Source organism: Camellia sinensis, chromosome 8 (genome assembly GCF_055761805.1).
Source record: "Camellia sinensis isolate YWXY chromosome 8, ASM5576180v1, whole genome shotgun sequence".
Taxonomy (NCBI): domain Eukaryota; kingdom Viridiplantae; phylum Streptophyta; class Magnoliopsida; order Ericales; family Theaceae; genus Camellia; species Camellia sinensis.
In genome coordinates, this window is record NC_138968.1 from 159,262,064 (window position 1) to 159,334,152 (window position 72,089).

At 38.0% G+C, this 72,089-nt stretch overlaps 1 protein-coding gene and 1 pseudogene across 2 annotated transcripts in view; one reads left to right on the forward strand and one right to left on the reverse strand.

Moving 5' to 3' along the window:
• LOC114267357 ((-)-germacrene D synthase-like) overlaps positions 1-2,869 on the reverse strand; it is a 5,054-nt pseudogene extending 2,185 nt beyond the window's left edge. The window contains exons 1-6 of the transcript XR_014338563.1: positions 2,665-2,869; positions 1,781-2,060; positions 1,277-1,649; positions 829-1,047; positions 596-734; positions 236-484 (exon numbers count right to left, since the gene is read on the reverse strand). The product of XR_014338563.1 is annotated as a (-)-germacrene D synthase-like (transcript). The remainder of the gene's footprint in view (positions 1-235; positions 485-595; positions 735-828; positions 1,048-1,276; positions 1,650-1,780; positions 2,061-2,664) is intronic.
• Positions 2,870-36,623: 33,754 nt separating this feature from the next.
• Positions 36,624-58,280, forward strand: LOC114267358 (putative inactive receptor kinase At5g10020). The gene is made up of 4 exons (XM_082885720.1): positions 36,624-36,721; positions 39,628-39,635; positions 40,605-41,369; positions 57,814-58,280. The coding sequence occupies exons 1-4, from the start codon at positions 36,624-36,626 to the stop codon at positions 58,278-58,280; spliced, it is 1,338 nt and encodes a 445-aa protein (XP_082741846.1).
• Positions 58,281-72,089: the final 13,809 nt, after the last annotated feature.

The following is a 72,089-nucleotide window of genomic DNA, read 5'->3' on the forward strand; positions in this document are numbered from 1 at the left end:
CTAATTATTTTAATATTATTTTGAGTTTTTGTAAAATAAATTAATATTTTGATTTCCAAAAGCTATATAATCTTACTTCAAATCTTCTAAAATAAATTAATTTTGCTTTAAATGTCTTTTTTTTTTTTTTAATTCAGTAAAGATGAACAAAGCTCACCACATTAACAATACCGCGTGATCATCGGGATTACATCATAATAAACCATTTTGCAAGACTTCTGATTTATCTTATTACCTTGTGGCTAACCATGTCATCCATGAGTCTGTTAACTACTGATGAAGCTTGAACAATTAAAGGATCACTTGACACCCAATCAAAGGCCTCTTTGGACACCACCTCCCCCATCCCAACAAAGGAAGTGGTTGCTAGCATTGTGTAACCACAGGTTACTAGTGCAACTTGCATATACTCTTCGATACTTGGAACATAGCCTTGGTGAAACCATTTGGCTTCTTCAAAGTATGCTCTAACTAAATTTTTCATCTGAGATTTGAACAAAATTGACCAGTATTATTGCTTTTTGATCAAATTTCAAATGTAATCTTATTGCTAATCACAAATTGTTTGTTTGTAACCAGTTAGTACGAGGCTTACTGCAGATTTTGCATAGTGGACGTGATATGATCTTCCTTTCCTGGCCATCTCTTCATCAATCATGTTGTAAACATCTAGAAGTGCTTGATAACATGGTTTCATGTACTCTGGAAGTTGATCTATGGCACTGATTTCCCACCTGAAATAGAGATAGATAATGAACAATTGAAGAGATTTTGATACTTCTATGAGATCAAATGCAAAGTTCATTAAGGGAATGAATCGGTTTGAACCTCTCAATTGCATCAGTGAAGAGCACAAGTTCTTCTAAAGTACCATAGACATCATAGATGTCATCAATAATGGAAGTCAAGGCAATCACTTTGGTTAGCATCCTTCTAGCAAGTTGGTATTGGGGCTCAAAATAAACTCCCAATACCCAAAAATAGCACTCCACTATTCTGTCTCTCGCAAATGGCAATTTCTTTGCAAAGTCCAATTCTTTCCACCACCTAAAATATGTAATAGGATCCATGTTAGTCAATTTTTAAACCAATTCAATATGACTGGAAAAGCCTGACTTGATTAACAACCTTACATATCCATAAAAAATATTTAAAGAAGCGCTCAGAATTTGAAATGTATGGATCAAAAAAGTGTACAATTTAAATTTATACTATACATTTACATTCTGGGAATTTTCCTATTATTTTTTTATGGGCATAAATTTATAAAAGTCACCTTGTGATTTCGCTTAGCTCCCATTGGTGCATTTTTTGCAATAGGTTGAAATCTAGTTTTGCAAAATTCAGTAGAACTTTATTGTGAGAATCATCTTGCTCATAGAAGAAGAAGTAACAGGTCGCCTCTAGCCTTGTCAAGCCCTTGTGTATGGGCTGATTCAGAGCATGAATTACTTGTTCTTGAACAAGATTGCTCAAGTTGGGTACCGCAGACTCAAGGTGAGTGATGGTAAAAGACAGTGCTTCATCTAGTATATCTTCTCCTCGCAACCTAAGATGTGCAGCCTCATACAAGCTTAACAATCCTCGCACATCGCCAATTAAGGATTCACAAATTTTGCCATTGTCATCCTTGAATTTGTTGAACACATCTGCGCAACCCATCCGACACATGATATATTAGTGTGACACAAAATAACATATGGACTTGTATGGTTGTGCTTGACTTCTTTTAGCCTTGTTCAGATACCAAAACATCAAATGCATGGCAAATGAGACTTACCACAAGAGATGGGATATCCTTGTTGTCTAAGTAACCGAAACAAGAGAGCAACAGTATAAAGATCATTGTTGGCTTTGTCATCATGGTGATCATAATTGGTTTCATATATGTGTTGTAAAGTTGTCTCAATCTCACTTTCAAAATGGTAAGACACGCCTAGGCGTTGGATTGCATCGATGAAGTTCAGTTTCTGTGAAGGCTGATCATTAGCTGCCACTAGCATCTTTCTCACTTCTTCTTTCTGCTGTTGAAGTAGTTGGCCCATTTTAACATCCACTTCCTACACAAACAATGAGAATATAGGATATATACAAAGAAAATTATATTCTTACTCAAAATTTATATATAAAATAAAGCAAGAATAATTTGATAATATTATTTTTGTAACTGAAATCAAACTTCACTGTTCATAATTAATGTTAGTTTTCAAATGGAATAATAACCAAATTAGTTATTGTGAATTTGAAAAATAATAACCAAATTAGTTATTATCAAGTCTTTCTATATGAAACAGAGATATTAATTATAAAAACAGAGTTGTTGCTCCATGCTAACATCTACTTCCTGCAACATGGAAACATATATATATATATATATATATGTATAATGCATGTGTCCAACAAAATTCCATGATAATAAACATGGTTGTTCAACAAAATTCCATGTAGTTTCTTTTGTGTCCATGTTGTCAGATTTTAAATATCAGTTGATATGTAATAAGATTTTAGACTTTTGGTACTAATATTTATAGATATATTGGTCCATACCATTTGATATCCATACCATATCCTTACTAATACTTGTTTTAATACTATTATTTAAAATCATGCATGAAATTAAAGACAAACATTAAATATGTGCAATGCTATCAAATCCAATTTTACCACGGCATGAGAGGCATATGCGAGGAAATGATCTCCCCAAATGGTAGGATGATAATTGGCTGAGCGTCGAGTGACCTGCGGTACCATATTTTTGGTTGAATCAAGAATAGGTAAAGCATGAATAGATAATTCCATGTTTTTGTTTTTGGTTGTGTGACAAGAAAATGGAAGTGAATAAGAACACTCTTGTGGCCTCTTTTTTTTTTCTGTTGCCACTTGCCTGTGGCTGATATCGACCAAGGAGCTCTAGTGCTTTGCTATTTATACTGCAATCCCATGTATTTGGAGGCGAAACACACTACAACAAAAAGCACAAATGGCGACTAAAAAAAAAATTTCGTCGCTGAAAGTAGCACTTTCGGCGACTAAAATGGAATTAGTAGCCAAAAGTGAAGACTTTTGGCGACTAAAATAGTTTAATAGCCAAATGTATAGTTATTGGCGACTAAAAATCAGTTTAGTCGCCGATTATATGGGTTTTAGGGACTAAAAAAATTTTAGTAGCCAAAAGTCAAGGTTTTTGGCGACTAAAAACATTTAATAGCCAAAAGTATAGGTTTTGGTGACTAAAAAATAGTTTGGTCGCCGATTATACGTGTTTTACCGACAAAAAAAAATTTCGTAGCCAAAAGTGAAGCTTTTTGGCTACTAAAAAATATTTAGTAGCTAAAAGTCAACAATTGGCGACTAATATTCAGTTTAGTCGCCCAAAGTGGAGGGTTTTGGCGACTAAAATTCAGTTTAGTCGCCAAAAGTGGAGGTTTTAGGCGGGAATTAATTCTTTTAGCGACAAAAAAGTAATTAGAGGCCAAAAAGTATAGAATTGGTGACTAAAAAATAGATTTAGTCGCCAAAAGTGGTCCACTATTTTTTTTAGTAAATAATTTATTTTTTTACATTAATTATATTAAATAAAAATAATTATTTATATATATATAGTTACGTATTAATATCAGTCAATATACTATATAAATAATATATGTTGCATTTATATTCATGTGATGTTGTAGTGGCATAGTGGGGAGTGTGTGTTGCTAAAGGTTTAGAATGTGGGAGGTTGGTGGTTCGAAACTTGGGAACAGTAGAGGGTAATTTTTTTTTTCTGAAATATGCTTTTGGCGACTAAAATGGAATTAGTCGCCAAACGCTTGACTATTGGCAATGAAAAAAATAGTCGGCAAATGTATAAATGAAAAAAAAATAATTCACTATTGGCGACTAAAAGATTAGTCGCTAAATGTATAATTTTCAAAAATGTAATTGACTATTGGTGACAAAAGCTTTGGTCGGTAAAGACCTGTTTTTTGCCGACTAAAACTTTTTTAGTCGCCAATACCTCCGGCGACCATGTATTCGCGACAAAACCGGAGACTAAAATATTTAGTCGGGGGAAAGTGAAAAGTTGACTTTTGGCGACTAAAAATTTAGTCGCCAAAGGTGCTTTTTCTTGTAGTGACATTAAGGAAGAATCCGAGTTCGTGCACGTGAAATTTATGTTCCAATTTCTACTAAACCACAAAAAAAAAATGTGGACCTCAAAAATCATAGTACAGTTCTTGTATATTTATGGTTGTAAATGCATGGCCCCCATGTGTGAAAGGGGTGGACAGCGATCAGCCTCTGACGTTGTATTTAGTTGGTGATTTGACAAGAGATTTGAAAAAAGAAAAGAAACAAGTATGTGAAATATGAATAAAATATACCTACATTTTACATAGTTTCATATATCTTTTCTCTTTTCCTTTCCAAATCTCTTCCTAAATCCGGCTCCACACAAAAATTGTTGGCCTTCTAAGGATGTGCTTTTTCTTGGATTTGAAAAAAAAAAAATCACTAAACCACAAAAAAAAATAAAATGTGGACCTCAAGAATCATAGCACAGTTCTTGTCTATTTAAGGTTGTAAATGCATGGTCCTCGTGTGTGAAAGGAGTGGACGGTGATCAACCTCTAACATTGTATTTGGTTGGTGATTTGACAAGAGATTTGAAAAAAGAAAAGAAAAAGTATGTGAAATATAAATAAGATATACCTACATTTTACATAGTTTCATATATCTTTTCTCTTTCCCTTTCCAAATCTCTTCCTAAATCCGGCTCCAAGCAAAAATTGTTGGCCTTCTACGGATGTGCTTTGTCTTGTATGTATATCTGTTTTTTGTGTGATGTATGTTATTTAATCACACCTTTTAAGTTTTATTAAAGTGTGATCTTTGGGAGTGTGATTAAAATGGGTCATTTTTAATCACACATTTTAAGTGTGATTAATAACATTTAGATCACACCTTTTAAGTGTAATTAAAAATATTTAAAGTGTGATTAATAGTATTTAGATCACACCTTTTAAGTGTAATTAAAAATATTTAGATCACACTTTTTAAGTGTGATTAATAGTATTTAGATTACACATTTTAAGTGTGATTAAAAATATTTATATCACACCTTTTAAGTATGATTAATAACATTTAGATGTGAAAAAAAACATATATTACACTCACTAGCTTCTCATTTGCTCTTGTGGAGATTCGAACCATCCACCCTCTTATGGTTTATAATAGTATCATTATTTATACATACCACTACTACAAAAACAGATAAAGATCACACTTTTTTTGTGTGATGTGTATTATTTAATCACACCTTTTAAGTTTTATTAAAGTGCGATATTTGGGAGTGTGATTAAAAGGGGTCATTTTTAGTCACACCTTTTAAGTGTGATTAATAACATTTAAATCACACCTTTTAAGTGTAATTAAAAATTAAAAGGGGTCATTTTTAATCACACATTTTAAGTGTGATTAATAACATTTAGATCACACCTTTTAAGTGTAATTAAAAATATTTAAAGTGTGATTAATAGTATTTAGATCACATATTTTAAGTGTAATTAAAAATATTTGGATCACACTTTTTAAGTGTGATTAATAGTGTTTAGATTACACATTTTAAGTGTGATTAAAAATATTTAGATCACACCTTTTAAATGTGATTAATAACATTTAGATGTGAAAAAAAACATATATTACACTCACTAGCTTCTCATTTGCTCTTGTGGAGATTCAAACCATCAACCCTCTCACACTATAAACTTTATACAACACACTCTTTCCACTACACCTTTATAACACCATATGATTATATATGCAACATATACTATTTATATAGTATATAGACCCGTATTAATATAAAAGTATATAAAAGTATATATATAAAGATAATTATTTTTTATTGAACATAATTTATGTAAAAATAAATTATTTACTAGAAGAAAAAAAAGAAACCACTTTTGGCGACTAATTATTTTTTAGTCATTAAAAAATTTAATTCCCAGTCTAAAATTACTACTTTTGGCGACTGAACTTCTTTTTAGTCGCCAAAAAGCCTCACTTTTGACTACTAAACATCTTTTTAGTCTCCCAATGCCTCAGTTTTGGCTACTAATTTTTTTTTAGTCGCCAAAAAATCTCACTTTTGGCTACTAAAACTTTTTTAGTCGGTAAAAACCTCACTTTTGACGACCAAACATCTTTTTAGTCACCCAATACCACACTTTTGGCTACTAATTTTTTTTTAGTCGCCAAAAAGCCTTACTTTTGACTACTAAAATTTTTTTAGTCAGTAAAAGCCATATATGGGCAACCAAATAGATTTTTAGTCGCCAAAACCTATACTTTTGGCTACTAAATTTTTTTAGTCACCAAAACATATATTTTCAGCAACCAAATGTGCTTTTTTAGTCACCAAATATGCTTTTTCTTGTAGTGGAGTGTGATTAAATATATATATATATATATAATTACACTTATTTAAAAAGTGTGATTAAAAAGTAGTAATGTATATATAATTACACTTTAATTAGAATGTGTGATTAAAAAATATATAAATAATCACACTTTAATTAGAATGTGTGATTAAAAAATATATATATAATCATACTTATTTAAAAAATGTGATTAAAAAGTAGTAGTGTATATATAATCACACTTTAATTAGAAGGTGTGATTAAAAAATATATAAATAATCACACTTTCATTAGAATGTGTGATTAAAAAATATATATCTAATCACACTTATTTAAAAAGTGTGATTAAAAAGTAGTAGTGTATATATAATCACACTTTAATTAGAATGTGTGATTAAAAATATATATATATATATATATATAATCACATTTAATTGAAAGTGACATAAAAAATGAATATTATCACACTCAATCAAATTAAGTGTAATTAAAATATCAATCTAATTTTTTTTATCACGCTTCCAATAAAAGTGAGATATTTTTTTTTGGTCAAAGTGTGATCTTTAACTATTTTTGTAGTAGTGTACAGAACATAATCATATAAAAAGGTCTATAATATTTATTTGTGTATATATATACATATCTATCGTCTCAGAGTACTATGTGGCCATACTCCCTCCCCAATTATCATTCATTATGCCTCTTCATATTTCTTAATCATCCAACACAAAATCAATACTCCATCTTTTCACCAATCATACTACCATGCAGTACCACGTAACTGTACTCCCAGACAATCGAATAATCACCCAAGAAAGAAAGGATGGATCGAACGGTTTGAAAAGGGAGTTTGTATATCATTTTCCATGTAATTAACATAATTGGTTGAAAATTAGAAATAATCTGATAAAGAGAATTGGCTTTGATATTCTAAGGCAATACCACATTATTAGGCTTAAAAAATTGGTTTAATTTTTTTTGTCTTAATAGCATCACCTGCAAGTCTATTTCTTAGACTAAACCCAATGATGTGTAAGTAAGATGATTAGTTAATAATTAAATAAAATATGAGAGATGGAGTTGCCTTTGATATTCTACGAGAAATTACCATTCAGAGTCAATTTTGAAAAATTATTACACAAAGGTGAAAAAGTTTATAATTTTAATTATTTATATTTATAATGTATATCACTTTTTTGTAAATATTTTTTCTAACTACCACTGATATAATTCCTCCGATATTTTAAGTCAGTGACACATCATTCGGTTTGAAACGTAAGTCTAATCTTTTGGTCTAAATAGCATCAACCTTCAGTTTATAAAGCCCTTAAATCCTTTATAAATAAACTTTTTTACATTATTAAATCAAAAAATTAAAAACTCAAACTATGTGATCGGTTTTAATACTGTATTTGAAGCATGAATTTAGGTAAATATTTGCAAGGGCGAAGAAAAAAAGAAAAGAAAAGAAAAGAGGTATATGTTAATAAAATATAAACTAATTTTTTTCTTCAATTCCCTTTCAATTCTAAATTTCTTTTCAAAAAACTTAAGATTTCGGTGCAACTTTAAATATTTTATTTATTGAACAACTTAGAAAAAGGAAAATGATATACAAATTTATATTTTAGACTCACTTTTTAAATCCAATAATGTATAAGAAAGATGATTGACTAATAATTAGAGAAGATATGAAAAATAAAATTATTTTAAATATTCTAATTAATTGGTATTTTAATTTAAAAATTGAGTATAATTTTTAAACTTAAATAATAATATATTAAAAAAAAAAAAACTAACCGTACGAATAAAGTCGAAACCAAACACATGGAAGCTAATTAGTCGGTTATGGGACCAATTAGACAGCAAGGATGGAGACCTACAATTTCCAAAAAAGAAGAAAAAAAAAAAAAAAAACCTATACTATAATATAATATTATTAATTTTTAATTATCTCTAAATTGTATAAATTTGTTTCTTTTAAGTTTTTTAAAAACTTTAAATGGGCCGTTCATTTGAATTTTTAAAAGTTTTAAATGGTTGGCTTTTTATAATATGAAACTTGAAGGTCTAAATGTAGAAATTAATGTTATAGTTTTTTTTATAAATTTTTTTATTAATATATCTGTTTGTCCCTTCTATATTGAAATCTTACGTCTGTATATGCCACCAAGTATCAAAGCTAACAAAAAATTAAAAAAATAAAATAAAAATGAATGGAAAATGCCTCCCCATGAAAAGCCTAAGACCACATACAATATTTTCTTATTAAAAAATATAAAGAGAAAGACCCTTTTTATGCGGTGACTATCAAACCATGGTGTACGAATAAAATGCGACTTCTCTTCTTTAAAAAAGAAAAAATAGAATGCGACTTGGGAAGACAACATAAGAAAAATGACTACACCATTTGGCCACACATTGTGGATTATGTCTTAGTGGGAAATTTTTGGTGCACAGTTGCTACCTGATTAAAATAAATTAAATTAAACAAATTAAAGATATTTTAAGAAATTAGAAGTCTAAACCCAAAATTTATGGTTCAAATGCAAAATGCTCCTCATGTAGCTAGGCTCAGACCAACTCAGATCTGTTGCCCAATGGACTTGAACGACGGAGTCTAGCTCAAACTTATCTAGCAAGATCAGTTTCAAATTCTGCTTTTATGGGCTTAAATCTAAAAACCTCGCCCAATCCATGCAACGATAAAAGGGTTAGGATATCTCTTACCCAGTTCATGACAATAAATAAAAGGGCAAGTTGGCTAATCACACTTTCTCATCTAGAATTTTCTGGGTGAGTGATTATGTGGTGAAAATTAATTTGTGTAATGTGAAATCTATGTAAGATAGGTAGAGATTAATTTTTGGATAATTTATGAATTGATAAGGTTGAGTTTGCAATATTACTTTAAATAAAAAAAAAGGTAAAGACTTAGGTTGGTTAGGATGAAAATGGAAGAAAGTGAAGGAAATTGGAAAATATATATATATATATATATTTCTAAGTTTGTCTAGCATGAAATTGGTGGATTTTTTTCAATAAGTTGAAATCTAATTTTGCAAAGTTCAATAGAACTTCATTATGGGAATCATCTTGTTCATAGACAAAGATGTAACGTCTTGACTCTAGCCTTGTCAAATCATGGTGGATGGGTTGATTCAGAGCATGAATTACTTGTTCTTGAAGATGATTGCTCAAGTTGGGTATTGCAGACTCAAGGTGAATGGTGGTAAAAGCCAGTGCTTCATCTAGTACATCTTCTCCGCACAGCCTGAGGTGTGTAGCCTCGTATAAGCTTAACATTCCTCGCACATCATCAATTAAGGATTCACGAATTTTGCCATTCTTGTCCTTGAATTTGTTCAACACATCTGCTTAACCCATCCCAAAAGACACATAGGCAATGTTTGATTCACAAGACTAATAGTGAGGTATTAATAATCCTATCAAAATTAGTGTGGTATTTCACTATCCAATTTGATTAATAGGATAAATTATCCATTGGATTAATAATCCCACCCCTACCCCATTACTAATAATCCTACAAATTTGTTGGATTAATTATCCATTGGATTAATAATCCTAATACAAAATGTTAAAACAAACATAGGATAATTGGGCCCACGGATTAATAATCCCAAACCCATGCTCTAATCCATCCAATCAAAAATGCCAATAATACATTATTGTGGGAGCCGAATAAATAGAAGAGTCGGAGGATGCGCGCTCCAGAAATTAGATACTATCTGGCTTCATATTGCGTGACCAGGACGCCGAATACGTGAGTAAAACCGAATAGATGGAGATTAGTAGCTCCGAATGAAAGAAAGGGGAATGATCAAAAAGTAGGCCCTGGCCCCGAGGATCAAAAAGAACAGGTATAAATACAGGAACATCGGTTATAGAAAGGTATGTAAGAATCACTTCACAAAGAGGTGGCAGCAGAGGAAGGGCGCAAAGGCAACGCGCACTCTTACCACTCAGAAGAGCGTTACAGACAAGTCACCCCACCACAAGCTAAAAATAGAAGCCTAAGGACGAGCGGCACGCAGTCAAGAACCTCTAGGACTCGTTACTCCAGGTCTGAGAGAACGAGGACTGAAAGGTCGTATACGGAGGGAAGCAGTTATCGACCCTCGCATATGCACCAAACGACATCTAGGCACACGGAGTTTTCTAGGTTGGCAGACCAGCGTACAGTGTTAGAGGAAAGAGCCAGATGAAGGAAGGACACCCAGGCTCGTGACCCTTGTAGAGTTTCAGCTCTACAGCGATTGGCTCCTAGGACACATGGGAGTGTCGAGGTAGGGATGCCAGTACCATGCCTTGCTTACGAACCAACAGATAAAGTATTAGCAAGGCTGCAGAGCTCGCTGTTCGTTTTGGCAATTGAGAGCGCACCGTTACCATTAGGCTTCCACCAGCCCAAATTCACTACTTATGAAGGGAAGTCAGACCCTTACATGCACTTAAGCCACTTTCACTAGGTTATGGCCGTGTATCGATCAAACGAGGCCCTAATGTGTATTTTGTTTCCTTCTAGCCTTAGAGACCTAGATTTAACATGGTTTAAAAGGTTGCTAGAGGGTAGCATAGCTTCATGGGCATAATTGGCAGAGGCGTTCGTGACCAGATTCAGAACAAACACCAAGACGTCAGTAGAGATTAACCAGCTGCTCTCTATAGACATGGGCAAGAAAGAAACGTTGAAGTCTTACAACAATCGATATTGGGAGACTTTAATCAGATTGGAGATTGCCCCACAAACCATGTCATCGCACAGTACAAACAGGGTTTGCTGGCAGGTAACAAGTTAAGGGATTCAATGATGATGATGTCACCCCTCACAATAGAGGCCCTAATGGAAAGAGTGCATTAGCACATTCGGGTAGAAGAAGATAGCGCCTGCACTAAAGCAAAATCCAGCACAACAGCGATGCCAGATAGAAAGACTGCAAGAAAAGTCAACACGGTCGAACAACCGAGCAGAAATGGGCGAGGCAGACAAGCCAACAGAAAGGACCTCCAAGCAAGGAAGTTGAAAGTCCGCACTGCCATCACCACGGTGTTCAATAAACCTATCTATCGGATTCTTCGCGAAACACACAATGAACCCTTCATTCGGTGGCCAACCAAGTTGGGAGAAATGCAAAGGGGCTATGATGAGAGGTACCGTTGCACCTTTCACGATGAAAAGGGACACCAAACTGAAAACTGTCTGCCATTGAGGCAACATTTGGAGGAGTTAGTGATCGTAGGCCACCTGGACCAATATATTGAAGGGGAACACAGCCAGCCCCCCAGGACCACAACAGGCCAGATGGGATGCCGGTCGATGGTCCGCCCCAAGGCATAATCAATGTAATACATGGGATCGTCGATCCTGAACGGGTATGTGAACTCAGAGGGATGATCAAAAAGGTTGAGCATATGAGGGAGGTACTAACTGCACAATCTACCGTGAAAAGAGAGAAGACGGAGGCAACGAACGTCATCACGTTTTCCGACAAAGACTTAACAAGGTTACAGAGCCCTCACAATGACGCACTGGTGGTTACTCTGCGCGTCAAGAATTTCGACATCAAGCGAATCCTGATTGGCCAAGGGAGCTTATGTGAGATAATGTACTACGAGACCTTTAAGCAACTCAAATTGGAGGACAAAGACTTGGCACGCGCAATGTCCCCTTTAGTCGGCTTCAACTCAATGCCAGAATGGCCGGTTGGCAAAATAATTCTGCCAGTCAAGGCAGGAACAATGACGAAGCAAGTGGAATTCGAGGTGCTGAAGGTCTCATCCACTTACAACATAATATTGGGAAGAGCATGGTTGCATGCGATGCGAGCAGTAGCCTCGACCTATCACTAGGTGTTACGGTTCCCTAACGAAGCCGGAGTAATTGAAGAGGTTTTAGGAGACTAGATCATGTCCAAGTGGTGTTTCGTAATGGTAAACCGCAGTCGGGCTACGAAGGGGTTTGTACAAATGGTAGAAGCACCAGAAAGCAACGAGCTATTCGCAGACGTCGGCAAAGCAGCCGAACAGAAGCCGGTGGAATACTTGGTAGAGGTAAGGATAGATAAAAAAAATCTAGAGAGATTCTTTTTGCTTGGCTCGTCTCTGTCCAGCATCGAGAGAATAGAGATCATGGAAGTTCTGACCTCTAACATCGAAGTGTTTGCTTGGACGCCATATGACATGCCTGGTATTGACCCCAATTTCATCTGCCATCAACTCAATGTCCACCCAACTGCCAGACCAATCATACAATGAACTCGCCGATCGGCACTCTACCATGCAGAGATAGTAGCGGAAGAAGTGGGAAACTTGCTGGAAGCAGGGGCAATCAGAGAAGTGCACTATCCCAAGTGGATTTCCAACACTGTAGTGGTACCAAAGAAGAATGGCAAATCGCACATTTGCATGGACTATAAAACAGTTAAAAAATCTTGCTCACAAGACAGTTTTCCCTTACCATGGATAAACCAACTGGTGGACCTAACAGCAAGGCATAACCGACTTAGCTTTCTTGATGTGTACCGAGGTTATCATCAAATCACTATGTATGGACCGGACCAGGAGGTCACGTCATTTACGACACCTAGAGGATTATATTGCTACAAGGTCATGCCCTTTGGCCTAAAAAATGTAGGGGCAACATTCCAATGAATGATCACCAGAATGTTTGAACCATTGTTAGGCAGAACAATGGAGGCTTACATAGATGATATGGTGGTCAAAAGTAAGAATGAGTGGGACCATCTCAAGGACTTAGGTAAGATGTTTCAAATTTTGAAGTCCCACAAGTTGCGACTGAACACATCCAAGTAGGCATTCGGCGTAGGGTCAGGAAAATTCTTGGGTTTTCTGGTGACCAACTGGGGTATAGAAGCAAATCCCTCTCAGATCAAAGCCATCTAAGATCTTAAGAGGCCCAACACTGTCAAGGAGGTGCAACATCTCATAAGCCTAGTAGCCGCGCTAAACAGATTCATAAGTTAATCGACAGACAGGTGTCGACCGTTCTTCTAGGCACTAAAGGCCAAGTTTGAGTGGGACGATGAGTGCGCTTGCGCCCTGAAAAACTTGAAAGACGACATGACCTCTCATCCATTGTTAGTGACCCCAATAACAGGAGAGGAGCTCTTTTTGTACTTAGTAGTTTCCCAGCATGCAGTAAGCGCAGTGTTGGTAAGAGCGGGGGGAATACAACACCTGCCTATCTTTTATGTGAGCAAGACATTGCTAGGCGCTAAAACAAGGTACCTGCCATTAGAAAAGCTGGCCTTAGGTTTGATGATGGCCTTAAGGAAATTGTCGCACTACTTCCATGCCCACACCGTGATTGTCCTAACGGCCTTTCCCTTGAAAGCTTTGTTTGAGAGGGCGGATTTTTCTGGTTGAATTTTGAAGTGGATGGTGGAGTTGGGGCAGTTCAACATTAAGTTTCAACCAAGAACCGCAATAAAGGCCCAAGCTTTGGCAGGATTCGTGGCTGAGTTCTCACCAGGAAGTCATTATGTTTACCCAATCGACTTGACTGAGGCAACCGAAAGACGGATAGAACAGGAAGAAGGAACAGACCATAGCACTTCTAGTAAGGATTCACCCGAAAGTAAAGTCTTGAGACAGTCAAACAGTGAGGATCAAAGCCCAACAACAGACAATAACTTGGAATACGTCCTCAACAATGTCCCTGATCCCAAGATATCATCAAACCCCTCCACTTGCTGGAAGCTATTCGTCGGAGAGATGTGGAAACTCTTCGTGGATGTAGCATCCAACAGGCATGGTGCAGGACTTGGCAATGTCCTCATCTCACTGGATGACCTAATAATTGAACAGGCAGTCAACCTTGACAGTTTAATGCAGTTTAATCTCTCCTTGAGAGGATATGGAGAATGTGATTTCCTTTTGTATATATAGGCAGGATTGGGGACCATTACTCCTAAAAGTTGATAGTTTTCAATCTAACAGTTGTAGGCAATTAAAAACTATCATAACTATCATAATTTCTATTTCTGTCCCTCATAGAAATAGAAATTACACAATGGTATCTACACATTAATTCCATGACAATCATACCCTTAAGCCTACTTATAACTAAATTAGATCACTTACGTTTTAGGCTTCTTAAATAATAACACACATTTAAATATATTGTCCCAATTAGAAATTAATCCAACAATCTCCCACTGGACTACATATGTCACTTGATAAATGTGTTTAAATTTAGTGAGCTCAGAAATTTGTTATCATGACCTGAGGGTATCCAAACAATCTTGTCCATTAACTATATTGATATAGGATCAAAGCGGTCTTTGTCACATTAATCGTAACTTGACCCATCAATGGTCACGTATACCAACACAACCAAATGACATAGATCAATCATGGATGCGTAGCATGGAAATTACATATAATGTGATCCACACATGCCTATTTCCAACTGGTCCTACTTAACTTTATTGAGATCAATACTCAAAATACGTAACAGAGTGTAATAAACTGAATACTTCATTTTTGCAGAAACCAATCCAAGTACATAGATAAAACTCAAGTCTAACATGAAGCAATAATACAAAAATACAAATACAAACTCCCACTGAACTTGTGATACGCACATTCATCAATGACATTTGTTTCAAAGCCATACGAAGTAATAACTTGATGAAATTTGAAGTACCACTGACGAGAAGCTTGTTTGAGTCCATAAATGGATTTGGTCAATTTGCATACCATATTCTTCGGGTCTCCTGACACAAAGTTTTCTGGTTGCACTATATAAATCGTTTCTTCAATGTCACCATTGAGAAATGCTGTTTTGACATCCATCTAAGGCAACTCAAGGTTAAAATGTGCAACAAGCGCCATAATTGTCCTAAAAGAGTCTTTCGTTGAAACCGAAGAGAAAGTTTCTTTAAAGTAAATTCCTTCCTTTTGAGTAAAGTCTTTGGCTACAAGACGTGCCTTATACCTCTCCAAATTACCATTTGAATCTCTTTTGGTTTTAAATATCCATTTACAATCTAAGGGCTTCACACCAACTGGTAATGGGACAAGTTCCCAAAATTTATTGTCTTGTATAGACTTGTACTCATCATTTATGGCTTCTATCCATTTATGAGAGTTGGAACTTTTCATGGCTTGACGAAATTTGATTGGATCATCTTTCGACATTTCATTTTCTGCCTCATGTTCCTGGAGATATACGATATAATCATTTGAAATTGCAAATCTCCGTTCTCTCCTAGATCGCCTTAATGGCACAGGTTCTTGAGGTTGTTGAGTTTGTTCCTTAGGAACCATTACCTTATCTAGAATGAGGGGTTGAACAACATTGTCTGGTGGAGGATCCAAATTTACTTCTTGCATAATGACAGGTATAGAAACCTGCACTTGGTCAAAAGTAGTAGGAATTGGGATTGCTCCATTTTCCTTCTCAAAAACAATGTCTCTAACTGGATTTCTTCCCCTAAACTCAATATCCTCAAAAAATGTTGCAATTTCCATCTCAAATATTGATCTACTTGAGGGATCATAAAACTTGTAGCCCCTTGATCGCTCGGCATAGCCAATAAAGTAGCTGCTGACGGTTTTGGAGTGCAATTTTCTTTCATGAGGTTTATAAGGCCTTGCCTTAGCAGGACACCCCCACACATACAAGTGCTTTAGACTAGGCTTTCGCCCAACCCAAAGCTTATAAGGTGTTTTTGCAGCTACTTTAGTTGGTACTCGATTTAAGATATAAGTTGTTGTCATTAGAGCCTCACCCCAGAGGGACCCTGGTAAAATAGAATAGCTAATCATACTTCTTACCATATCCTTAAGAGTCCGGTTTCGTCTCTCAGATACACCGTTCATGCTAGGTGATCCTGGCATGGCATATTGTGGAATGATTCCACATTCCTCTAGGTATTTAGCAAACGGTCCGGGATGTTGTTCACCTGATCTATAATATCTGCCATAGTATTCACCACCATGGTCAGACTTGACACTCTTTATCTGTTTGTTGAGTTGTAACTCAACTTTGACCTTAAACTTTTTGAATACTTCCAAAGACTGTGATTTCTCATGTATAAGAAATAGATACCCATATCTGGAGTAGTCGTCTATGAATGTTATAAAATATTGTTGACCATTCCAAGATGCCGTAGGAAATGGCCCACATATATCCGTATGAATTAATTCTAAGATGTCTGTAGTCCGATTGGCACCTAACTTCTTTATTTTGATATGTTTTCCCTTTATACACTCAACACAGACATCAAAGTCTGAAAAATCAAGAGAGTCCAAAATCCCATCAGACACAAGTCGTTCAACTCTAGATTTAAAGATGTGACCTAGGCATTTGTGCCATAATGAGGCTGAATTTTTCTTATTTAATTTACGCTTTGTACCTCGTGATTCCACTTGCAATGTTTCATTATAAGATGAAATAGTTTCCAGCAAATATAGATTATCAAAAACATTAAGTAAACCAGTACCAACAACAATTGAATTAATAGACAAACTAAACTGTTTATTTCCAAAAGAACAACAATATCTAAATTTGTCCAACACAGAAATAGAAACTAAATTCTGTTTAAAGGACGGTACAACAAAAGTGTCTTTTAAATCCAAATAGTAACCAACCTTAAGTAATAATCTAAAGTGCCCTATTGCCTTCACTTCCACTGACTTGCCATCACCCACAAAGATATGTCTTTCAGCATCAGTTGGCTTTCAATAGCTCAGGCAACCCTGCATAGAAACATATATGTGAGTAGTAGCACCAGAATCTAGCCACCAAGTGTTTCTTGGTGCTAAAGCTAAATTTATCTCAGAACAGACTAAAATAGAAAATGTACCTTTCTTTACACACCAGGTGACGTATTTGGCACAATCCTTCTTCTTGTGTCCAGCCTTGCCACAAAAGAAACAACCATCTTCTTTTTTCTGTTTCTTTGGCTCTGGACCCTTAAGAGTAGCAACTTCTTTTCCCTTATACTTCCTCTTGCCTGTATTCTTTGAGGTGCTAGACAGATAAGCATTTTCGATCCTATCTTGCTTCAATCTCCCTTCTTCTTGCACACAAAATGAGATGAGCTCATTGAGAGTCCATTTCTCCTTCTGACAGTTGTAACTGACCTTAAATTGGTTAAATTGTACAGGAAGAGAAATAAGAACTAAATGCATGAGCAAATCATCAGATAGGTCGAGCTTTAGTTCCTTAAGCTTTGAAGCAAGACGAGACATTTCCATGATGTACTCTCAAACATTACCCTTGCTCTCATACTTCATTGAAATAAAGTTTGCTAAAAGCGTGCTTGTTTTAGCCTTATCATTTTTAGCAAAACGCTTCTAAATTTCCAAAAGAAATAGACTGGCAATGGTAACATCATCTGTTATTGCACCCCTGAAAGCTTATGGAATCCCGCGCTTCACGATCATAAGACTTAGCTTGTTGGAACGATCCCACTTTTTAAAGTACACAATTTCCTCAGGAGTACTTTGTTCAGTGAGATCATTCGGTTTTGGCATTCTTAATGCCAAGTCTATGTCCATGCAGCCAAGAACAATTAATATGTTCTCTTTCCAGTCCTTAAAGTTTGTTCCATTTAACATTGGAACATTGTTCATGTTGGCAGAGATTGAAGTAGTCAACATTAAAGCTAAATAGAGAATAAAATAAAACGAATAGACAATCATGCTCACATCAAATAACCAATAATAGTTGCTGAATCAAATAATTTTATGACAACATCTCACGATACCTAGCACAACATTAATACCAAACGTTTGGGCAGTGATATTAACTGTAAGTGGTATTCTTGTTGTAATGATCAAACATTGACAATAAGTTATGTCAAATAACAAATCTATCTTTTGATGGACTTATTATTCACATTAGGTTACCTTGACAATTGGCACAGGTTTATCGCCACAAATGTGTGTGCAATTCTGCCAAGTATTAATCCTGTCTTTGGACCGGTTAATACCCACATGATGTACACATACATGAACATCCAAACATTCCATATAAAACAATTTAGACAAGAGAGGTCGTTTTGGTGACATCTTGTTTTAATTGACTTATATTCAGAATGTTAGACAGTTGCATGAAATTATTTATATTGAAATTGCAGACTCTTTAATTCATTAAACGTATATAATATGTATATATAACTGTAACCAAAGTATTGCATTCACAATTTCTTTAAAATCAAGGGATTTTGCTATATATCTAACATTATCTAATCCATGGAAACAACCTCCAGATTCCTATTTTACGGTTTTCGTTAAAAATATATATATGTATATATATATTTTTTTTAATTTTTTATTCTTGGTGCCATGAACATGAAATAAACACATGTACAAGAAATTCATAATAAGAAAGGATTTTGAACAGACTGTCAGAAAAGGCCCAAAGAGTCCAAAACAAAATAAAATAAAATAAAATAAAAACAAAAACAAAAACAAAAACAAAAAAAGAACAGAGCATGATATATACCCAAAATAAAAGTGGGCCATGATAACCACCACCTAATATGGAAATGCAATAGGACAAGACCCAATTTGGCCTTTCAAATATCCATCTGGATGAACTGCCTGCGAGAGACAATCATCTCCATGTGTAAACACAAGCGCAAAACAATTTGCTACCCGTTTAAGCATATCGGATACGAACATAGTGCATGATGCTGTTAATGAAATTCCAGAACTCAAAAACAAGTAGTTTGTAAAAAAGAAAAACTATTTCCAGAAAACAAAACTTTAACAAAACAGTTTCTGACATACCAGTGCTGTTAAAAGACCAACGTCTTTGCATCAAGGAACATCATTCCAATTAACCAAAATGAAAACCGATTCATAAATCAAAATGCGGAATAAACCCACAATTCCTTTTTCTTATCAGGTTTATGCCATGAAACAGCCAATCAAAATTAATGGCAAGAATGACTTATACTAAAATATCGATTCCTAACAAGAGACATGATACGATGGCTCTAATACCATTTGTAAGGTTTCATTAAATCCTAAGAGTTTGTAATATCGAATCGCGTATGATGTTGTATTATTAAAGATCGAAGAGAGATGTGTACCCGAATCCATTATGACGGTTGAGCGGAAGCGTGATTACAGGATAGCCTTCCAATCCTTTCCTTACTTTAATGCCGTTTAATCTCCCTTGAGAGGACTTGGAGAATGTGATTTCCTTTTGCATATATAGGCAGGATTGGGGACCATTACCCCTAAAAATTGATAGTTTTCAATCTGACGATTGTAGGCAGTTAAAAGCTAACTATCATAACTATCATAATTTCTATTTTTGCCCCTCATAGAAATAGAAATTACACAATGGTATCTACACATTAATTCCATGACAATCATACCCTTAAGCCTACTAATAACTAAATTAGATCACTTAAGTTTTAGGCTTCTTAAATGATAACACACATTTAAATATGTTGTCCTAGTTAGAAATTAATCCAACATTTTTCTCTAAATTTTGAAGGTTGAGCAAGAGAGAGGGAATGCACCTTCGGGTGTGCAATGCTACATGAGGGAACACCGTGTGTCCGAGAAAGAAGCATGTGGGAAAATAAGAGAAATGGTGGACATTGCTTGGAAAGACATCAATGAAGAACTACAAAACCGTAATGGGCTCTTCCCTCTGTCTCTACTATTACCAGCTCTTAATCTCTCACATATGATGGAAGTCATTTATGGACATGGCGATGGTTACACTAATTCGAAAGGTCGAACCAAAGATATCATCATGTCATTGCTTGTTAATCCTATCTCCTTGTAATGATTTCTTTATGTATCGAAATAAGACTAAAAATAAGTAAGGCATTTCATCTAATAATAGTGAAATTTCGTTTTCAAATGTGAGTCTCATCATCAATTGTTGAATGCTGGCAATACTTTTCATAGAATAGGAATTTGTAATTTAATCTATGTAGTATGTTTGGATCATGATTACATTACAGTTCATGTTAACATGGTGGAGAATCTTACTTACACGCTGGGGGAAAAAAAAAAGAAAAAAAAAGCAATTTGTTTTTATAATTATACTTGTTATTTATTTATTTAATATGATGAAATCAAGAATAAGGAGAAATAGTGAATGTTGTTCTATAATTAATCATAATATAAAATATTTTAGCCAATTATGATCCAGATATAGTGAAATTTTTTTGAGCCGAAACAAACAGTATATTATCAAAAAACCAAGTGAAGCTATTTTTTATAAACTGTTATCTAATGGACTCCTATCATTTTGGCAATCTTTATATATAGAAGTAGAAAACTTATCTGATGGAAATTCAAAAGTGAACCAATTTTTTTTGGTGAATTATACTAACGGTCCCTATAGTTTGAGACTTCTATCATTTTGGTTTATGACTTTTCAATTGTGATACATTTGACCATACATTTTGAATCTTGTTCCAAATAAGGATAATTGAAGATACTATTAGATTTTTTTAGGACAAAATCATCAATTTGATAAAATATAAACTAATTTGAAAAAAATAATTGTCAGAAAATATTTTTAAATTTTTAAAAATTATTTCTACCTACTAAAGATAAAATTATGTCAAATTGATAAATCTTTTAGATATTTATTTTTTTTTATTAATTTTTATTATGTGTTTGGATGATAATCATATTATGTGTTTGGATGATAATCATATAATAGGTGATTGTTTTTGTTTTCATTAAATTAGTTTATATTTTTCAAAAGTCAAATATGGCAACAACTTTGATATTATTATTAAACCAATCCATTAAATCAAAAAATCTAAAATTAAAAACATTTCATATATTAAATATATCGATTACATATTAAAAGCTTAACAATTATCTATTACATGATCATCATCTAAACATATAATAAAAATTAATTTGGTAAAACAAATAAATAAATAAATGTCTAAAAGATTTATTAATTTTACATAATTTTATTTTTGGTGGGTATAAATAATTTTTAAAAATTTAAAAATATTTTTTTGACATTTATTTTTGTCAAATTAGTTTATATTTTATCAAATTGACAATTTTGCCCTTGAAAAATTCAATGATATCTTCAATTGTCCTTATTTGGAACAAGATTGAAAATTCAGGATTAAATGTGTCACAATTGAAAAGTCAGGGATCAAAGTGACACGAGCCCCAAACTATAGGGACTGTTAATGTAATTCATCCTTTGTTTTTTTTCTAGATAAATATTATTAAAAAAATATTTTTAACAATCCAAACAATCATGCCTCTACTGACTTCATGATAAATACGAAAAAGCATAAATCATATGGTAATGGAGTATGAAAATCAAACACAACCATGTGTGAATTTTTGTCAAAATTATAATTGTGGGGAAGTGGTTTGAAAATACTCTTCGGATCCTGGGAGACGCTAGTGATGCTCAGCTAGTCACCTGAAAAGATACAAGCACTCCGGTCGGGGGTGCCGGAATTAGCACTCCGACGGACAAGTTAGTTCAGACACTAAGGGTAGCTTACTTTCTAAGCCTTTGTGAAGTGATTCTTACATACCTTTCTATAACCGTTGTTCCTGTATTTATATATGTTCTTTTTGATCCTCGGGGCCAGGGCCTACTTTTTGATCATTCCCTTTTCTTTCATTCAGAGCTACTGATCTCCATCTATTTGGCTTTACTCACGTATTCGGCATCCTGGTCACGCAATATGAAGCCGGATAGTATTTAATTTCTGGAGCGCGCATCCTCCGACTCTTCTATTTATTCGGCTCCCACAATTGCCCCCCAAGCATTTCACCGAGGACAGTTGGCTGGAGTGCTTGGTTTTGAATTCCTAAAAGTCGGAGCCAAAACTCGACAGTTGGCCTCATCCTCATGCGAACATCTAAGCGCACCTCTTTCGATTGTCGTGTCGACTCCCCGCCCCCTCGTACGTGTCTATTTATGGCGATTTAAAATTTCGAGGTCCTTTCCAGTATATATTTTATGATGCTCATCGCTGGATTGCCTTCTGGATCGTCCCCGAAACTCTCCTCCGATATTCTCTTCGTCCTTTGTAAGTTCTCTCCTCCCTTGCTTCGAGGACTCTTTCTGATTTATTCCTTCCTCGGCATATTCTCATGGACTAGGATATGGCGAAACATTTAAAAGACCTCATCTCGTCAGATCGTATTGCTGGCTTTAAACGCCATTTCTCTATTCTTGATGATGTCCGTTTGTCGCTTGTGGCAGACGGCACTCTTGATATGGAGAGGGAGGATGAAACCACGATTGTCTTTCCTATTTTGTCAATTGCAGAGGGTGGAGTCCGTTTCCCCCTTCACTCGTTTCTTAGGGCTGTGCTTCGCCATTGGGGTTTAATCCCTTCCCAACCTAATGTGAATTTATTTAGAGTCATAATGAGGGTTATAGCGCTCAACCGTCGCCTAAGAATTAACCTTGGCATTCCAGCCATCCGGCATTGTTATGCCTTGGCTAAGTCTTCTGGTCGGCACAGGCGTTTCTTCCTTAGGGCGGATTGTATCTATAATTATTTGTATGAGGAGATTTTAAATGCTGATCAAGGGATTTTGACCACATCAATAAATGCAGGCATGTGGAAAGACATGTGAATTGAAAAAAGTTAATAAATGCTGATCAATAGATTTTAACCAAATCAATGAATGTTGAGTTTTTTTTTTTTTTGAATAAAAAATTTAAAAAATTCAGATTGGGATATTGAAGCTCCCCAACACCTATTAACTTTTTTCAATTCACATGTCTTTCCACATGCCTACATTTATTGATGTGGTCAAAATTCCCTGATCAACATTTAAAATCCCCTCATACAAATAATTATAGATACAATCCGTATATAGTTACTGCAATACCCTTTTCAACTTCGCCCATATACTATGGTTAGTGATAAGATTGTTAAATTATTTTTATAAAAAATCTTAAAAAACATAATTTATATATTAAAAAAATCTAAAACAAATATAAATATCTGTAATTATCTCGTGCATAGCACGGGTGATAGGTTAGTAGATATAGATAGATAGATAGATAGATAGATAGATAGATTTGCTTAGGTTCAAGTCTCACTCTTTTTTCTATCCACTTTATTTTATTTTGAATAGAGAATTGGACGCCTGTCATAACGAGAGAAAAAGCATTAGAATATCACGGAACCTATTTACTTAATATAATAGTATGTATATATATATATATATACAAGCTCTGGCCAGTCAACCACCTGGTCGTCTGGATAAATAGTTTCTGTGTTTGGTTCTGTATTTGGTACTCTATGTGCATAACATTATTGTTGTTTAGACAGGCCCGACTTTGAGATTTTCGGGGCCCAAAGCCAATAATCAACTAATAAATTTTTAGGGCCCTTCACATTTTTTTTTTCATTGAATGAAAAAAAAAAATTTGAAAGTAAAAGACAAAAGATTTGTGTCAAAATCACAAAAAATACTTAGCATTACATTACAATAACTAATAAGTATCGCTTGATCCTCACTCTTCTTGTATTTTTAGAAGCAAATAAATCAATCATACTTGCATAATCTAATTTTTTTGCAAAATCATTTTCAATGAATAACAATGCTAATTATTTTAAATGGACCTTTCAATTTTTTAATGGATTAATTTATTTTAAGTTAATTTGGGCCTTCCTTTTTTTTTTTTTTTGGACTTAAAATATACTTAATATATTAGACTAAACTATAATAAGAGAAAGCTCTTTTTTGGGTTTATTTTCAATGGATAATAACGCTAATTTTTTTGAATGGCCTTTCAATTTTTTAATAGGTCAATTTATTTTAGGTTAGTTTGGGTATTTTTTAATTTTTTTACACTTAAAACCTATCAAATATATTACACTAAATTATAATAGGAGGAGGCCCTTTTTTTGAGTCTATTTTGAGGGACCCTAAGCCATAGCCTTGTGGCCAATGCCCCAGGCCGGCCCGTGTCTAGTCTAGTAAGACTTAAAAGTGAAGAGTTTTTTTTTATATATATTTATTTTTGAAATGGTTAACTGAAGATGAAAAAAATCAACAAAAAAAAAAAGGCTAAAAAATAATTACCAAACCCAACCTAAAGTCATTTATAATTTTTTATTTTATTTTAAGAAATTTATTAAAGTATTTGATGCAACTTTTGTTCACAATTTATGAATCAAAAATAACTTTAAAAGACTATATAGAAGTTAAGAAATGAATACTTTTAATTTCAATTGATTGGTTATCAATTTTTAATTTCTAAGAATAATGCATATTGTGCTAATAATTTTATATTACTAGATTTACATATATTAATGTAAATAACAGCTATTATTAGTATCAATTTGAGGAAGATTAGTTGGTTGGAAGTTTGAATTTTTGAAAAAGTTAAATATTCCTAAGATGAAATAAATAGCAAAGTCAACATTTTCAAAGGTGTTAATTTAGAAAAATTACAATATGCTTTGATTGACTTAATGAATAAAGTCTAATGTAATAATAGATAAAGTAGATAATTGGAAATAACATATCTTCTAAAAAGTGAAGAGAAATCACTCCATTCCTTATTATTTTTTTCTATTATTCTCTAATTTTATTTCTTATCAGTGGAGCATGAAGCTTTAAAAAGAAAAATTTTAAATATATAAAAAAAGTACAGAAGGCGCTAAAATGTTTAGAAAGACACATAAATAAGCTTATGTAAAATATTTAAATTTAGATGTCACATTTTTTTCTCATAAAATGGAGGAATCACACTTCCAGATCTCAAGCTGTACCCGCTAAGCCAACGCCTTAGCATTTATAAGTTTATGTGGTAGAATATGCGATTATGATTTTTGCAATATTTTGTGTGTGTGAGTGTGTTTAATGAACTTTGAGTAAATTTGTAATTAAAAGCTAGATAAAAACATGTATTATTTATTTCTTTTTCTTTTTTTTTTCCTCACACTCTCTCAATACAAAATAAAAAATAAAAAAATAAAGACACCACTCTACCAAAGTAAGTAAGAAGAAAATTTTGTGTGTATAGAATTAATAAATCATAATTTTTTTTTTCTTCAACTTATTAGCTTTTCATTGTATATTACTATAATAGGTTTGGTATCAGAAATTTATTCCTCAATAAATTAAAAAAAGAATTATAGAATTTATTAATTTATATAATAATATTTTTGAACTCCACTATGGCCGACGTCATATATTTCCCTATCAAATTATGGACCATGATGTGTGCCCAAAAAAAAAAAAAAAAACTAGTGGTATGAGCTAACATCCCAAGAAAATTAATTAAAATTTTGTGTTAAAAAATAAAATATAAAAAAAGGTCATATTGCTATTCAAAGGGTTTGACGTGTGCAACAGTGGCCTATTTTGACAATTGAATCAAAAGTTAATTTTCTTAATTTTTTTTTTTTTTTGAGTCATATCACTGTTTTAATTTTTCATATATATATTTTAAAAAAAAATTTAAAAAATTAACTTTTAATCTATTTATTAAAATAGACATAGTGAGGTAGAGTCGTGTGATGTGAGCCATTTTTTTGTCTTCATACACCGCCACACATGGTTTAGTGGACACCTAATCTCTTCATCATATGTATGGACGTGTTTCTTTGACACCAACCTCTAATTATACAGCAGTTTTAAAATATTGTCTGATATTACTTGCGTGTTATTTTAAATAAAAAAATTAAAAATTATGAAAATTTATTTTGAAAGTTATTCTAAAATAAGATGAATGGTGTAGATTTACAGTTAGTGAAATATAAGTTACAAGTTCAAATGATTTTGATCTATTCTAAATATTTTTCTCAATAATTATTTTAAGTGTATAATATTATTGTTTAAATAAATCAAGAGAAAAATCTATGAGTAAAATATACTAACTCGCATTTATCAAGTAATTGAGAAATAATAAATGGCTCACTTATATGTGTTATGACTTTTTAATACAAAAATACGGCACAAATAATAATATAGATATTTGAAAAAGATGGTAAAAAGTTTGTAATATACGACCTGTAAAAACCATCCAATCCGAACCGTCCGCACCTATTTGGACAGTTTCGCAGATTCATTAGGGTCGGATGCCGGTTAGAATTTTCCTGTTTTGTGGGTTTGCAAGCGTGTCATAGGTTTTACTCTCACCCACACTCACTCGCCCACATCCGTATACATTTTTTTTTTTAAATTCCTCTAGTTACTCTTTTTTTTTTGGTTATGATCATCATCTTTTGCAATTGTTTGTTTATTTTTTTTTCTCATATTTTATTTATCTTTAAAATTTTTATTTTCCTTCGATCTTCTTCGTAGGCCAATTTGTATTACATTCTATTAATCTTGCATTTGAAAAAAAAAAAATGAGAGTTATTGAATTCAATTGATGTTGTCGTTTCAATAATGTTGTTTATAGCGTGTTTTGTTATGTTTGGTAGACATAGTATTTATTATATAGAGTACTCTATCAAGGACATGAATAGATGAAGAAAAAGAAGAACCACAGACACTACACATGGGACCTAAAGATGCATTGTTAGGAAAATGGGATGAAATTACGGAAATGACGAAAAAGGTCCAGAAAGAATATTTAAAAAATGGTAAAAAAAAAAAGGTTCAAAAATAAATTTTTAAAGAAAAAAATTCAATTTGCAAATTGCTCGCAACCGTCCGTACATCCGCGGACCTTATCCGCATAAATCGCAACCTATATTGTGGGTGGTTACGGGTTCAATTTTTCTCAAATCACAAATATGCGGGCAGATCCAAACCACAAATTGAATCATCAAAATCGATTTGTGACCACCCCTAATATATAGAATGGGCTGGCAAGATAGTTGTTTGTTCAAAATATCATAGTTATCAAGGAACTTTGTTGGGGATTCTATTTATACCCAAAAAATTATTAAACACTTCTAATTTTTTAATACACTTTATTCAATTATTTAAGATTTTATGTTATTCTCAGTACACTCTATAAATTTTCTCAAATTACCCTTTAAGATACACCAAGATAAGAACAAAGCCACTGTGTGTGCACTACAAGAAAAAACACCTTTGGCGACTAAATTTAGTCGCCAAAAGTCCATTTTTAGTCGCCAAAAGTCGACTTTTTAGTTTTCCAGACTAAATTTTTTAGTCGCCGGTTTTGTCGCGAAAACATGGTTGCCGGAGGTATTGGCGACTAAAAAAGTTTTAGTTGGCAAAAAATAGGTCTTTAGCGACCAAAGTTTTGGTCACCAATAGTCAATTACACTTTTAAAATTATACATTTACCGACTAATCTTTTAGTCGCCAATAGTCAATGAATCGCCGACCAAACCTTTTAGTCGCCAAAAGAAACACTTTTAGCGACCAATAATTTTAGTCGCCAAAGCTCATTCCATGAATAAAAAAAATATCTTTTCTTCCGCTGAGATTCAAACCACCAACCTCCCACATTCTAAACCTTAAGCAACACACTCTCTCAACTATGCCTCTACAACACCACATGATTATATATGCGACATATATTATTTATATAGTATATTGACCCGTATTAATATAAAACTATATATATAAACATAATTATTTTTATTCAATATAATTTATGTAAAAAATAAATTATTTACTAAAAAAAATAGGAGACCACTTTTGGCGACTAAATCTATTTTTTAGTCGCCAATTCTATACTTTTGGCTACTAATTATTTTTTAGTCGCTAAAAGAATTAATTCCCACTTAAAACCTCCACTTTTGGCGACTAAACTAAATTTTAGTCGCCAATTGTAGACTTTTAGCTACTAAATTTTTTTGGTAGCCAAAACGCTTCACTTTTGGCTACAAAATTTAATTGTCGGTAAAACACGTATAATCAGCGACCAAACTATTGTTTAGTCGCCAAAACCTATACTTTTGGCTACTAAATTTTTTTAGTCGCCAAAAACCTTCACTTTTGGCTACTAAATTTTTTTTAGTCGCTAAAACCCATATAATCGGCGACTAAACTGATTTTTAGTCGCTAATAACTATACATTTGGCTACTAAACTGTTTTAGTCGCCAAGATTCTTCACTTTTGGCTACTAATTCCATTTTAGTAGCCAATCCTGCTACTTTCAGCGACGAAAATTCTATTTTTAGTTGCCAATTCTGCTTTTTCTTGTAGTGGTGTCAATTTTCGACCACACTTCCAATCAAGCACTCAGTTGGAGAACACTAGCAGAATAGATTAAGCCCAAACGACCTGTCACAAAAAGAAGAGATTCCGACGATGGTTCGTCCACCCGGGGGCACTTCGACGATCAAGTCAGTTATCTCTCAAAGATAGCAAAAGTTCTTAACTCACTATTCAGAATAAAAAAAACATACATTAGACCCATGGGGGTGCCTCTCTTTTATAGCCAACATTTACCTAATCCCAATAGAAGCCTGGCTTCAATGGACTTAGGATTACTGCTAATCTTGGACTCCCAGTAGGATTGGAATAAACTCTCTACGAGTCTTATGTTTACCCAAACTGAAGTTCTCTCTCCTTCCAGGACTCTTGTCCCTTATCCGCTTATTCCGGATTCCGGTTTCTTCGCAGATAACCTCGGCCTAGCCGAGATCATCTCAGTGTCATGACCAAGACACGTGGCTCCTCGGCTGGCACTTCGGCCACGTGTTGTCATTCAAAAATTATGTCCCCACAACTGCCCCATAGGTTCTATTACATCGACATCCTGAGGTAATGGAACCTATATTATTCCTTCCTTTAATCATGACTCCGGTTTAACTTCAACTTGTAAATTTTTCTTAAATTTCAACAAGTGCTAAACATGACCTCAGTTTACATGACCTCAATTTAACTTCAACCTATAAATTTTTCTTAAATTTCAACAAGTGTTAAATCGATCTTAGCTTGAAAATGCCAACTCCCAAGCATCATTCACCAACCCTCTACATGGCTTCCACCTACTCCTTTGTGGACCTTATATACAAAGTTTTTAACTTAGGCTGAGCTTTTCTCTTCTCGGACTTAATCATCTAGGCCGAGATCTTGTCTTCTGGAATCTGGGATCTGGTCACTTTAGGCTGAGCTCTTCTCTTCTCGAACCTAATCATCTAGGCCGAGATCGTGTCTTCTGGGATTCTCCATGCCCCACCTCCCGCGAAGACCGGTGAGAATTTCCCTTGGTCACACCATGCTGAGGGGCTGCAGGAACCTTTTTCTACCCCCTTTCTGGGCACCTTTCTTGGCCGCTGGAATCGACATATCTTGTAGCGGGAACGGTGGCTCCATGACATTGTTCTACATCAGGAAATTGACGGCTGTTTGCAGGTCCGCCAATTTGTTCGCCATTCCCTTCATCTCGTCGTCCCTCCATAGGCATCTGTCTTTCCATACTTGGAGGTCGTCCTTGTTATATATACCCGCTCCGGTCCGATTTCTTCGGTACGCCGCCCTCCTAGCCGATGTTCTTTCCTCCGTGATTCTTATCACGAGTCTCTTCGTTGCAGTTGTCTTCTTCGACATCAAGGTCAATATGTTTCTCGCTCCCAGTAGGGGTGTCGTCTCCAACCTTCTCTTTCTATCCGTCGTTGGTCATCTATTCTCCTTTCTTTCCCACAGAAGGCGCCAAATTGTGTGTGTCAATTTCCAACCGCACTGCCAATCAAGCACTCAGCTAGAGAAGACTGGCAGAATAGATTAAGCCCAAACAACCTGTCACAGAAAGATAAGAATCCCGCGGTGGTTCGTCCACCCGGGGGTACTCCGACGATCAAGTCAGTAAAATATCTCTCAAAGATAGCAAAAGTGCTTAACTCACTAGACAGAGCATAAAAGACATACCTTAGACCCATGGGGGTGCCTCTCTTTTATAGCCAACATAAACCTAGTCCTACTAGAAGCCTAGCTCCAATGGACTTAGAATTACTGCTAATCTTGAACTCCCAGTAAGATTAGGAAAAACTCTCTAAGAGTCTTATCTTTACCCGAACTGAAGTTTTCTCCCATTCCAGGACTCTTGTCCCTTATCCGTTTATCTCGGATTCCGGTATTCTTGCAGATAACCTCGGCTTAGCCGAGATCATCTCAGCATCATGACTAGAACACGTGGCACCCCGGCTGGCACTTCGGTGACACCTCGGCCACGTGTCGTCATTCAAAATTTATGTCCCCACAATCACTATGTTCGAACTTATAATGCCAAATAATATTGTTTGATTCGGATACCGTATAGTGGGTGTCGCTGTTGGTTGGTCTAATTTAAAGGTAGCCAATAACATTGAAATTGGGGACATTGATGCTGCCATTTGCATACCAAAATATTATATTTAAACCCAAGTAATAATTACTATTCCGAAGTACAGCGGTTAAGATCAGGTGTCGATTCTCAAGAACTAATAGGGTTGTGTTGATACAAAAAAAATAATAATTAAAGTAATTAAAAAAAATAGATTTTGAAAATATTAAAATTAAAACTAATTAAGATAATAAAACATAAAATAAATAAAATAAAATAAGAAATATCTTAGGGTTTTGAATTTACCACTAACCTTATAATCATGAGTTATTGTATTACTTTTTAGAAAATTATTAATTTAGATAAAATGATGTAAATTGATTAGAAATACATTATCAAGAGAATTTGTATATTAAAACTAGAAAGTCATGAATCATATTCGCTTAGCACGGATCGTCACCACTAAACTAAACTATAGTTATAGCGATCCCGGTTGTCCCTTTACTGTTCTGTTGTGTTTTGGACTTGGTTCCGTAAAGTTGGTAGTGGTATCTATCTTGTTGTCGTCCTTTAATTCCACTTGATTGAGTTTTAGGATGTTTTGAGCAGGGTTGTTACAGGTTGGTTAGGCCTTGGTTTTAATTCCTTGTTGTTCAGTTTTTAGGCGATCCGCTCGAGCGGGTCTTCTTGCGCTCGAGCGGGGATTGCACACCTCCAGTATTTCTTGTTCCTACAAAACTTCTGCAAATGTGATTTTTACGCTCGAGCGGGTTGGTTGACGCTCGAGCGGGTAGTACTTTCTGGGTATAAGTTCTGGGAGGGGGAAATCTACGCTCGAGCGGACTGGTTTTCGCGCTCGAGCGGATGTGCTTTATTCTTGTGTCTTGGCGCTCGAGCGGGCCTTATTGCGCTCGAGCGTGTCCAGATTTTGTTCTTGGCGCTCGAGCGCTGTGTTCTCCGGTCGAGCGGGTCATGCGTATATGAGTTATCCGCTGGGTGATTTTAAATCACTTTTTACTTTTCTTTCTCTCTCCTACTTTTCCAAAAACACCATTGTTGAGCTTCTCACTCTGGAGCTCTACCTTCTCTCTAGATTTTGATCTAGCTAGGGTGTTTTCCTCACCTTTGGCCTTTACAAAAGAGTTGTTGATCGTCAAGGGCTATCTTTTGATCCGAGAAACTCGTGATTTGGAGCAAGTTCTTTTTCGTCATCTTCTTCGTTGGTTGTCATCTTTTGAGGTAGGGATTCCTACTCACTCTTATGGTCTTTGACCTAGATTTTTAGTTGTTTTGATAGAGTGTTGAACTTGGGAAATTTTGGGACTTAGGGTTTCAAAATGTGTAAAAAGGGTTTTATGATTTTGGGCTCATAATATGTATTTTGGGTTTCAAAATGATGATATTATTGTTGGTTGGTGATATTGGAACCTTTGGGTTAATATTGAAAGTTGGGGGTAAAAGCCCTAATTTGTTGTTTAAAGTTAATTGGTATAATTAATTTGGGAAAATTGTGAACTTATGGAATTGAGTTGAAAATAATGAAATTGGCTCATTATGCTGTGAAATGATGGAGTTGGATTTATAAATCGCTTGCTTTTGAAAACATTGATATTTTATCTGTTGAAGCTTTTATTATCTGTTTAGAAATAATTGCTTGGGCTACCGGTGGAGGGTAGTTTTGATTGTTGTAGACAATGCATGATGATTAGGCAAACTAAAACTAATCAATTGGATATGTCATAGAGTATGACGGTTGATGGAATACATTAACGTTATGTATTGACTGATTGTGTATATGACCTTTGTGTATATATGCATTGTGTGTGTGGGAGGAGATAGGGGATGTACTCCACGGTTTAGGGGAAGATAGGGGATGAACCTTTAAACCGGACGTTGTGTAGGAGGAGATAGGGGATGGACTCCACTGATACAGCTCATATGCTTGTCAGATAATGTGTTGATATAGCTCATATGCTTATCTTTGGAAGTGTTGACATAGCTCATATGCTTGTCATTGGAAGTGTTGATATAGCTAATATGCATATCTGTTGAATGTGGATATAGCTTGTATGCGTATCTGTTGAGATGCTGATATAACCAATGTGTTTATCTATTGTATAAGGGGAAATGTTTAATATGAGTCTTTGTCCCATATAAGTGGTTGGCCAGGTTCTGAGCCATTGATGGAAATTGTGAAATTGATAAGAAATGGAAATGGATTATGAATTGGTTTATGAAAATTGAACATCTATCAATTGCTAATGTCTTAGTCATTGCTCATACTGTGTTTAGCATATCTCTACTGGGCTGTGGCTCACCCTATATGGGAATATCATTTTCAGGTATAGGTAGCATGCCACCTCCAAGGACGTAGCTTGGGAGGCTAGAGGCGGGCAGACTTTTGTTGTTTAGTTTCTTGATGTATTACATGTATAATCAAGCCAAGGGCTTAATGTGTAAATGAGTTAGTACTCTTTTGTTGTAACCAAGTGTTAACTTGGAAAGCTGTAAGCCTTTAGGGCATTTGCTTTTGTCGTTAACATGTAATACTTTTGGCAATGGAACTCTGATGAATGGAAGAATGTGGAATTTTTTTTATCCATGCATGTCTATATTGATGGGTTTAATGTTATTTTTTTTGAGGGCGTCATAATAGTTGATGCACAACTCATCTTATTAGGCATGACTCATCTAATAATTTTAATACACAGCAGTAAAAACAATTGTATAATATGATTTGAATAAAAAATTTATTACTCAAAAGGATCCAAAAGTTATACAATTTATCTAAATCAAATCAAAAGTAAAAATACTAAATACAATTCATCCCTATTACTTGGTCAAGATTTCATCTCCACCCTAAGATAAGAATATTAATTCATAACACCCATATAACTACCATACTCTAATATATACAAATTACACTCTCACTTTTCTTTTCTTTCTCTTCCTCTCTTTCTCTTCCTTTGGGCCGAAGCCTCTTCTTCCTTCTCTTTTTTCTTTCCTTTTTTTCTTCTTCTTTTATAACCTTCAACCTGCAAAAGAAAACAAAATAAAATATAATATAATATTTTATTATATATATATATATATAATTTGAGTGATTGAGGGGTGTGAGAGGCATGGTTGCCTCTTTTTCTCTTACTTTCTTTTCATGTTTTTCTTTCTGTCTTTTTCTTTCCTTTCTTTCTTTTCTTGACTTTGCTCCTCTTTTATTTCTTTATTTTATAATAAATATAATTTAATATCTAAAATATATTATTTATACTAATTTATGTATACAAAACAAGAGTGTTGATGGGACATTTGTCTTAGGTGGCATGCAAATTAATGGCTGAGATTACACTTCTTGGCACATACATTTCAAGGGATAAGATTACAATTCTCTTTTATTTTTCCTTCTCTCTCAGCCTCTGCTTTTTCAGGTTTCAAATTTCAAACATTTCAAGGTTTTGATGCCATTCTCTCTCTACCAGACTTTCTTTTCCCCATTCCACCCCCTCTCTCTCTCTCTCTCAGTCAAACACACTCTTTGGTTCTCTCTCTTTTCTACCCGATCTCCTCCTATCGGAGCCCATCCTATGCGGATACCCAACCCCAACCCCCTATTCATTCTCGATTTTGCCCATTGCAACCCCAACCGAAGGGTTCGATTTTGCCCATTGCAATTTGAAATTGCCCATTCAATCTGAGATCGAAGGGTTCGATTTTGCCCAAATGGAGGTAACGATCTTTGTTAGAATATATGATTTATTGAGTTCCATTTAATTGAAATTTTGTGTTGTGGTTATGAGTTGTGTTTCCACATAATCTGTTTAGCCCGTGTGTTTCTAATTTTTTTTTTTTAACATTTATTATCAACATTGTGTATGCATATTGTTTTAAATCTATTGTTAAACAAACTTGCAGGTTGAGATTTTGTTGCTGTTATGCTACTATTTTAGTGTTTTTGTAGTATGTTACTGTTATGAATCTTAACAGAATTGAGAGAGAGAAAGAGTCATTCCAAATGCTGTGTAAAATGTTATGAAACTTATTTATTTCCAAGGAGCAAAGTAGATCAGATATTAGCAATTAACGCATATTTTCGGCAATAATACACCAAATTCCAGACTGCCTTCGGACTTTACAATAGGCACCAATCCAGGTATTACAACCCACTTACTAACATAACAGTTACAAAGCATACTAATACTAACTTGCAGGTTGGGATTTTGTAGAGCTATTGGTGTTTTTATTTTTATTTTTTTAACATTTATTATCAGCATTGTGTATGTATATTGTTAAACTAACTTGCAGATTGGGATTTTGGAGATTGTTGTAGAGCTATTGGTGTTTCTAATTTTTTTTTCTGGTAAGATTTATTATTAGCATTGTGTATGCATATTGTTAAACTAACTTGCAGGTTGGGATTTTGGAGATTGTTGTAGAGCTATTGGTGTTTCTAATTTTTTTTTTAAACATTTATTATCAGCATTGTGTATGTATATTGTTTTAGATTTATTGTTAAACTAACTTGCAGGTTGAGATTTTGTTATTGATATATACTTGAGTTTGTAATAATTATTTTTTCCAATCATGATGTAGTGTTGATAACTGGATTGGTTATTGTGTTTTCTGTTGTATTTATTTTAATTATGGAATCAAAAGTGTCACAGACCTTCAATTATGTTTCCATCGTCTTCTTCTCTTTCTCATATGCACATGTTTCTCTTCCTAATCCTAGGTTTTAATTTTGCATTGGAGATTTTGTTTCCTTTTTTCAGTTGTCATTTTGTGACTTTGAAGATATTCCAGCCGCAAAGTATGAACATCTATGTTGCTGATGATGACCTGTGAAGGTCATATGAGCCTCGATAGGACTTTATAAGGTTTATCAGTTAATTCAAACTTAAAATATTTGGTTTTTGTGTCACTTTTGCTCCTATTTTGTGTATTTGTGTCATTTTCTTTGATCATAATATAAATGGAAAGGAAAAGAGATTATTCCTTATTTCATTTTGTTTGTTCTTTTTCTCTCCTTCAATAATGTCATTGCCTAATAAAAAGAGTAACCATTGTAAGAAAAGCAACCATCTTAATTGTTTTCTCTCTCCATGCCTCTATATCTCCTCTATATGTGTCAAGGTATGTCTCTATATCTACTTTCTCAATTAGCTTTTATTTTTTGTTGTATTGTGTGTCTATTATTTGTTACTTTTACATGCATCACTGTGACTAGCAGTAGCTTGGTCAGTATCTTTCAATCTATTATGCATTCATTGTTCCTAGGGAGTTGATGAGACATTTGTCTATGTGGCATACAAATCAAAGGCTGAGATCACATTTCTATCACCTTTTGTTTTTCAGATTTCAAACGTGATTCTTGAAGACTACCGTTCTCTCTCTCTCTCTCTCTCTCTCTCTCTCTCTCTCACACACACACACACACACACACATACACATATACACACCCCTCAGTCTCTTCCTCACAAACCTTAACTCCTCCTTGCGCAACTGTTACAGCCTCATTCTGGTAGGCGATTGATGGGTGATGAGTTGTTTATTTCGTTGACTGAAGCTGTTAAAGGGAGCATGGCGAACTGAGAATAGATCGGAATCTTGAGTCCCGACAACAAATGCGGTGGGTATTCCATATCACAAACCCCTAATCTCTCTATACATTTGTGTAAATAATTTTCAATTATTATTCTAAGTGAATCGCAATGGTAAATCATTCATTTGTATTTAAGAAGATTGGGAAAATTTTTATGTTCTTTTTTTTGGAAAAAAAAAATTGGGTTAGTTTTTTCAATTGTTTGTGATTGATTCTTACAATTCGTATCTGAAGCATTGCTTTCAATTTGCTTAATAGGCTCACATTAGAGAGCTTGATAAAAAAGTGAAACTTCTTAAGGATCTTTTGCATCCAAACCTTAGTTGCAAGAATTGTCCTAACAGGTGATAAATCTTTGTAAGAAACGCGATTTCGCGTTTCTTAGAAAGAAACGTATAGGAATCGCGTTTCCGTAGAGAGAGAAATGCGATCCTGGCCAAGATGGGATCATTGGTGAAGAAGAACAAAAACCCTAGCTTGTTGGTCAAGAAAGAGAGAGAGGAGAAAGAAAGTGAAGAAGAACCTGAAGGTTGTGTCTGGTATGTCCTTTGCTTCGTTTTTCTTCTTTTTTCATCACTTCGAAGGTCGTCTCTCTCTCTCTCTATTTTTTGTCTCTATCGCAGTTCGTCTCTCTCTCTCTGTGTTTTTCGTCTCTATTGCATTCGTCTCTCTCTCTGGCAGATCGTCTCTCTCTCTCTCTCTCGCAGATCATCTCCTCTCTCTCTCTCTCTCTCTCTCTCTCTCACACACACACACACACACTGATCGTCTCCTCTGCCTTCGTCTTTGTCTTTGCCTTCTCTCTGGCCTTCACAATATATACCTAATATATAAGTGAAATGTATATATCACTACAACAAAAGTAACCTATGGTGACGAAAAGTAGTGAAGAAAATAAATTTTGTCACTAAATAAGAATAATCCGTGACGAATTATAAAATTGTCACGTATAATAAAAAAATAAAAATAATAAGTGACAAAATTTATTTTTGTCAACAAATACTTCTTTTTAGGTGAGGAAAAATTAAGTTTCGTCACCGAAGGTTTTCCAGCTAATATTTTTTGTGTGGCACCAAAAATTTAGACTTTTGGTGAGAAAAAAATTTATCACCAATTATAAATTTATTAGCGAGGAATACATTTTCGTCACCAATAATTTTGTATATATTTTTTTTTGAGAAACTTGATTTTAAATGTTTTAAGACCATTTGGTGAGAAATATATTTTTATCACTAATAATTTTTAATATTTTGAGACATTTTAGTGAGGAAATTATTTTGTTACCAATTTTAGAGGAAAAATTTTAACATATTGGGCGGTAATGGAAAAAATAGACTACTAACTTTTTTTCCCCTTTTATTTTTGTTTATCAATTTTTCTCTCCCCCCTCTCTCTCTCTCTCTCAAAACAAAAACACAAGTTAATTAACTCTCCAAACCTATGGTGACGAAAAGTAGTGAAAAAAATATTTCGTCACAAAATAAGAATAATCCGTGACAAATTATAAAATTTTGTCACATATAATAAAAAGTAAAAATAATAGGTGACGAAATTTATTTTTGTCAATAAATACTTATTTTTAGGTGAAGAAAAATTAAATTTCATCACCAAAGATTTTCCCTCTAATTTTTTTTTGGGTGACGCCAAAATTTTGAGATTTTAGTAAGAAAAAAATTTGTCACCAATTATAAAATTATTAGTAAGGAATATATTTTCGTTACAAATAATTTTAAATATTTTTTTAAAGAAATTAATTTTAAATATTTTAAAACTATTTAATGAGAATTATATTTTTATCGTCAATAATTTTAATATTTTAAAATTTTTAATGACAAAATTATTTTATCACCAACCAATCTTAAAGGGGTAACTTTGAGATTTGGCGGTAATGAAAAAAAGGAACCCTATTGATTCTCCCCCACCCTTTTTTTTTTTGGTGCTCCAATTTTCGTCTCATCCCTCTCTTGCAAAACACACAAAGGTATGGCCTCTCTCTCTCTCTCTCTCTCTCTCTCTCGTAGTTGTTTAATGGTGGGATAAGGGTTTTCAGTAACGTGGTGGCGCTGTGGTGGGGATGGAATGGTGTAACGGAGGTGCGATGTGAGAGGAGGAGGGCTAGCGGTGCTTTAGCAGGGAGGGAAAGGGCAGGCATTTTAGATTTGTGGTGGAGAAAAAGAGTAGTTTTGTGGTTGTGGATAATAGGGAAGGAGGCAATGGATCTATGGTAGTAGAGGGATGGAGGGGCTGTTTCAAGGGGCGGAAGGGGAAGTGTAACCAGCTGGGATAGGGGTTCCTAAGGGGAATGAAGAAGTTGGGGAGCCAAAAGAGGGTTGGGAGAGGGAGACGGTGTAGAAGCCCTTGTGTTTGATAAAATACCTGTGTGAAACATTGCCATATTGTTAGGTATTTTAGAGTTGAAGGGTCATTTTAGTTCACCAGGTTTGAGTTGTTATGTTTGAAAAAATTTCTATCACAAATCCAAGACTTGCATTTTAATTCTCCTTCATTGCATTGTAAAATTGAATTTTTTTTTTTTTTAATGTATTCTATGGCTTAATATTGATTTCTTCTGTATTGTCACAAATTGCTACTATTTGCAAATTTTGAAAGTGATGAGGTTTGATTGCTGGACAATCTTCGTGTTTAGTCTTACTGGTAAATGCCAAGACTAGGTTTTTAGCCACATTTCATAAAGCATTTCCTTCTTGTAATGTTTGATGAGTAATTTTCAGGGCTTGCCTAAATAATATGTTTGTAGTCTGTATTATGTACTCTGTAACACATAATAATGTTGGTAGTCTTAAATTTATGAATTTGTTGATATCTTATTATCACAAGTTAAGATTCCAGGAAGTGGGATTTACCCTATATTGTTTTGCCTGAAACTGCTTTTGTGAATTGGTTTGTGTGGGCAGGTGATGTGTACAAAATACCTTCAAGAAAGAAAAGAATTGGTCCAAGCATTGCACAAGGATATAAAACTCTCTGATCTTCCCAAGATAACTCAGGTTTTTGTATCTCTTATTTTGTCTGTCACCATATTATTTAGCTCCTGCTTTGTTTCTCAGTTGCTAGTTTGACTGGCTCGCTAATGGCGTAATTTCTCCATGATGTAGCCCATGCTAATAATATGGGGAGATCAAGATCAGATATTTCCACTAGAATTGGTGCATAGATTAAAAAGGTCAATACAAAGAATTTTATAATTTTAGTAACATTTTTTAGATGTAAGGTTTTGTATTTTGGTCCTCTCTGGTTTCCAAGAGGTTGGAGGAAAAGAAAATGACAACTTGTAACCTTTTTTATTTGCAAGATTTCTCGAGTTTAATATCAGTTGTCTTCTTGGCAACCAAGTGGGGCTTTTGCATTTTCTAATGTTTTGAATTGCTTTAAAGTTTGAGGCTTGATTCATTTTCATTGAATCATGTTCTGTTTATTTTTTCAGCCATCTGGGTAAGAACACACACTAGTGATCATAAAGAATGCAGGTCATGCAATCAATGTAGAGAAGTCGCAAGAGATGTTCAAACATTTGAAGTCATTCCTAGTCGATCCTCTTCCTCCTAAACTCGAAAGCAATGGCAACAACGGCAAGACAGACTAAAGGATTCAGGAAAAAAAGGAATTCAAATCAGGAGCTATTCTGACCATCCTCATGTGGCTTATACAGAATGTTTCGGACAACACAAGTGATTTAGAGATCTGAAAGCTTTCATTACATATTTTTAAAAAGATATGTATTTTATACAGTAAACAGTGCATATAAAATGAGTCTCACTGGACCTGTGCAAGCATTGTAAATTACTGACTTGAATTTATGTTTTATGACTGTTGCAGAGACTCTTTAACTATTAGTTGGATAATGAACTATTCGCCTTAATATCATTGCAAAACTCGGCTCCAGCCATTGCAGGCACCAAAAGAATCTAAAACAGTTGAGAGTTCGGGAAATAAAAGGGTTGGTGACTTTTGATATTTTATTTTCATTTAATGGTATAAATGGCAGCATATTCATTTTGCACTACTGTATATGCAGGCTAAAACAATGCCACCACTTTTCCTTCTTAAGGGGATAATGTTAGAGGATCAAGTAGTTCCAGCAGTTCTAGCAATGACTCTGTTCTTCTTTAAGTGGTAAATGTTATTTGTCTTAGTTATTATGCAGTATTTGTATATCTATATTCACCGTAATTCGACTGCCCTTTAAGGGTTTCTGTTTGATTGTGAAATACATTTATTAATTGAATCTCATACACTTGTTTGTCTGACTCAAAATTGTTTTGTTGGTCACTTAGTGTTTTTTTTTTTTGTGATAATTTACTCTGTTTTATGACATTGTTGTTGTTGTTGAGTTTGAAATTAAAACCAATGAAATTGAGATTAGAGTGATTTGATTGAATGAGAGAGTTTGTGGTTTGGTAGCAAATCCCAACTCTTGCCCTCACTCCTTCTACGGCGTCGTTTGTGCCGACTCCGGCAACGTCACCGCCATTCTTCTCGATGGCCTCGGCTTGGCCGGTGACTTGAAGTTCTTCACTTTGAATGGCCTCAAAATGCTCCGAAATCTGAGTCTCTCCAAGAATTTTTTCACGGGTCGTCTCGTTCCTGCATTGGGGTTCATGTATACTTTGCAGTATTTGGACTTGTCTGGAAACCTGTTTTACGGACCCATTCCAGCGAGGATGAACGATCTTTGGGGATTGAATTATCTCAATTTGTCGTCCAACAATTTCACTGGTGTGTTTTCGAGTGGAATCAGGAATCTTCAGCAACTGTATGTGTTGGACTTGCATTCAAATCAGCTCTGTGGGGACATTCAGGACTTGTTTTCGAAGCTTAGAAATGTGGAGTTTCTTTATTTGAGCTATAACATGTTCTATGGATCTATGTCAATGGATTTGCACAACATTTCGAGCCTGGCCAATACAGTGCAACATTTGAATTTGAGTCACAATGATTTGGGCAGTAGGTTCTTTAAGGATGAAGCCATTCAGTTGTTTCGGAACTTGGAAGTTTTGGATTTGGGTCATAATCAGATAAATGGACAGCTCCCTTCATTCGGCTCATTGCCAAATCTTCATGTTTTGCATCTGGGGAATAACCGGTTGTTTGGGTTGATACCAGAAGAGCTACTGGAGAGTTTGATTCATTTGAAAGAACTAGATCTCAGTGGCAATAGGTTTTCTGGTAAGAAATTATTTGAACTAAAAATTTATTTATTAAACTTTGGATCAGCATCAAAGCAACCAATGATGCCACTACACCATATATTCCTTATTTCCTTAGTTGTATTGTGCATTCAATGAAATACAATCTGTGATGAACTTTGAATTTTCTGAGCATAAAATTATCATGATTCTACAACAACTATATTTTCCTTTGAATACGCCATACATATATTCAAACCTTACTTTTCCCCCCTTTTACCCTCAAATTATGGGACAATATGCATATGTTGTCTATAATTTGAGTCCAAAAGGAGGCAAAAGTAGTAAAGTTTTGATATATAGTTCACATGACATGATAAGTTATAAGCTATGCCAAAGTATTTATCAAAAAAAAAAAGTTATAAGCTATGCCAAAGTATTTGTTTGTAGTGCTTTTTGTTGAGAAACTCAATTTGGACAATTATTTATTGTTATAACGGGTTATAGTTTATAGAGATTCTTAATTTGGTTACATCATTCTGTAGACACCCCATTTTTGACCATCCTCAAGACTTGGACGTCACCGCTTGAACACTCGGTGATCATCCTTGTTTGTGTTTGTCTTGAGTTCCCGAAGGTCTTGGCTATGCGCCTTGCCTCAAGATCTCTCGGCTCGACTGTTTTGTGTCTGGTTTTGCACCAAACACTTGTGCTTTGCCTTTGAAGGGCAGGGAATGGCTTGTTGACCATCCCTACACATCATCGGCCATGGCTTGAGGCCACCAGCCACTGGTTTGTTGCCACCGGCCAAATGTTTGGCTGACCGGCATTCTTTGTAGTCGACCGGCCATCTATTTTGGTCAAATTACATTTTTGGCCGGCCGACCACTGTGCATCTGCTTTTGTAGATATTTTTATGCCAGTTGTGCTAGCTGGCATACACTTTGGAGGGATCTCCCTCTTGACTAGCTTGTTTGGAAAGCTTTACAAGAGGGATTGTCTATAAGAGGGAGCCTCTTCTCCCTCCATTAGGGTTACAAAATTTTTCAGAGCTTTGAGTTTTAGGGTTAGGGTTTGTTCATACTCTATCTCTATATCTCTCCCTCTCTTGAGTGTTTAGTGTGTGTTTGTTCTTACTATTGCACACAAACACCTACCATTACACCTTTCCTTAGTTGCTGAGGCATTAGAGGGTTGATCTTGGACTTTTTGAGCTGGTTTTGATCCAAGAAGAGGTCTGGTCTTGTGATCTTGGAAGTGTTCTTCAAGGGTGAGTGTTCTTGCCCTTTATTCCCCATTTTTGCATAGCTTTTTTGACTATCTTGCAACTATTTTTAGACTTTGCATATAATATATAAAAGTTCTATTTTTACCTGCTTAAAATAGTTATTTAAGGTTGCTTTGAGCTTTGGGGTTGTTTGACCCCTCTTAGGCATTGTTTGGCCCTATTTTTGTGCTATTTTGGTGAGCTTCGGGACCACTTTGTTTGGGCCTCCTCACCACTGAAATCCCAAGATTTCAGTGGTGAGGATGGTGCCTTAAGGTCCTAAGAAGGAGAGGGCCACCCCCTCTCCTTGTTGTCCTTGAAAATGGCCATTTTAGCCTCATGTGTGAGTATCATTTTTAAGTACATTTTGGCCATGTCTTAGTTGTTATTTGTGCTTATTTTGTCATAATATAGCACTGTTTTTACTTGGTTTAGACACACCATGCTTGCCTTGCATACATGTCTTGTAATGCCATCATTTGCCTTAACATGTACTTAGCATGTAGATTACCATGCTTGCTTGTTTTGGCCAAGCTTTATGAAGCTTTTAGGCTTGTTTTGCCATGTTTAAGGTCTGATGTAGGTTGTCTTAGCCATGCTTGCCATGCTTTGTTTGGCCTCTTTGCATTCTTGGCTTGTAAGCCTCAAGTGTATGAACCATGAGCATGCATTACTTGCATTATTCCAGTAGTTTGGAACCATTTAACATGTCATTTCAGTCCTCGTGACATGCTTGCGTGCTTGCATTTGATGCCCCTTTAATGTGTTAAAAAGTTGTTGTCTTATGCCCCTTGTTTAGGCCCTTGTGCGTGCTTGCATGTTTAAGCCATCTAGATGTGTTATTGGCTTTGTCTTAATATGCTAAAACTCTGATTTTGGTTCCTTAATTCATGACATGTTCGATTTTGCTAAGTGTAGTTCAATACACCTTTGGCTTGCCTTGAATTTTGGCTTTGCTTGCATGCTTTGTTTGTCTTGTCTAGTTGGTTCGGCACCTTTCATGACTTGATTTTCAGAGCTTATAATGCATGCCATTTGTCCATGTTTTCATCCTCTTAAGTGTGCTTGAGAGTTGCTCTTCAATGCCTAAGTGTTGGTCCTTGTGTGCATGCATGCTTGCATGTTATTTGGTCATCATTCTCTTAGCAATTGGCCACTGTTTTGGGCTTAGTATAGAGCTGCCCAAATTAGTTTAAGTCCATTATTCGCATGTTATTGCATGCTCATCTTGTGTGTTGTTGCATACTTGTGTGTTGTTACATGTTTAGGTTGTTTAACATGTTTGCTCCATGTGTTGTTGCATGCTTGAACATCCACATTGCATCTTGCACACTTGTTGGATTGCATTGCCTCATGCCTTGCATGCTTGCTTGCATAGGTTGCATGCCTAGTATGCATTGTGCATTGCATGCCCATGTTGCATACTTAGTTAACATGCCTAGGTTGCATTGCATTGGCATGCATGCTTTGCCTCTTGAATTGAGTATGATAGAGGTTGAGCCTCACTTGTTTGTTTGATGTGCATCTCATTTGAAATCAAAGTGCATACTTGGTTTCTTGGGCCATCACGCATTGAAATGCGCGATTGGTGGTCCGAGAATCGAGAACCATGTCCCTTTAAGTCACAAACATGATAAGGGATGTGTTGGTGCACACATTTGCTTGAAATGCATTGCCATGCCTTGTTTTTCCCTCTGCTACTGTCAAAACAGGTTCTGCAGGAAGTTTTGGCCGGTCGACTACATACAGTGCCGACCAACCAACAATTTGTGGCCGATATCCCCACAGGTGGTCGATGACCATTTCCCATGGCCGGTGACCATTCCTCATGGCCGGTGGTGTTCCACAACACTCAAAGAAGTAACCTTGGAGTTTGTGCAATTTTCAGAGGTGCCAAACAGTAAAAACAGAGGCAACTTGTGCATAGCAGTGGACTTCCGAACGGAACCGAGCATGCATTACATTGGGCCCTCTTCCCGAGGCTGTTTACTATTTTATTAGATTAGTTAATTTGCTTAACTAGTTTAATTTGTCTGTAATAATTAATTAGCTTGTAGGTTAATTAATTGTATTATTCTTTTGGTCCCTCCGAGCGAGGGCGAATTTGTAATAAGTGTGGGTGCGTGTGTGCATGTTTTCCAACCCCCACTTCTTTCTCCCTTTTACTTACCTGCTTTGATGATTAGTATTAGGGCATATTTAATTTAGCATACCTTATGCTATGCATGAGTGCATCATTCATCAGCATTGCATACACCGGGCTCGGCGCATCATGCTAACTGCACAAGTATTTCAAATCTAACTTGAATATGTACATCACATGGTTGCATTTCACATGTCATCCTAGGATTAGCCAAGCCTATCCTAATTGCATTCTGTATGCGTTGCATTAGGCATTTAACATGGACTTGGATCATACATTGATTGCTAACGAGTTCTTTGTTTTGGCATGGAGTACACTGTAAGTATTTTGTGCTTTAGCATCTCGCACGAGTGTCAATGTTAACATGATAGCATGCTTACCATGTGGCCAGATGCTTATGTGATATGAACTGCCTGAATGCCTGTGGGTGAAGGTTGGATTGCTTGAGTTGGAACAACTCATCAAAATCCGTGTTTTAGCCTACTCGCGAGTAGCAAATTTCAAAACATTTTCCAAGCAAACGGATATGCGATGCTTTGTTCCAAATTAGGCGATCTAGTCTATACTTGTTTTGCTGTGCGCATCACATAGTAATTCTAGCTAATTAACCGGAATAAGAACACATAACATTTTCAAAATTGGATATCATGGTTAGTAGAGGCCGATCTTCGGATCGGGTGAGAGGGGGTGCTCATAGCTAACCTTCCCCAATCGTACCCAAGTTTCCGAGCCGAGGCAACTTTTGTAATGACAGACACGTGGCCTTAGGCAAACGAGTCAGGGTTTCCTAAATTCCCCCATTAAAAAAATATTTAGGTGGCGACTCTGTATCTGGCAAAGCAGTCTATGTTTAGCACTTCTTTACAAAAATCTATTTTCTCAAAACGATTTGCCGGATTTGGACTCTTTGGTTCAGACTAAGAATCGTGACACAAAAGGGAGTCCAAACTGTGGTGGCATAAAGCCCGAGGGCGCGTCCACACATTCATTTTAGGCATTTGCAAAGAATATGAAATAAATTGAATTGTCGGTGTGTGGCTTTAAATCCTCTTAGTATTCTTGAGGAGGTTCAGAATATTTTGTATAGCTCAAATTTAAAGTCATTGATAGCTCAAAACTAATTGTTGACAGAACATGAAAGTTTAAAAGGAGAAACCTTGTTTGCCTTTACCCAATCTATGAAAACCTTGGTCCTTGGATTATTATTTCGTGTGTAATTTAGTGTATGCTGTGCGTATCATAGGCAAAAGGCATGCTTCGACATGTTAGTTGTAGAGATGACGACAGGGTTGGGATTTAGGGCATATTTAACCAATCTGCATAAGAGATGAATTTTATTCTGAATCCAGCACAAACCTTTGGCTGAGGTGGGGCAAGTTGACAGGTGGGATGTGGAAAAGATTTGTAGGGTTATTAAATTAAAAAGAGATTTGAAGTATCATTTATGCTACAAATGCTTCTAGATTTGTAAAAAATGTTAAGCCAGAAAGATCGGTAACAGACGAGAGATCTGTTTTAGGGGGCCATTGGGAGAGTGGAGTGAGCACGGCGGGCTCATTTGGGTGGGACGATGTTTTCCCTTAGTTTTCTTTCCAAGAAACTAGTAGAAAAGCAAAAGCCGATTGAAAAAAGTTTAAATGGCAGCTATTAAGCTGACTGCAAACAAGCCACATAACCTTCCATTCCCCACCTAGCCTAAGTTTCTTGGAAAGAAAACTAAAGGAAAACATCCTATAAAGTTCTCCTAACAAAGCGTGGTGTTCTCAATGAACAAAATAACTAAAATGAAATCTCATTAATAACCAAAAATCTATTATAGATATTTGAAGTTTCATATGGAAGGAACAAGGCCATAACTAATAGCATTAAGTTTTCACTATTGACCTACTCTAATCTTGGCTTCACATCATAACCAAAGTAAAACAAAAGAGAGAAGAGATAAAACACGCTAATTATAAATACCATGGCATACCACAATATCTTGAGTTGTTGTACTCAAGGGCCTTTTTGACCATTAGGTCACCGGTTGGATTATTTTTCTACTGCAGTAAGTAGTTATTGTAAAATGGTAAACAACAGTCATAAGTGTGAACATTGCCACACCATTTTACTATACTCCAGGCATTGTTACTCCATCAATATAGAAAAGAGAGCCTTGAACTTGTGACTTGTCCTATAGCGATCCCGATTTTCCCTTCCTTATTTACTGTATTCCGGACTCGGTTCCGTTGATAGTTATTGTTGTCTGTATTTCATTTTTGTCCTTTAACTCTTGGTGTTTGAGTTTAGATTTGTCTTGGGCATGTTTCGAATAGGTTGGTTGAGCTTTTGTCCCAACTCTTGTTGCCCAGATTTTTAGTGATCCGCTCAAGCGAGTCTTCTTGCGCTCGAGCGGAGTTTGCATACCTTCAGTAGTTTGTCCGTCTGCAAAAATACTACAGATGTGTTTTTCACGCTCGAGCAGATTTCCTTACACTCGAGCGAGTCACGCTCGAGCGAGTCACGCTCGAGCGGGTGTTCGATGTCTGTAAAAATACTGGAAGAGTGTAATCTACGCTCGAGCGGGTGTTCCTTTGCGCTCGAGCAGGTGGAGTTTTGCAGTTGTGTCTTGGTGCTCGAGCGGGTCCAGTTTTTGTGTTTGACGCTCGAGCGTCCTATTCTCCGCTCGAGCGGGTCATACGTATATCAGTTAGTAGCTGGGTCATTTTAGATCACTTTTTCAACTCTCACTCTCTCTCTTACTTTTCAAGATCTATTGTGAGAGCTTCTCTCACTACATTTCATCTTCTCTCTAAGGTTTGATCTAGTTCTAGTGTGTTTCTAGCCTTGTTCCTTTGTAAAAAGTGTAGAGCTTGGCTTGGGCTACTTATCAATCCGAATCCGAAAATCTTGGGATTTGGAGCACTTTCGAAATTCTTCATCTTCTCCATTTGTTCTCATCTTTTGAGGTAGGGATAACTACTCATATTTATGGTCTTTGACATAAACTTGTATTCATTTTGATGTAATGTTGTAGTTGGGAAAGTTTGGGAGTTAGGGTTTCAAACCTCAAAATATAAAAAGAGGGTTTTTCATTCCATTGAGCTATACATGTGTATTTGAGCCTTAAAATGAAGTTATTGAGGTCTAGTGATGATATTTGGACCTTTGGGTCAATATTGGGAGAAATGGAGGAAAATGCCATATTTGGGTTTTATTGGGTCATTAGTGTAATTAATGACTTTCATTGTGAAATAGTGGAATTGGAAAGTTATGAGAAAGAATGGTGGAGTTGGATTGATTAATCACTCACTTTTGAAAATATTGATAATCTATATGTTGATGCATTTACTATCTGCTTAGAAATAATTGCTTTGGGCTATCGGTGGAAGATAGTCTTGATTGTTGTGGACACTGTATGTTGATTAGGGAAAACTGGAACTAATCACGTTGAATATGTCATTGAATATGACGGTTGGAATAATACATCAAATATGTGTATTGATTGATCGTGTATATGATAATTGTTTATATACATTGTTTTGTGTGGGAGGAGATAGGGGATGTACTCCACGGTTTAGGGGAAGATAGGGGATGGACTCCTAAACCGGATGTTATTTGGAAAGAGATAGAGGATGGACTCCATTGATACAGCAAATCTGTGTATCATTTATGAAGTATGGAAGTGTTTTAATATGATATTGATATAGCAAATATGTGTATCTATTATGAAGTATGGAAGTGTTTTGATATGAGTTGTTATCTCATTTGAAATAGAAGTATCGTTGATATGAGTTGTAATCTCATTTAAATTGTTGGCCAGGTTCTGAGCCATGTTTATGAATTGAAAACTTGTTAAGTAAAGGAAAGTAAAATGAACATGGACATATTTGTCATGGGGTTGGATGGTGTTGTAAGTTGGTTGACCAGTGCTAACATTTATCGAATGTTCATGTTTTAGTCATTGTTCATATTGTATTTAGCATATCTCTACTGGGCGTTGGCTCACCCTATATGGGACATCATTTTCAGGTGCAGGTGATATGCCGCCTCCAAGGACTTAGCTTGGGAGGTTTTAGAAGATGAAGGCTTACTTTTGTAATTATTTTGTGTATTACATGTAATTCAAGTCAAGGGCTTATTTTATGTTTTGAGTTAGCACTCTCCTTTTTGTAACCAAGTGTTGGCTTGGAAAGTTGTAAGCCCGTAGGGCACTTACTTTTGTTGTCAACATGTAATACCTTTGGATTAAATACTCTGATGAATGGAAATGTGTTTATTTCTCTTATGTTTATGGATGTCACGAACGTATGATTTATGGGTTTATTTTGAGGGTGTTACAACTTGGTATCAGAGCGTACCGAGTTCGAATACTTTGGGCACGCGGGAAGTGGTTAGTACCACAATGGGTTTGTCTCGCTTGTTAGAGACTTAAGTGTAATGTTATATGCCTATGTGATAACACGTTTATGTGACTACTTGGGTATGGGATTTAATTTCTAGGATGTTGATTGGATCCTTGGGTTTTTGTGAGTCTTGTTGAAAAGGCACTTGATCAATGCTATTTCTAACCGGAACTCTAGTAACGCCTCGGGACTATCATTATCCGGAAAGGAAATTCGTAAGTGCTTATGTGATTACGTGCTTACGTGGAATGAATTACAGTTGTCCATTGCATTAGGACGTGAGTGTTATAGCTTCGGCACATTTATGAATGTGCTAATGTTCTTTGTCACCTTTATTAGGATGTCAGGACGAGGACGTGGTGGCAGGCAAGGTAGGCCTAGGAGGCAGGAGATGCCTATACCGGATGAGATTTCGAAGCAGCAGGAGGGTGTTGGTCAAGCCAACGTGGCCGAGCCGGTAGGTCAGCAGGCCATGGGTGCCTTAGCCTGCGACATGGCAGGGCCTTTGAGGGAATCTATGGGCATTCTCAGGGCTGAGAATCAAGCCCAGGCCCATGCAGTTGAGGCAGGGCCTTCCTTTTTGAAGAGGGAGTTCTTCTGGTCTAACCCGGACGAGTTTGTGGGTGATCCGAAAGAGCCACTTAAGGTTGATGAATGGCTCGAACAGATGACGAAGACGTTTGAGATGCTTGGCATCGAAGACGGGGCTTTGAAGGTGACCTTGGCATCTTTCCAGTTGAAGGGAGATGCGGGTCAGTGGTGCAAGTTCATGAGGGGTCGTGTTGGTGATACATGGGAGGCCTTTGTAGATGCTTTCCAGGAGAAATTTTTGTCTCCAGCTGTTAGGGAGAGGTTGAGGGACTAGTTCTATCAACTCAAGCAGCTAAGTATGCCAGTGGCCGAGTTTGAGGCCGCATTTACCAGTTTATCCAGGTTTGCACCTGAGCTTGTGGCGTCTGAGAAACGCCATTACATTGAGTTTGAGAGGAAGTTGAGGCATGGGCTCAAGACCAGAGTTGGGGGATCCATGACCCGAGAGTATGGGCACCTTGTGGATGCCGCGGCCCATATGGAGATTATGATGCAGGAGGAGGAGGAGAGGATAAGGGGCTCCAAGAGGAGTCAGGATGGCCAGGGGGATGGTCGGAGGCAGAGGGGTTCTAACCCTCAGAAGTGTCAGGGTGCATTTGCTAGATCGACCTTTCCAGTGCCGAGTGCAGGCTCTGGGAGAGGCAGTCAGGGAGACGTTACTTGTTACAAATGTGGTCAGCTGGGCCACAAGTCTCCAGCTTGCCCGCAGACGGGAGGAGGTCAGAGAGCAGCTTCATCTTCGGCTCGACCTCAGAGCCAGAGTCAGGGTAGAGGTCAGTCGCTCTCTCGTTACCAGTGTGGTCAGGCGGGGCACCTGAAGAGGTATTGCCCGCAATTGAGTGGCACATCGGGTGCGTCTGGTTCGAGGCAGACGTAGAGTTTTCAGCCAGCACAGTCAGTTCAGGCCTCGAGGGCCAATCAGGGGCTTCATCGTCTCAGTCTGTGCAACAGTCTTTTGCTCCGAGAGGTAAGCAGGTAGACCAGAGACCTTCAGGGCGCGTGTATGCTATTTACCGCGCAGGATCTTATACCGGCTCCATCTATTGTGAGATGTACCTTTTTGTTTTGCAACTCGGTTGCCAATGTGTTGATTGATACGGGTGCATCCCATTCCTTTATATCTGCTGCATTTGCATCTGTTATGGGATTAGAGTTGGCACAGTTAGCATCTTCTATTTGTGTTGTATCACCTGTTGGGGGTGAGTTGATTTTGAAACAAGGGTGTCGGGGCTATGATATAGAGGTCGCCGACCGCCGACTTCCATTTTCTTTTGTAATTATGGCTATGCCGGGTTTTCATGTGATTTTGGGTATGGACTGGCTATCGTCATACCGGGCTGTTATTGATTGTTACCGCCAGAGGGTCACTGTATGTACCTTGAGCGGGGATTGTTTCCATTTCTTGGGGGATCGGGTTGGTAGTGTGTTGCCACCAATTTATGATCTGCGAGGGCGGAGTGAGCTTAGTTGTCTTCTCGCTAGCTGTATGAGTAGTGAGTGTGATGAGACCCAGATTGCATTGCCAAGAGTGGTTTGTGAGTATTCGGACGTCTTTCCCGAGGATCTTGTTAGTTTGCCACCACATTGAGAGGTGGAGTTCTCCATTGATTTATTGCCTGGCACGGCGCTGATTTCCATGGCACCCTATTGTTTTGCCCCAGCCGAGTTGAGTGAGTTGAAGATTTAGCTCCAGGAATTGCTAGATAAGGGCTTTATTCGCCCTAGTACTTCGCCGTGGGGAGCACCGGCCCTTTTTGCTAAAAAGAAAGATGGTGCCTTGAGACTTTGTATCGATTACCGAAAACTGAATCGGCCTACGATTAAGAATAAGTACCCTATGCCCCGTATAGATGATCTGTTTGACCAGTTAAAGGGGTCTCGTTGTGTTTCTAAGATAGATTTGAGATCGGGTTACCACCAGTTGAGGGTCAGGGAGGAGGATATTCCGAAAGCGGCATTCCGTACACGGTATGGCCACTATGAGTTTCTGGTGATGCCTTTTGGGCTCACCAACGCACCGACAGTGTTTATGGATTTGATGAACCGGATATTCTGGAAATTCTTGGATCGTTTTGTAGTCGTTTTCGTGGACAACATTCTGATTTATTCACCTTCTGAGGAGGAGCACGAGGAACACTTGAGAGTGGTGCTTGAGTTGCTTAGGGCCCATAAGCTATATGCCAAATTTGGGAAGTGTGAGTTCTGGCTAAGAGAGGTTAAATTCTTAGGCCATGTAGTCTCCAAGGAAGGAGTGTCTGTTGATACATCCAAGATAGAGGCAGTGCAGGATTGGGCACAGTCTAAGAGTGTTTTTGAGATCCGTAGTTTTCTAGGATTAGCTGGGTACTACCGCCGGTTTGTGAAGGATTTCTCCAGGCTAGCTTCGTCGTTGACTAGATTGATGTGGAAATGGGTCAAATTTGTATGGAGTGAGACTTGTGAAAAGTCATTCCAAGAGTTGAAAGTTAGATTGACCACCGCTCCAGTTTTAATTATTCCGGAGAGAGGTTTGGGTTATGCAGTTTATTGTGATGCCTCACGAGAGGGTTTGGGTTGTGTGTTGATGCAAGAGGGGAAAGTGGTAGCCTATGGCTCGCGGCAGTTGAAAATACACGAGAGGAATTACCTTACACATGACCTAGAGTTAGCAGCAGTGATTTTTGCCTTGAAGATTTGGAGGCACTACCTTTGCGGTGAGAGATTTTAGGTGTTCTCGGATCATAAGAGTTTGAAGTATCTATTTACCCAGAGAGATTTGAATTTGACGCAGAGGAGGTGGATGGAGTTTATTGAGGATTATGACTTTGAGTTGCACTATCACCCGGGAAAGGCCAATGTTGTGGCCGATGCCCTTAACAGGAAATCCATTAGTGATGTAGCTTGTATAGCCATCCGGGAGTGGGAGATGTTGGGTGCACTTGGCGAGTTTGATTTGCTCCTGGGCGAATCCGTTGAGGCTGCGGCCTTGTTTTCCGTTGTTGTGCAGCCTACACTTGTGACTCGAGTGTTAGAGGCACAGAGAGGTGACCTTGAGGTAAAATCCCTCCGAGAAAAGACCTCCAGTGGGAAGGTTGAGAAGGGTTTGACTGTGTATCCCGACCTGAGTGTGAGATACCGAGACCGTCTGTTTGTGCCGGAGCCTTGCCGACAGGAGGTACTCCGAGAGTTTCACCATTCACGCCTTGCGGTGCATCCAGGAGGCACTAAGATGTATCGTGATTTGGGTCGCCAGTTTTGGTGGCGAGATATGAAGAAAAATGTGGCAGTTTTTGTATCGAAGTGCCTTACTTGTCAGCAAGTGAAGGCCAAGCATCAGAGGCCAGCGAGTTTGTTACAACCCTTGCCTATTGTCGAGTGGAGTGGGAGCATGTCACTATGAACTTCGTGGTAGGTCTTCCAAGGACTCAGCGGGGTAGTGATGCCATTTGGGTGGTTGTAGACCGGTTGACTAAGTCAGCGCACTTCATCTCTATGCGCGTGAGAGATTCGGTCAGACCATCTTGCCGACTTGTATGTTCAGGACATAGTGAGGTTGCACGGGGTCCCAGTGTCGATCGTCTCTGATAGAGATCCACGTTTTACTGCTAGGTTGTGGTAGAGTTTGCAGAGTGCCTTGGGCACTAAGTTGACCTTTAGTACGGCTTATCATCCTTAGACTGACGGGCAGTCCGAGCGTACCATTCAGATCCTTGAGGATATGCTTTGAGGTTGTGTCCTTGACTTTAGTGGGACATAGGAGAGGCACCTGCCCTTGGTGGAGTTTGCCTACAACAACAGTTTCCAGTCGAGCATCGATATGGCACTGTTCGAGGCCTTGTATGGCCGACCTTGTAAGTCTCCAGTGTGTTGGGCCGAGGTGGGTGATGCGCCTTTGTTGGTCCCGGAGTTGGTGAGGGAAACAACGGAGAAAGTTGAGCTTATCCGTAGGAGGCTTGTTTCAGCCTAGAGTCGCCAAAAGAGTTATGCTGACCGTAGGAGGAGGCCTTTGGCATTTGAGGCGGGTGATCACGTCTTCTTGAAAATATCACCTAGGAGGGGTTTGATGAGATTTGGGAAGAGTGGGAAGTTGTCCCTTCGGTTTATAGGCCATTTTGAGATCCTTGAGAGGATTGGTGAGGTTGCCTATCATTTAGTTTTACCGTCACAGTTGTCCGGGGTACATGACGTGTTTCATGTTAGTATGCTTCGGAAGTACAAGCCAGATCTGTCCCATGTGTTGAATTGGACCAACTTGGAGGTAGATGAGGATACCTCGTATGAGGAGAGACCGGTTCGGGTCTTGGATAGGCGGGATCAAGTCTTGCGAGGCAAGACCATTCCCTTGGTGAAAGTTTTGTGGAAACATCACGGAGTGGAAGAAGCCACTTGGGAACGTGAACTGGAGGTCCAAGAGAAGTATCTGGATCTATTTATGGATGTTTGAGCATATGTTGTATATTTTGTTGTATTGATGAACTTTAAGAGCATTGAATATGTCTTAAGTTATAAAACATTGTAAATGTTTCGGTTTACGGAAGTATTATGGAACTTGCCTTGAAATGGAAGTTTATTTTAACATTGCATATGTTAATTCTGTTTTAGAAATGCAAATATATTATTGGCATTGAATATGTAATTGAAGGGTGGAATATGTGTTGAAATTGGTAAATTTCAAGGGGTAGCATGTTGATAATGCATATTGAGTAATATATTGTGATTTGCCTCTTGAAAAGAGATGAGATGACCAGTAATGGGTCAAGTTGTTGAATATTGAGTTGTAATATTGTTAAGAATTTAGAAAACTTGTTTTTTGAAAAACTTGTATCTAATTTCGGGGACGAAATTCCTTAAGGGGGGGAGGTTATAGCGATCCCGGTTTTTCCTTCCTTATTTACTGCATTTCGGACTCGGTTCCGTTGATAGTTGTTGTTGTCTGTATTTCATTTCAGTCCTTTAACTCTTAGTGTTTGAGTTTAGATTTGTCTTGGGCGTGTTTTGAACAGGTTGGTTAAGCTTTTGTCCCAACTCTTGTTGCCCAGATTTTTAGTGATCCGCTCAAGCGGGTCTTCTTGCGCTCGAGCGGAGTTTGCATACCTTCAGTAGTTTGTCCGCCTGCAAAAATACTGCAGATGTGTTTTTCACGCTCGAGCGGATATCCTTACGCTCGAGCGAGTCGCGCTCGAGCGGTCATCCTTGCGCTCGAGCGGGTGTTCGATGTCTGTAAAAATACTGGAAGAATGTAATCTACGCTCGAGCGGGTGTTCTTTTGCGCTCGAGCGGGTGGAGTTTTACAGTTGTGTCTTGGCGCTTGAGTGGGTATCCTTGCGCTCGAGCGGGTCCAGTTTTTGTGTTTGACGCTCGAGCGTCCTATTCTCCGCTCGAGCAGGTCATACGTATATCAGTTGGTAGCTGGGTCATTTTAGATCACTTTTTCAACTCTCACTCTCTCTCTTACTTTTCAAGATCTATTTTGAGAGCTTCTCTCACTACATTTCACCTTCTCTCTAAGGTTTGATCTATTTCTAGTGTGTTTCTAGCCTTGTTCCTTTGTAAAAAGTGTAGAGCTTGGCTTGGGCTACCTATCAATCCGAATCCGAAAATCTTGGGATTTGGAGCACTTTCGAAATTCTTCATCTTCTCCATTTGTTCTCATCTTTTGAGGTAGGGATAACTACTCATATTCATGGTCTTTGACATAAACTTGTATTCATTTTGATGTAATGTTGTAGTTGGGAAAGTTTGGGAGTTAGGGTTTCAAACCTCAAAATATAAAAAGAGGGTTTTTCTTTCCATTGAGCTATACATGTGTATTTGAGCCTTAAAATGAAGTTATTGAGGTCTAGTGATGATATTTGGACCTTTGGGTCAATATTGGGAGAAATTGGGGAAAATTCCATATTTGGGTTTTATTGGGTCATTAGTGTAATTAATGACTTTCATTGTGAAATAGTGGAATTCGGAAGTTATGAGAAAGAATGGTGCAGTTGGATTGATTAATCACTCACTTTTGAAAATATTGATAATCTATCTGTTGATGCATTTACTATCTGTTTAGAAATAATTGCTTTGGGCTATCGGTGGAAGATAGTCTTGATTGTTGTAGACACTATATGTTGATTAGGGAAAACTGGAACTAATCACGTTGAATATGTCATTGAATATGACGGTTGGAATAATACAACGAATCTGTGTATTGATTAATCGTGTATATGATAATTGTTTATATACATTGTTTTGTGTGGGAGGAGATAGGGGATGTACTCCACGGTTTAGGGGAAGATAGAGGATGGACTCCTAAATCGGATTTTATTTGGGAGGAGATAGAGGATGGACTCCATTGATACAGCAAATCTGTGTATCATTTATGAAGTATGGAAGTGTTTTAATATGATATTGATACAACAAATATATGTATCTATTATGAAGTATGGAAGTGTTTTGATATGAGTTGTTATCTCATTTGAAATGGAAGTATCGTTGATATGAGTTGTAATCTCATTTAAATATTTGGCCAGGTTCTGAGCCATGTTTATGATTTGAAAACTTGTTAAGTAAAGGAAAGTAAAATGAACATGGACATATTTGTCATGGGGTTGGATGGTGTTGTAAGTTTGTTGACCAGTGTTAACATTTATCGAACGTTCATGTTTTAGTCATTGTTCATATTGTGTTTAGCATATCTCTACTTGGCATTGGCTCACCCTATATGGGACATCATTTTCAGGTGTAGGTGATATGCCGCCTCCAAGGACTTAGCTCGGGAGGTTTTAGAAGCTGAAGGCTTACTTTTGTAATTATTTTGTGTATTACATGTAATTCAAGCCAAGGGCTTATTTTATGTTTTGAGTTAGTACTCTCCTTTTGTAACCAAGTGTTGGCTTGGAAAGTTGTAAGCCCGTAGGGCACTTACTTTTGTTGTCAACATGTAATACCTTTGGATTAAATACTCTGATGAATAGAAATATGTTTATTTCTCTTTTGTTTATGGATGTCACGAATGTATGATTTATGGGTTTATTTTGAGGGCGTTACATGTCCCTCTTTAGTTAGCTAAAGGAGCAATATGTTGATGAGCATGTATCAACATACCCCTATTTGTTATGTTGCTTTATTTAGAAAATATGCATAATAAAGCTATCTTGGCAACCGTATTCTCCCGGTGAAGAGCTCAATGTTTCTTAAATTTGTTTTTCTTCTAAATATGGTCCAATTTCATGTTGCCATCATGAGCCATGTAAAACTCATCATATTTCAATGTTCTTTTATTGAAATTATATCTACTTTATCTGGAACTTAATTATGAAAACAAAGAAATCGATAATGGCTTAATATACTTTTCAAGGATATGCCGTGATGTCAGTGGAGTATTTGAAAAGCACCTGTGGACTGACCAGGAGCATTTAAGCAATTACTCTTCAAATTAGATGTAAATATCTTGGATTAGTATAGTTGGTATTTGTTGAGCTTTTTTTATTTGACATCCCATTTTAATCTATTGAGTCTGTAGTCAGGGTTGCCTTTCCAATTCACCTCACCAATCTATATCTGCTGTCGTGGTTGCTGCTTAAGGCTTGTTGAGTTCTCTGCCAAACAGGCTATTAGATTCATTTGTCTTATTTTGCTACGGTTAAGGTATAATAGGTGCACTACATCTGTGTGCTACTACCAGCTAAGAAACTGGATGCTGCAGGTTTAACCCTGTATTCACATTTTTATGACATGAGGCATTGTGTTTTGGATTCTTAAAGATTCACTGTTTTTATTGAGTGTACAGACTGGTACATGTTCCATATCTTTTGGTTGTATTAGACATGAATGTGGTTGGAATTCTTTGTTCAGTCTCACATGCCCACGCCAACGTTCCCCTCCCCCCCTCCCCCCACAATACCCTCTTCTTTGGTAACTAAATATTTCTAAATTCTGTACTTGTCAAAAAGAAGAAAGTTTCTGACTCAATTCAACAATAACTTTCATGGTAGTACGGATTTAGTGTCCTTTTCTTTTGTGTTAAAAACTTACTGATGCACACTATTTGGTGGTTGCACTCATCTTCTTTGAGCAAATATTTTGTCAATTGCTTAACTGAAGTGTTTAATCTTTTGCATATGTATGTGTACAGGTCCAATCCATGTGATCAATTCTACAACTTTGAGCATTTTGAATCTTTCATCAAATGTGCTATCCGGTTCTCTGCCTTCTTCTGTGGGAGGATGTTGCAAAGTGGATTTGAGCAGAAATGTGCTCACCGGAGATATATCTATCATGCAAAGTTGGGAAGCAACTTTGGATATTCTCGACTTGAGTTCAAATGAGTTATCAGGAAGCATTCCTAACCTAACATCTCAGTTCCCGAGTTTGACAACTCTCAATATTAAAAATAATTCTTTAGAAGGTACCTTGCCTCCTGCGTTGGGGAACTTTCAAAGGCGGTCTGCGGTTGATCTGAGTTTGAATAAACTTGATGGACCTATTCCACCTAGTTTTTTCACATCAATGACCTTGACAAACCTGAACCTTTCAGGAAATCATTTTACTGGACCTATTCCTCTTCAAAGCTCACGTGCAATCGGATTAGCTGAGTGTTAAACTTAGTTCTAGTTTTAAACCTAGTTGAGTGTTATTTTTTTTGGTGGACTCCACGTCAGTTCATTTTGGAATTTGTTATGATGGTTTTTTTTATTATACTTAATGGATTATTATTAAATTTGTTTGATGGATATATTTTCATTTATGATATAAATTGTTTAGTGAATTATTTTGTGGAGTTGTGTATAATAGCTAGTGGATTTCTTAGTACATTTAAAAGGCTATTGGGATATGAGTAGGGATATTTGTGAAATAATAATTTAAATTGAAATATAAAATATGGAACAAGTTCAGTGACAAATTTTTTTCGTCATTTGTACTTGTTATTATGACAAAGTGATTATTCGTCGCTAATAAACATTTTTTGTGACAAAATTTATTGTAGTTTATATATGAAATATTCATTGATTTTGTTGTTTGGTGACTAAAAATTTCGTCACGTATATATGTATATATATATTTGTGACGAAATATATTTCGTCACCCATGTATGACTTTTGAAGACGAAAAATTTTGTCACCTTTACATCATACTATGACGAAATTATTTCCTCATCAATGATCAACATGTGTGACAAATTTATTTGTCAACTAAAGTTAAAAATATGGTACTGAATAACTATTTGGTGACGAAAATGAAAATTTTTGGCGACAAAATGTTGTTTTATTGGTGACAAAAAATTTCGTCACTGAAGTAATTTCATTGGTGACGAAATTATTTTTCGTCACAATGGTTTTTAGTGACAAACATTCAATGATGAAACTGGTGACGAAAATATTTCCTCACAAATATCTATAGTGACGAAATTAGCTCTTTGGAGACAAAAAAATTTTGTCATTTAAGACCCAACTTGTTGTAGTGTATATATAAGATAATAAAACATATAAAATCTTTAAATAAATATATATATTTAAAAAATAAAAAAACATTAACACATTATTATTTAATATATATCATATATATACATATAAATAGACAAATAGACAAAGCTCTATGTTCTCAGAAAAAAATTGTGTTACCTCATCCAAGGTGATGTTGTAAGCTTTTATAGGTTTCGAGTGGCATAATCCTAGTTGGACTTGTATTCCTCCATGCAGAGTCCTCCTAGGATTCATACTCCTAAGGATAATGTTTATCCTTTTACACCCCCCTCACTGCTTAAACCAAGTGAGATGGTTTTCAACATGGCCGAACTATCATTTTTGACCGAAGTAAAGCTGGCTATGCTGAGCCACAAAGCAGGCCGAAATACCTTAGTTCGGTTCTGCTTTTACTCCTCCTCACCTCGGCTCTCTCCTGTCAACCCATGGCACGGTTGGACCAGACTTAACAAACTGCGACCGGTATGACTCCTAGGTTGGTCTAACTCAGAGGTACCGCCAGACCGACCTATTCAGGAGACATCACGACCAGACCGGAGTAGCTATACATCTTCTTGAACCGAAATAATTATACCTCTACTGGGCCAGAGTAACTATACCTCTACTGGGCCGAAATAACATTACGGCCTTTTACCGAGTCCTTCACACTTTGGGCCACAGAGCCCAACTCACAGCTCGGCCCAATTTTTCCCAAAAATTACCCTCTCAATTGCCCCTTAATTTCATCTGCACAGCATGATTGAAATTACAAGTCCTCCAACCGAGCTGAAGTTCTGCAAGCCTTTCCAGCCGAGCCAAAAACCCTTTAGCGTATCCAGCCGAGCTAATTTTACTCCGAGCTCTGTTTTATCCGGTCAAAACGTCTCTTCAATCACGACTGTAACGTTTCCCTTTCCAATGCCACGTGGCGGGTTCTGATAGGCTGGGGGCAGCTGTCACGCCGCCCTCGTACCACGAAATTTTTGAATAGTCCCGCCCTTTTTCTCTCGTCCTTTTCACAAAACACTCCCTCTATTTCCTGAGTTCATTCACCTTTTCTGTTCATCTTCTTCTCTTTGTGCCTCTGCTTCTCCAACCCCTGAGATCCCTGAGCTTGGTGTTCTTTGCTGGTGCTGTTTCTCCTCTCTTCAGCTTTCTTCTTCCTCTGGTAAGTCCCTAAAAACTTGTTTTTGCTTTTCTTCTTACTGCTTTCTACGTTTTTACGAAACATGTTCGCACATTTTAGTTTTTGCTTCTGTACTCTCATGAGAAAATCAATAGAACCCATGCGCGTATGGACTATGTTGTAGAAAATTAGTCTCTGATCCAAAATCTTGCCCCAACCGAACTAGGATACTATTTTTGTGCTACAGCGGTAGATCACCTTAGACAATTAACCGAACTAGAACTTGTAAGATGACAGCAGCTTTGAAAAATAAATTTCCGATTCAACTTAGCCGAAATAAGATCACCGAATGAAGTATGAACTCAATAAACTAGGAACCTCAGTCATTAACCGAGCTAAGCCTTTGGGGCTAAGCCAGCTTTCTCGGTTTCTATATCAAACTCCGAAAGCTGCCCCTAGAGGCTCAACCGAAGCAACAAAACACATAGTTCAACCGATTCAGGTCCTGGGGCTAAGCCAGCTCTCTTAGTTTTTAGACCGAACTAAGAAAGCCGCCCCTAGATGGCGAACCGGTCTAATAAGCAACTTGCTCAAACCGAGCTTGCCAAACCTTTTGCCAAACCGAGATATCACTTGCCCTTAAAGCCGAAATAGGGCGTTTTTACCTTGTTTTTAATTTGTAGCACGGTCCTATGATCTGTGCTTAACCCCTTTGTTTTCTACTTTGCAGACTTAGGTTGCCCAGGCATTCCTTCTTGTGCTCAACCGAGCTACTTGAGTCCAATCTTCCGACTGAACTAACTTATTAATAATTTATACCACAAATGGGTAAGTATAGGTATTTGGTAGAGACCCCTGGTGGCATGGCCGAATTTCGAAGGGATTATGGCATTGCAGACGATGTACACCTTACCCTAGCCAAGAAGGATATCATGCCCTGGGGTGAGGCAGGCTTTGTGCCCTTTACCTTGCTTTCAATAATAGAGACCGGACTAAGGTTCCCAGTCCAGCCTTTAATTTGTGAATTTCTTAGGCAAACCAGACTATGCCCAACCCAGCTGTCCACTAATACATACCGGATAATAATGGGTATAGCCGAGCTAAACCGCCAAGCAGGCCTGAACCTCGGTTTAGCCGAAATCTTCCACCAGTATTCCATAGGCTCCAAAGAAGATGGCTGGGTTTACTATCTTAGGATACGCCGCCGTAGAGAAAAGATAATACAAGACACGCCGGATAAGGACGTCAATGATGATGACTTTTTCTGGGTATCGGGCAATTTTGAAGATCAGCAAGCCCAAATCCCAGGCCGAAGTATTAACTGGAAGAAAGGAAAACCTAGTAGAGTTTACTTCGGTTTTATGCATGTCTTTCTTTACTTCGGTTTCTGGCGTCATGACCGATCTAACAGTTGTATATTTTTTTGCAGACTCAGCCCATCTTGCTTCCTATTATAGTTACCCAAATCTGAACGCACTCCGAACCGCACTACGGATTAAAGAAAGAAGTTGGGCCAAGCTTCTAAACTTTGAACCGACCTATAGATATAGCGGTCGTCGAAAGGCCCGAGTGACCGATTTCCTTCTTGAGGAAGCACCAGAACCGGACCCAACCTTGCCCGAAATACGACTTGTCCCATTAACTGCTGAAGAAGAGATGGCAAAAAAAAGCAGAGTTAGGGCCCTTCTGACCGCAACAACCAGAGCCGAAGTGCAGCCATCCATACAAACACAACCTGCCGTTGTGGCCCTTCCTTCTCAGCAACCTTCTTCATCTCGCCCTTCTAAACGCGCCCGATCTACATCGACCGAACAACAACTTGTCGATGAGGTTGAATCCATCCTCCAAAGTCCTCAACCTGCCCAACCGGAGCAAACTGACCGAGCAGAATCTTCCAAATGGGCTCCGAAGTTAACCTTCAACGACCGAGATATCGAAGATTCTGATTCGGTTGTTGCTCAAAAAGATCATCAATTGGCCTTTAACCTGGCCAAAAGTATGTGCCTCCACAAGGACATGGAGCACCACCTAAAGCAATTGAACACCGAAATGAAGTCAATTCAGTCTACATCAAAGTCCATGATTTTGGTAAGTAGCTCTGTCCGTTTTTTCTGTCTAAATTTTCCAACTTTTACTTCGGCTCAAGAGAAGTCTTCGTTTTGTCAGGCCTTACAGAAGAACAACATTACTTACAAGAAATTCCAAGAGCTTAGAAAAACCACAAGGCAGGCAATGGCGGAAGTCGAGGCAAAGGTGGCCGAGCTAGAAGAAGCTAAAAAGAAACTGGCCGAGATGCAAGCAGAGAACGGCCGACTTGCCAATCTGGTTAATTCGGCTGAAGCGGAGAAGCAGAAAGTCGCCATCGCTATGAAAGACAAGTATCTGCGGGAGTTGGTGAAGCTTGAGAAGAGAAAAGACACCGAAATAACTCAACTAAAAAAGAGCACGGAGGGAGCCGAAAAGGAGGGATACAAGCAGGGTTACAAGAAGGCAGAAGACGTCTATGTCAAACAGTGCGACGCTGCCAAGGAGCTGTTCTTCAAGTGCGGCTGGAGGGCGACTGTTGAGAAGCTCGGTCATGATCAACAGACCGAGGTCTTCAACCCTCCAGCTTACTTTATACCGAAGTCCCTTGCGGAGTATGCGGATGCCTTGCAACAAGAATTTCTGGAAGACTCAGATTCTGATGACTCCTCTGCTTCTGAAGACATTCCGGTTGTTAGTGCAGACCCATCACTTCGGTTGGAGCCCATGGTAGAGGACCTACCTATTGATCAGCCAAGTGACACCATGGTTCCAACCGAAACCATCCTGGCAACCGAGAGCGAACTTCCTCATGAAACCGGTCTCCAAGTTAATGGTGATGCGGCTTTTGACGCTGAGATTGAAGAACTTTTTTCCTGATTTTTTCTCCTTTTTTGTTACCTTTTCTTTGTAACCGGGCTATGTTCCTCTTGTACTTGCTTTTCAATGAATGAAAATTTTGTTGGACTCTTATTCCGGTTCTGATATGTATGCCTGTACTTCGTAATGCCTTCTAATACTCCAACTTCTATTTCGGTTTTTACTTGTTAAACTATGCTTACCAGCCAACCACTCCTTAGCCAACATAATTACTGCGGCTGAGGAGTACACAGATTTTTGGTTAATCCAACCAACCACTTCTTCAGTTATACCCTTACTTCGGCTGAAGAGTAATGAGAGCTGGTTTTATTCTAGCCAACCATTCTTCAGCCGTAACCTTACGTCGGCTGAAGGGTAACAAGTGTTGGTTTATTCCAGCCAACCACTCTACAGCCATACCCTTACTTCGGCTGGAGAGTGAAAAGAGTTGGTTTATTCCAGCCAACCATTCTTCAGCGATTCCCTTACTTCGGCTGAAGAGTAACAAGTGTTGGTTTATTCCAGCCAACCACTCTGCAGCCATACCCTTACTTCGGCTGGAGAGTGAAAAGAGTTGGTTTATTCCAGCCAACCATTCTTCAGCGATTCCCTTACTTCGGCTGAAGAGTAACAAGTGTTGGGTTATTCCAGCCAACCACTCTTCAGCCATACCCTTACATCGGTTGAAGAGTAACAAGTGTTGGTTTATTCTAGCCAACCATTCTTCAGCCATACCCTTACTTCGGTTGAAGAGTAACAAGTGTTGGGTTATTCCAGCCAACCACTCTTCAGCCATACCCTTACGTTGGTTGAAGAGTAACAAGTGTTGGTTTATTCCAGCCAACCATTCTTCAGCCATACCCTTACTTCGGTTGAAGAGTAACAAGTGTTGGTTTATTCCAGCCAACCATTCTTCAGCCATACCCTTACTTCGGTTGAAGAGTAACAAGTGTTGGTTTATTCCAGCCAACCATTCTTCAGCCATACCCTGACTTCGGTTGAAGAGTAACAAGAGTTGGTTTGTTCCAGCCAACCATTCTTCAGCCATTCCCTTACTTCGGCTGGAGAGTAACAAGTGTTGGTTTATTCCGGCCAACCACTCTTCAGCCATACCCTTACTTCGGTTGAAGAGTAACAAGTGTTGGTTTATTCCAGCCAACCATTCTTCAGCCATACCCTTACTTCGGTTGAAGAGTAACAAGAGTTGGTTTGTTCCAGCCAACCATTCTTCAACCATTCCCTTACTTCGGCTGGAGAGTAACAAGTGTTGGTTTATTCCGGCCAACCACTCTTCAGCCATACCCTTACTTCGGCTGAAGAGTAACAAGAGTTGGTTCATTCCAGCCAACCTCTAAGTTAGTTTTTCCAGCTAACTTAGAACAATGTTTGGTTATTCCGACCAAAACGTCCTGCAGCCTGGATCCTTATCCTGGGCTTAGGATGGGTGTTGGTTTAATCCAGCCAACCTCTAAGTTAGTTTTTCCAGCTAACTTAGAATAATGTTTGGTTATTCCGACCAAAACGTCCTGCAGCCTGGATCGTTATCCTGGGCTTAGGAAGGGTGTTGGTTTAATCCAGCCAACCTCTAAGTTAGTTTTTCCCGCTAACTTAGAACAATGTTTGGTTATTCCGACCAAACGTCCTGCAGCCTGGATCCTTATCCTGGGCTTAGGAAGGGTGTTGGTTTCATCCAGCCGCCAAGTTTGGGAACACCCCAAAAAGCCAAAAAGCCAAAAAGTTACTCAAAAAGTTAAAAAGTTATCACTATTCACCAAAAGTCAACAATTACGGCTGCACAACTCCCAATTCTAATTTTCTCCTACAAATCAATTTTTACAATTTTTTATTACACATTTTTCCATAAAAAGTCAAAAAGTTAACCCAAACATTCATATTTTCAACCTCAACTTTTTAGTCTAAAAAGACAAAAAGTGCACTTATTCAGTCTTCCCAAACTTGGCCTAGAATAGAATGCTAGCAATATACCTAATCTTTACTAAAGCTAACTTTTACAAAGAACAACTTGTGCTGAAAAGAATTGTTTGTTTTATTGAAGAAAGAAAAAATTACATATGTTTGAAAAAGAAAAGCTAAAAGTAAAATAACTTGAGGTTGGCCGTATTCCATGGCCTAGGGATTGCCTTGCCATCCTTGTCTTTTAGGTGGTATGCCCCTTTGCCTGCTAACCCAACCACCTTGTAAGGACCTTCCCAGTTTGGCCCTAACTTTCCATCTCCTGGGATTAAGGTGTTTCCCATCACTTTGCGCAGTACCCAATCGCCGATCTTGAATTGCCTTGGATGTACCTTTTTGTTGTATTTTTTGATTAACTCTCGTTGGTATGCGGCGATGTGAACCAGTGCTCTTTCTCTTCTTTCTTCTGCAAGGTCGAGTTCTAAAGCTATGGCTTCGCCATTTAAGTCAGGATCAAAATTTTCGCTTCGAATTGTGGGGAGGCCAACTTCCAGTGGGATTACTGCTTCCATTCCGTAGGCTAAGGAAAATGGTGTTTCTCCTGTTGATCGCCGAGGTGTGGTGCGGTAAGCCCATAAAACATGAGGAAGTTCATCCGCCCACTTGCCTTTTGCCTTCTCTAGCCTTTTCTTTAGTCCATCCAAGACGACTTTATTTGATGCTTCTGCTTGACCATTCGCTTGAGGATATGTTGGTGTAGAATTGTAGAACTCTATCTTGTACTCTTCACAAAAGCTTCTGAAGATTCTGCCGTCGAATTGAGTGCCATTGTCTGAGATTAGGGCCTTCGGTATGCCAAATCGAGTGATGATGTTTTGCCAGACGAACTTCTTCACATCTCTTTCCTTGATTGATGCCAATGCTTCTGCTTCAACCCACTTTGTGAAGTAGTCTGTTGCCGCGAGAAAGAACTTCCTGCCGCCGAGCGCTGTTGGAAGTGGTCCTACGATGTCCAAACCCCACATTGCGAAAGGCCATGGGCTAGTTAATGGTAGGAGTTCTCTAGCTGGTTGATGTATTTGATGTGCGAATTTTCGACATTTTTCACACTTCTTCACATATTTCTCTGAGTCTGCCTGCATGTATGGCCACCAATAACCCTGTGAAATGGCCCTGTAAGCTAGCGACCTTCCCCCTTGATGGCTTCCGCATACTCCTTCGTGTATTTCGAACAAGAATGCTTCTACTTTGCTGGGATGAACTCACTTTAGGTAAGGCCCTGAGAATGACTTCTTGTATAATGCCAAAGATGGAGATAGCCAAAATCGCTGCGACTTCGCCCTTATTCTGTTGGCTTCTTTTTTCTCTTCTGGTAGGATGCCATCTTTTAGGAACAGGATGATGGGATCCATCCAAGAGGGGCCTAGTTCTGCGCAACATACTTCTTCTGTGTCGGGGTCTTCTATGCTTGGTCTTGGTAAGTAGTCGATGAGCAATGGATGAGGGGTAGATGCATCTGCCATCGAGGCAAAGCCTGCTAGTTCGTCTGCTCTGCTGTTTTCCTCCCTGCCAATTTGTTCTATCCTTACTACATCGAACTTTTTGATCTCTGTTCTGACCAGCTCTTGGTATTTGGCCATTCTGTCATCCTTTGCTTCGTAGTCGCCAGAAATTTGGTTTACTACCAGTTGTGAGTCGCTGTAAACCATTAGTTCGGTGGCCTTCATGTAGTATGCTGACTTGAGTCCTATGAGAAGCGCCTCATACTCCGCTTCATTGTTGGATGCTGGGAAGCCAAGGTTGATTGCTTGCTCTACAACCAGGCCGTCTGGGGAGATGAGGACTATGCCAAGTCCTGCACCATGCCGGTTGGATGCTCCATCCACAAAGAGCTTCCACATCTCTCCAACGAATAACTTCCAGCAAGTGGAGGGGTCAGATGATGTCGTGGGGTCAAGGATGGTGTTTTCTTCAATGTCCATGCTTGCAGTCTGCCCCTCGCCATCTGATTGGACTGTTGGTGAGTCTTGGTTTGCTTGGTTTGCCTCTTCCTTGCTGTTTTTAGTTTGGTCTGCCTTGGAATCTAACTGAGTGCTTTCTGCTAGGGGTTGCGCTATTCCGGCGTTAACTTCCGTCCCTAGTCCGGTTGTGTCAGTTAGGTCGACTGGGCAGATATGATGACTTCCAGGAGTAAACTCTGCGACGAAGTCTGCCAAAGATTGGGCTTTTATTACGGTCTTGGGTTGGAACTTGATGTCGAATTGTCCCAACTCTACTGCCTACTTCAAAATTCGCCCACTAAAGTTCGCCCTTTCAAACAGAGCTTTTAGTGGAAAGGCTGTGAGGACGACTATGGTGTGGGCATGAAAGTAGTGCGCCAATTTCCTGGAGGCCATCATTAAGGCTAATGCTAATTTTTCCAAGGGCAAGTACCTTGTTTCGGCTCCCAACAATGTCTTGCTGACATAAAAAATCGGCAAGTGTTGTATTCCTTCTGCACGAACCAACACTGCGCTTACTGCGTGCTGAGAGACTGCTAGGTACAAAAAGAGCTCTTCACCAGGCACTGGAGTAACAAGTAGTGGTGGGGAAGACATGTACTCCTTCAAGCTTTCCAGAGCTTGGTCGCATTCTTCATCCCACTTAAACTTGGTCTTTAAAGCTTGAAAGAATGGTCGTAGTCTGTCTGACGACCTGCTTATGAACCGGTTGAGTGCAGCCGCCATGCCGGTGAGATGTTGCACTTCTTTGACTGAGTTTGGTCTCTCTAACTCCTGGATTGCTTTGATCTGAGAGGAGTCTGCTTCTATACCTCGGTTGGTTACCAGGAAGCCCAAGAATTTTCCAGATCCCACGCCGAAGGCGCACTTGGACGCATTGAGGCGCAACTTGTGCTTCTTTAAGACTTCAAAAATTTCTCCCAAGTCCTTGAGATGGTCATTCTCATATTTACTTTTGACCACCATGTCGTCGATGTAAGCCTCCATTGTTCTGCCTAACAATGGTTTAAACATCTTGGTAACCATCCGTTGGAATGTTGCTCCAGCGTTCTTCAGGCCAAAGGGCATGACCTTGTAGCAATATAGCCCCCTTGGTGTTGTAAAAGATGTGACCTCCTGGTCTGGTTCATACATGGCGATTTGGTGGTAGCCTCTGTATGCATCCAGAAAGCTAAGTCGATTGTGTCCCGCCGTTAGGTCTACCAGTTGATCTATCCTTGGTAGAGGAAAGCTATCTTTTGGGCACGCCTTGTTGACTGTTTTGTAGTCGACGCAGACACGCCATTTGCCATTCTTCTTTGGCACTACTACTGTGTTGGAGATCCATCTTGGGTAGTGTACTTATCTTATTGCTCCTGCCTCCAGCAGGTTGCCTACCTCTTCTGCCACTATTTCGGCGTGGTGGAGTGCCGATCTGCGTGTGCGTTGAATGACTGGTCTGGCGGATGGGTGGACATTGAGTTGGTGACTGATGAAGTTTGGATCAATACCTGGCATGTCGTAGGGCGTCCAGGCAAACACTTCGATGTTAGAGGTCAAGAATTCCAAGACCTCTAATCTCTCAACGCTGGACAACGATGAGCCAAGCAAGAAGAACTTATCCGGGTTCTTCTCATCTATTTTTACCTCCACCAAGTCCTCTACCGCTTTCTGATCAGCCTCTTTACCGATGTCTGCGAATAGTTCATTACTTTCTGGTTCTTCTACCGAATGAACATATCCTTTGGCAGCACAGCTGCCATTCACCATGGCGAAACATTGCTTTGATATGATCTGATCTCCATAGACTTCTTCAATTATACCGGTGTCGTTGGGGAACTGCATTACTTGATGGTATGATGATGCTACCGAACACATGGCATGCAGCCATGTTCTGCCCAAGATGATGTTGTAAGTGGAGGGGACCTTCAATACCCAGAACTCCACTTGTTTTGTCACGCTTCCTGCTCTGACTGGAAGAATTATCTTGCCGACGGGCCATTCTGGCATGGAGTTGAATCCAATCAGGGGAGATACAGCAGGCGCTAAGTCTTTGTCTTGCAGCTTCAACTGTTTGAATGTTTCGTAGTACATGATCTCACATGAACTACCCTGGTCAATCAGAATCCGCTTGACGTCAAAATCCTTGACTCGGAGAGTGACGACCAAGGCATCATTGTGGGGGCAGTATATTCGATCTAAGTCTTTGTCTGAGAAGGACATGACGTTTGTTGCCTCTGTTTTTCCCTTCTTTGTGGCAGGTTGGGCACCTAGCACTTCTCTAAAGTGCTCAGCCTTTTTGATTGATCCTCTGAGCTCGCATACGCGCTCAGGTTCAAAAACTCCATGTATGACATTGATAATACCTTGAGGCGGTGCGTCGATTGGCATTCCGTTGGGATGGTTATTATGTTCTTGGAGGGCTGGTTGCGTCCCTCCTTCAATATATTTGTCCAAGTGGCCTGCTGCCACCAACTCTTCCAAGTGTTGTCTTAACGGTGTGCAATTCTCAGTTCGGTGCCCCTTTTCTTTGTGGAAGGTGCACCGTGATCTGTCGTCGTAGTCTTTCTGAGCTTCCCCTAGCTTGGCTGGCCACTTGACAAAAGGCTCATCTCTTATTTCGCTCAGAATCCGATATATTGGTTTTTTGAACACCGTTGTTATGGCAGTGCGGATTCTCAACCATCTTTTGTCTAGGTCTTCTCCGTTATCTTGTCTGCCATGCCCGTTTTTATTCTGCCGATCTACTGCATTGACCTTTGCTGAGGTCTTTTCTGGTACTACGGTTGCACTAGTTTTTGCTTTGGCGCGTGCGCCATCCTCTTCTACCCTGATGTGCTGATGCACTCTCTCCATCAGGGCTTCCATGGTAAGGGGTGGCGTCATGGTGATGGAGTCTCTTAGTCTGTTCCCGACTGGAAGGCCTCTTTTATACTGGGCAATGGCAAGATTGGTGGGGCAGTCCCCAATCTGATTGAATGTTTCCCAGTAGCGACTGTTGTAGGATCTAAGGGTCTCTTTATCCCCCATGTCGATGGAGAGTAACTGGTCTATCTCCACCGGTGTTTTAGTGTTTGTTTGAAACCTTGTTACAAATGCTTCTGCCAGTTGAGCCCAAGAGGCTATGCTGCCCTCTGGGAGCTTCTCGAACCAAGTCAAGCCGAGGTCGCCAAGGTTTGATGGGAAGAGTATGCACATTAAGGCCTCGTTTCGCCTGTATACGGCCATGACTTGGCGAAAGTGGCTCAAGTGTGAATACGGGTCCGTCTTCCCTTCATATGTAGTGAATTTCGGTTGAAGGAAGCCTGATGGTAAGGGCGCGTTTTCGATTGCTGGAACAAACGGCGAAGTCTATAGTCTTGCCAATGCTTTGTCCGTTGGTTCGTAGGCCGGTCGCGGTATTGGCATTCCAACCTCGACGCTTCCATGCGTCCGAGGAGCCAACCGCTGTAAGGCTGAAACTCTATGTGGATCCCTTGCCCTGGCATCCTCCTTGCATCGTGCTTTTTCTTCGAGCACGGTTTGTAAGTCGGATGATCTGGGTAATTCTATCTGTCTAGATCTGGTTTGGTGTGAATGTGAGGGCCAATATGTGCTTCCTTCAGTGTATGACCTTTCAGATCTCGTCCTCTCAGACCTGGAGTGACGAGTTCTGGAAGACCAGGATTGAGTGTCGCCTGTCCTGAGGCTTCTGTTTTCTCCTTGCGAAGGTGTAGTATTCCTACTAGGATTTTCTGAGTGGCGAGGGGGCATCTTGTGTTTGCGCCCCTCTCCTGTCGCCACTTCTTTTTTCTTCATCTGGCGCTTCAAGGCTTCCATGTCCGCCGTCATCTTCTTTATCAATTCATCTTGTTCTTTTACGCGATCTTCCAGAGCTTGAGGGTCAATCCTCCGTCTTTGTCTGTCGGGACTTTGAGAGTGGGACTGACGGGGGCTGTGAGTCCGTCTCCCCCTAGCATCCCTCCTAGAGGTATGTCTTTGGGGCTCCAAGTCCGCCATGGGAGGGACAGAAGGTAATCCTTCACGTCTTGCGCCTCCTTCTGGAGTTAGCCCGTCGACGGCGGACTGCGGTAGTTCTTCAATGTGTGCCATTGATTAAGAAAAGGAGAAGCTTAGTCAAGAGGTTTTTTGTTCTTGTCTATTCTTCCCACAGACGGCGCCAATTGTACGGGAAAGAAATACGCCTTCTCGTATAATCCTTTTGACCAAGTCCACGCTCCTCCGTACGACGTCGCTTTCTCACCTGAAAACACAAACGTGAGCTAGCCGGCGGGTGTGTGCCGGAAACCTCTCCGATACCTAAGTTAGAAAACTTGACAAATAGACAAAGCTCTATGTTCTCAGAAAAAAATTGTGTTACCTCATCCAAGGTGATGTTGTAAGCTTTTATAGGTTTCGAGTGGCACAATCCTAGTTGGACTTGTATTCCTCCATGCAGAGTCCTCCTAGGATTCATACTCCTAAGGATAATGCTTATCCTTTTACACCCCCCCCCCCCCCCCCACTGCTTAAACCAAGTGGGATGGTTTTCAACATGGCCAAACTATCATTTTTGACCGAAGTAAAGCTGGCTATGCTGAGCCACAAAGCAGGCCGAAATACCTTAGTTCGGTTATGCTTTTACTCCTCCTCACCTCGGCTCTCTCCTGTCAACTCATGGCACGGTTGGACCAGACTTAACAAACTGGGACCGGTATGACTCCTAGGTTGGTCTAACTCAGAGGTACCGCCAGACCGACCTATTCAGGAGACATCACGACCAGACCGGAGTAGCTGTACATCTTCTTGAACCGAAATAATTATACCTCTACTGGGTCGGAGTAACTATACCTCTACTGGGCCGAAATAACATTACGGCCTTTTACCGAGTCCTTCACACTTTGGGCCACAGAGCCCAACTCACAGCTCGGCCCAATTTTTCCCAAAAATTACCCTCTCATAAGATAATAAAACATATAAAATCTTTAAATAAATATATATATTTAAAAAATAAAAAAACATTAACACATTATTATTTAATATATATCATATATATACATATAAATAT

What these genes read in the sequence shown, in the direction of transcription:
- LOC114267358 (XM_082885720.1), top strand. Translation starts at nt 36,624, where the DNA reads ATGGGATCATTGGTGAAGAAGAACAAAAACCCTAGCTTGTTGGTCAAG. An exon ending in CAGTGGCAATAGGTTTTCTG is followed by an intron (nt 41,370 to 57,813) that starts GTAAGAAATTAT and finishes GTATGTGTACAG; the next exon opens with GTCCAATCCATGTGATCAAT.